At 36.2% G+C, this 72,089-nt stretch overlaps 3 protein-coding genes across 4 annotated transcripts; all 3 read left to right on the forward strand.

Moving 5' to 3' along the window:
- The first annotated feature begins 8,370 nt into the window (after positions 1 to 8,370).
- On the forward strand, positions 8,371 to 14,643 carry LOC110929731 (probable WRKY transcription factor 20). The gene is made up of 6 exons (XM_022172919.2): positions 8,371 to 8,721; positions 9,606 to 9,800; positions 10,336 to 10,837; positions 11,749 to 11,878; positions 11,976 to 12,134; positions 13,895 to 14,643. The coding sequence occupies exons 1-6, from the start codon at positions 8,488 to 8,490 to the stop codon at positions 14,292 to 14,294; spliced, it is 1,620 nt and encodes a 539-aa protein (XP_022028611.1). The 5' UTR covers positions 8,371 to 8,487; the 3' UTR covers positions 14,295 to 14,643.
- A 1,686-nt stretch (positions 14,644 to 16,329) lies between these two features.
- LOC110929732 lies at positions 16,330 to 18,066 on the forward strand. The gene is made up of 2 exons (XM_022172920.2): positions 16,330 to 16,689; positions 17,412 to 18,066. The coding sequence occupies exons 1-2, from the start codon at positions 16,461 to 16,463 to the stop codon at positions 17,996 to 17,998; spliced, it is 816 nt and encodes a 271-aa protein (XP_022028612.1). The 5' UTR covers positions 16,330 to 16,460; the 3' UTR covers positions 17,999 to 18,066.
- Positions 18,067 to 24,349: 6,283 nt separating this feature from the next.
- LOC110929730 (TMV resistance protein N) lies at positions 24,350 to 46,356 on the forward strand. 2 transcript variants are annotated; one of them, XM_022172916.2, is made up of 9 exons: positions 24,350 to 25,000; positions 25,186 to 26,311; positions 26,402 to 26,698; positions 26,805 to 29,027; positions 29,274 to 29,380; positions 31,424 to 31,532; positions 31,640 to 31,761; positions 45,821 to 45,839; positions 45,951 to 46,356. In XM_022172916.2, the coding sequence occupies exons 1-4, from the start codon at positions 24,522 to 24,524 to the stop codon at positions 28,449 to 28,451; spliced, it is 3,549 nt and encodes a 1,182-aa protein (XP_022028608.2). In that variant the 5' UTR covers positions 24,350 to 24,521; the 3' UTR covers positions 28,452 to 29,027; positions 29,274 to 29,380; positions 31,424 to 31,532; positions 31,640 to 31,761; positions 45,821 to 45,839; positions 45,951 to 46,356. The 2 variants fall into 2 exon arrangements, with proteins under 2 accessions (XP_022028608.2, XP_022028609.2); XM_022172917.2 differs by lacking the exons at positions 31,424 to 31,532; positions 31,640 to 31,761; positions 45,821 to 45,839; positions 45,951 to 46,356 and adding an exon at positions 29,483 to 29,675.
- The last annotated feature ends 25,733 nt before the right edge of the window (positions 46,357 to 72,089 follow it).

The raw sequence follows: 72,089 nt of genomic DNA on the forward strand, positions 1-72,089 counted from the left end.
ACAGTCCGTTCGGACAACCTGTTCGATCGGCCGGTAGGCTCGATCGGTTAGACTGTTTGAGTGGATTGTTTCTTCCTCTGAGTCGGATGTGTTTGTGTATGATGGCTTGTCCTTTCGAAGTTTTCGTTGTAGTATTTGAGAACATGGAAGTGTTCTTACCTTTCAGGTCGATCGATCGAACGGGCCGTTCGATCGGTCGGCTTAACCGATCGGTTAGACACTTCAGTAGTCAGTCCTCAGCAGGATGTCACCTGATCGGACAGCATGTTCGATCGGGTGGCACTCCAATACGTCGAACGAGTTGAAAATCGATTAAGTGTTGAAGCATAGTATCTCATGATCCGAAGAGTAATTCAACCCAAACCGGAGTTCGATCGGACATTACTTCGTTCAATACTATACTTCATGAAATTGTCAAAGTGTGGGGCCATATGCTAGCCGATCGGCTGGCCTGGTCGATCGGCTGACATGTCCGATCGGTTGGGCTGTTCGTTCGAACAGCCTGCCCGATCGGTCAGCATCCTGACCTGGTCGGCCTGTTCGTCTAACACTTGGCTGTTCTGATTACTTGACGTTATATTGAGGTATTTTGACAACGAGCTGAACCATGGAACCTTCGTTCTTACTTGTTTCCCCGGCTCGGACAGGAATCACCCAAGTCCGGCTGGTGAACTGTTCGGAACGGTAGTTCAACGTTTAACCCGAAATCGGTGAACCTCGTAGATAGAATCTGAATCTTGAACCACCCAACTATTAGAATGATTAGTGAGTTGGCTCAAGCTCCGTTTCTACCGGTCTGAAGGCATTGAGTGTAAAAGAGTTGAAAGAAAGTTGGAAATCCTTCTTTCAATCCTTCACACCATGTAAATGTTCAGATCTATGATAGATCTTAGTTTGTTTATGTGGAAATCGGCTAGATCCAAGTGATTCTTGGTGGAATGAGGCCAAAACATGATGTTCTTGAAGAACACCATGATGACATCATCCTAGAATGCTTAGATCTTGATGATTTCACGGTTAGAAATCAAGATTTGAAAGATAGAAAGGTGTAGGAGTGTGTATTGATCAAGAAAGTACAAGAGTTAGGATGAAAACTTACCAAAATTGGAAGAAATCTGAGAAAAGAAGAGGAGCACGAGCTGGTCGGTTAGAGGGTTTCCAAAAGTGGAAAGAATGATAATGACAGGCCTATTTATAGGCTTCCCAAATAGGAAAGGGCTGGCCGATCGGCCAGGCACCCCGATCGGACAGCCTGCTCGATCGGACAGTCCGTCCGATCGGCTGGGCTGTTCGATCGGCTAGGAGCCTGATCGATCTACAGCCTGCTTTGAGTGTTCGGTGCGACGATTTTTGACGTTTCGATTTCGATTGAAGATGGTACGAATACGATAGAGGTTCTATTCAAATTACTTTTAGTCCCAATCACTATATCTAACATACAATCATCCATATCTCGCGTAATCCCTTCTCTACCAATTATCACGACTTGATTTCGATCGAGTTCGATTGAGTTTCGAGTTTCGATTCGATTGATCACCACACAATACATAAAGTAAACATGCACAAGTAACACATAAGGCACACACACACGTATAATAACAATCAAAATTCGCGTAATTCGAGCTTCGAGTTCGATGTTGATTTGATTAGCTTGATTATTGATTAGTTAACTTTATCGCATTGTTACTTCCTACTATTCAATGTCGTAAATCGGTTCGCGTCGATTAAACATTCGATTACTTCGATTTCTCTGATTAACAACATTTACTCCACATAATACAAATAAAACATAGAATGGGCTAATTATAGTCAAAGAAGTCAAAGTTGACTTGGACTTTGACATTCGAAAACACGGGGTGTTACATAACTAGTCTAAGTACCCATGTGTTACACGAGTGGCTAATAAGAAAAATAACTACTTTAACATTGTTGACGTAAATATTTTAATTATATATACGTTGAAATATTAACAGAGATGATAGAGAGTACAAACACAACAAAAAATCAAAACTCATTGAATATCTCTTTATAAACAACATTTGTTGTTTTATTCGTAGGTTTGCCGTCGTTGTCAAATATTAATAGCTTGATTTCATCTCGTGTTTTCACCCTTGATGGATTACCTGGTGCAACTGGCCATTGTTCTATGCATAACTCCTCTGAAAGCTGAACTTCAACACTTCAATGAATAACTTATAGTAACATAATCATTCAACTTCAAACAAAAATCATGATATAACATTACAACTCAACAAATGATATCTGAACCTTCCGAAGACGACAAAAAAACTAGAAAGAGAAATGGCACTCCAACTAAAATAGCAGCACCATACGCCACTTCAAGTAATGAAATGCAAATCCAGAACACATGTAAAAGGGTCAAGATAACACTTTCACAATACTTTTAAAACTTTTCATAAGACGTCAAAAGTAAAAGATTTTCAAATTTTGATAAGAGATAAAACATTATGTGTGATCTTACCCATAAGTCACGTACACTTCAACCTTTGGTAAGATATCCAATACTATGTCATCTACCTTAACAAAAACACCGATGTATATTAGTCTTAAAAAGTATAAAAGTTTAACAATCAACGAACTAATACAATGCAATATAGCACAAAATTATATAAATAAACGCAAGTTAAAAAAAATTAGATACAAAAGAGTCTCGAAATTGAAGTAACTATAAAAACAATTCCTGATTAGGCTTTAATGACAACCAATTGTTTAGAAGCTTTTTTTTTTTTTTTTAAACAGCGAAATGGGATTTTATTCAATGATCAAAAAACACACAGCAAGGGCATAACAAGAGACAACATCCTAAACCAACTTATATGTGGTGGGAAAACAGTCCTTTAATACACCCCTCCCCCCCCCCCCCCCCAATGTCTACTTCTCGTGCCAAAAACTAACTGAGTAGACTCTACAAATATCACACACAAACTTATCTTATAGATCCACATTCCGCTTCATTACTTTGTATTCATTGTTGAGGACATGATGAATTTATTTTTGAAACTATTAGGCATAAACTTTCCTGAGTGTAGAGTGGGTACAGTGAAATTGAGTCTGATTAGTGGCGTACATGACTCGACTCTTTTTTAAACTTTATTTAAGTGAACTCAAACTCAAAATCTTGACACTTTTTATTAACCAAAATTTACACACCTAATAAAAAACATGCACCCTCTAAAGAATGTAGACCTAACAAATTGATAACCTTGACCCGTAATAACCTGTTTGAATTAAACCCAATTCTACTTTATGCAACTTAAACAAAACCAAAACGAATTATAAAACTTGGGCTCGTTTAATTTTATGAAATAAACTCTAATTAAAACTCAAGCTAGGGCTCATGATTGTTTTTTAAATGATCTCCAACCTAGGCTCGAGCTTGATTCAAAGAGAGGAGAAGGGTAGCTTAAACTTGACAGAGGATAAATCCATAACAATTCGAGTATGTTGCATAGCTTCCTCAATTTTATAAGATTTATATAAAAATAACATAATATAATATTACACTAAACTTCTACAAAAATGGGACGCAATGAGCAAAAATTTTGGATCAAAAACACTGGTTCATCGCTTTTAAACAGGCCGCTTATCACCGGCTCATTGGTGGTGGCTACAAAATTCAGTTAGACATTTCATCAAACACCTAGCGGGTAAAACCCATATGGCCATATTCAAATTCAGGTTCGGTACCGGGTACCCGGTACCAAATGCTCACCCCTAACCACTACTAGGCAATAATGCCTATACACCAATTCTGGGGGAAACCCAATAAATATGAGAAATCCCCCCCCCCCCTGGAAATCGAACCCAGAATTTAATGGTTCCTAAGCTTTATCCCACCTTTTTTTTAACAGCATCTCGATCAGGGCTATACATGACCAAAGCTCGGTTGAAGTGGGATTCGAACCTGAGCACTCCCGGGCAGGAACCCACAAGGTGGTAAACCTTCCCACCTCCATTGCAACCACTAAGCTTTATCCCACCCTAAGATGCGACTAGGCTAACTAATTTTATTATTGATTACTGTGATTATGTGTTGCACACTTGCACCTTGCAGATTCACAATGATGAATTAGATTCTAACCTAATAAAGTAATAAAAGCAACACTTGATGTGGTTTCTTTTAATGATATAATTTTAGACAAATAGATACTAAACAAGTCAGCTTAACATATCTTGTGTACTTTCTGCATCTTAATTCTACTCTCCTATACATACAAAAACAGTTATGTTTAATTATTTAAAAAAACATGTTTTTACAGTGTTATTTTTAAGTTTTTCTTCTTCTATTTTTGTTTTTCTTTTGTGATGTCATATCGCTATTTTTAGTTTTCTTTTTTACAAATTATATTTTCTAGTTTTAGTTTTTAATGGTTTTTTTTCCTAATTACACATTATTTTTTTTTTTATCTTGGTATCAATTCTTATGTAAAAAAGGGTGAAAAGGCAAAAAAGAAGTAGCCACTAAGTGTAATTTTTTTAGGTTAATCTAGTGTCACCATTTTATATAAACCTAATAACCTTTTTAATGATTTTATATTTTTTTGGGAAAAAAAATATACCATAAAATATGGAATTTTATTTTTAACTCGAGTATTGTAATGTTGTAGTATTCCTCTTAATTTTTTATTATTTTTTTTTTTGTATATATGTTACATGATTATATACCCTACTACGTGATTATGTAAGATATTAGTGCATTACATGATTATATGATTAGTTACTTGATTATATAACATGTTATATGCTTATATAATATAGTACTGCACGATTATACGTGATTCTACTTGATTACATAACCTTATTATTTGACTTGGCACGTGACACATAATTACAAAGCATATGTATCATGATTACATAAATTGGAATGTGATTACGTATCAACTTAAGTAAAATATATAAAAAAATACATATATAACAATATAAATTCAAATTAAAGACAATATTACAAAAAAGTAATATAACATTTAAAAGTTATTTGATTTAAAAAACGGTGGACTGGATTTAACTCACTAGTAGTTATCTATGTCTCTTATTTGTCCTTCCTCTAACATAACATGTCAGTTGTCACATTGTGGTGATTTTGGTATACTTCCAATGGAAATAAGCCTTTGTACAGAAATCCCTTATATATGCGCTTGTGTGAAGTAAACGAGTTTTGTCGGTTTCAAGTGAGAGGGGACGGTGTTCCCACACGACCCCGAGCTCCCGATCACCTTCCTGAATCGACTTCATCCTTCCTTGTGATTATAGTGGCACACCCATAAATTATTTCCATGGGGGTCAGAATTTTTCTGGTCAGTTGTGTATTGTTACATATCAAATTTTTTAATCCAGTTTGATTCAGACTGTATCGCATTTTACAAAGATAAAACCACATAAAATTTAAAGTACATGATAAAAATTACGTCAATTGTCATTGGAATTATATAACACAAATACAATATCTCTACGGTATATTTTGCAACTTAACCATTACGTCATTTACAGAAACATCAACAAATACATCTTCTTAATATGACAAATACATTTTTTCACTCAAACTACAAAACACGATTTCACTAGGTACTCTCGTTAATAAACAATTTGGTTGGGTCCGTGTGAAAATTCATTGGTGGTCGTTCTATAAATCTCATATGTACCAAACAAAAAAATAAAAATCTATAGGGTGCGGCCGACTCCCGCCACACCTAGGTTCGTCATCCTTGTGACTAGGGGTGTGTAGAAAATTGAATTAACCGACTCATAACCGAATTGACCTATAGAACCAAACCATACCAAAAACTGGTGGTTTGGTTTAATGATTTTCTAACAACTGACAATAGTGTGGCAGTTATGGTTAACAAGATTTAGATACCTACCAGAATCGAATCGAACCGAACCGATTATATATTTTTTAATATTTCAGATTATATGTGTTTTTTGTTTGCTATGTAATATATTAATATTACAACTATGCAATAAAATTTAGGTCAAAAAATTTAAATTAATTGTTATGTAATATATTAATATATACAAATATGCAATAGAATTTAGGTCAAATAGTTTAAAGCAAAAACTTTTAGGCACAAATAATGTCATTTATATTGTTTTGAGCTATTTTTAGCTATGTCTACATTTACGTTTAACTGACCCATAACAACTTCCTATAAGGCCATATGGTGTACTCTAACATTTGGGTGCTGTTTGTTTTTTAGAGGTAAAACGTCTGCAGTCTGCGGATCACATCTGCAGACATCTGTAGCAGAAGAGGCGGACCAAACCTCTGCAGCCTACAAGAAAAAGACTGTTTGTTTTTTTTAAACTTCTGCGATCAAAGAATGGTCTAAAATCAACAAAACACACACACACACACACACACACACAAAAATCCCATAAACAACACCAAAAATTCACATCTTTATCATTCAAGATTTTGATTATTATCTCAAATTTAAGGCACAACAATTTTATCATCCTCAAATAATAAACATTATGTAAAAAAAGATACGAAGGAGAATTAGGGCTAGCAGCACAGCGATTGTTCATCTTCACCCCAGATCGTTTCTTCTCTCTCAAAAATGGCATTCTCTGTTCATCTTCATCATCAATCAATCTCTGTGATTGTTCATTAGGGCTAGCAGCACAGCGATTGTTCATTTTCATCATCAATCTCTGCATTAATCTCTGTTCATCTTCACCCCAGAACCTTCTGCAACAAACCCACCGAAACCCCAGATGAATTCAACCCCCAAATCATCAAAGAAGTAAACAAACTCTGGAAAACAATCTCCAACACTCTCGATCGTTCAAAACTCGAATCTTTATTAAACAACGTGGATAAGGTTGACGGCAGCAGTGGGTGAACGATTGGAGATGGTGAACGACCGTGGAGATGGTGAACGATTGGATATGGTGAACGATTGGAGACGGTGAACGACGGTGGAGGGGCGGCGGAAGTGGAGGGGGTGGCGGAGGAGGTGAGGTGTCGGCTGGAAGTGGAGATGGGTGCTAGGGTTTTGAGGTTTGAAGATGTGGAGGTGTTTTGAAAGAGAGAGGTGTTTTGAAGAGGTTGGTCCAGATATGCGCGAGGAAGAGCTCTAGAAGAGCTTTTTTAGTGAAATCTCTTCCAAAAAACCAAACACGCTGCAGACCCAAAGGTCTGCGCGTGGTCTACGCGACGTAGACATAAGAGGTCAAGAAGTACATCTTGCAAAAAACAAACACCCCCTTAGAGTGTTAACAATGACATGACATGTTAACTAACATTGCAAACACTACCTCCTTGTGTTAAAGGGCATTAAATGGGTTATGTGTTAACATGTTAACCCAATATCAGGATATTGAATTAATTATTCTTTTCTTTTTTAGACAAAAAACCACTAAAAAATAGGGTTAGATGAAGTTAATAGGATTAAACCATTTCCTTGGAGTGATGCAAAGTGAAATGAGGAAAAAAGGTTGATGTGACACTTAGGTGGAGTTAAGATATGTTAAAGTATACCCAAAGGCCTAACCTTCAAAACTGATTAATCAAAATTGATATAATCATTGGGTTATGCTTATGGTTATCCATTAACCAACATCTCGGTTATGATTATGCTTTTTGCACACCCTTCTTTTTTTTATAACCAAATCAAAGTCCTAAAAATAATAAAAAAAGTAAAATGCAAGTTGTGCCCCTTTACTTCTTGGGTGGAGTGAACCAGAGTCCCCAATTTCAAATGTACGAATCCACATTCAACATTGAAACCTAATCATTGAAATGTGCATATGTTGAATTTGGATATGCACATATGCAAGTTGCGTCCATTTGCTTCTTGGAGGTGCAATCGCTGACCGGAGGTGCAAACGTTAAAACGTGAAATGAGAGGGACTCGTCGGTGATCAGAGGTGTAATCGTAAGTGAATTCACTTCACTGCAGGTCTGTAGCTGCACTCGCCGGGGGTTTTAAGAAAAAGACGCAAGTGGAGGTGCAATCACAAAATGAAGGACAACATAGCATTTAGGGCTTCATTTGAATGGGGAAAGATCAATATGCCCCTAAGCCATTAGCCATTTAATGAAAACTATTAAACGATGTTAGACGAAGGGGTACATTGTGTAACAAAACTTGAAGCAGAAGGATTCATGTAGCAAAACTTCAAATTGGAGAGTTAAGTTGACTCCTCCCAAATAACAGATGGACGCAAGTTGCATTTTACTCACTAAAAAATGATGCTTTGTTTAAAAAATACTCATCAACATTTATTCCATTTTGTTTCAAAGTCCGAGGGTGCAAACAAATTTATTTACAAAGTTGAGGGACCATTTTGTCAACTCTTTTTTCTAAATGCATTATAATCATGTCTATTTGCCTGAACAAATGAGACAAACAAGTTACCGTAAGTCAACACTCTATCCCGTAATTGACGAAACTACCCCTGTTACTTTCTACCCCTTTTTCTCTCTCTCTTCCGTAACCTGAAACTGGATCACAATTTTCCGCCATGGATGACCTTCATTCTCCTCACTCTCACTCCACCACCGCCTCAAATGCCGACACTTCAGGCGACCAGAGCCACGGCGGAGATTCCTCTGGCGTCAGATCCACAGGCGGCGCTAAATACAAGCTCATGTCACCGGCGAAACTCCCTATCTCACGCTCCGCTTACGTCACCGTGCCTCCCGGTCTCAGCCCTACCTCTTTCCTCGAATCGCCGGTCCTCTTGACGAACATCAAAGTAAGATTTGTTAATTTCACCGATTGATTTAACATTTTATGTTTATAAGTTATAACCCTAGGTACTTGGATTTCGCTTAATTGTTTGAGTATTTGTTGAATCTGTTTATCGTTATAGTGTTCTGTTGATGAGTAGATTTGTAATTTGTAAAAGGAATATAGTTGTTGGTGTATTGTTATGATAGCCACATCAGCAAGCAAACAGAAGGTAATTGGTTACGTCAGAGTAGCTTTAGTGGAGAATTTTGGTTGATTTTATTGATGTGATATGATGTTGTTGAAATCAACTTCACAATATATGAAATGAGCTTTTTGTAAAGTGTGTTTTGTTTGATATTCTTATTTGGATGCGAAAGTTGTTTCAGGAACGGTGTGTTTTCTTTATTGATTAAATGAATCATTTGTAAGTGCTCACTTGAAGAATATATTACAGTTTATACGGCTTATGCGCATTGTGCGCATTTGGGACCGTTGTATTCTGATGCTTGTAATGATGTTGTTTCCCATCAGTTTTTTCTTTATGCAACTGTGGTTTTTTTAATATGGATTAGCTGTGGTTTTAGATACTTTTCAGACTGAGTAGTTGTGTTTATTAAGCTTTCAGTTTTCTTTCTTTACAAAGCTGAATATTCCTTTTTCTGTGGTGCGGGTTGACATACTCTCTTCCCTCATTGAGACTTTTCTGTTTAAGGTAAATTCTAGTGTCAAGGAATCAAGGCTATTAGGAGTCATGTGTGTGTTTTTTATTTGAAAGATTGCGACTACACGAATCTGTTGTCAGTTTGTGTGAATAGATTGCAACCGAATAAGGGGTAAATGCATTTAATAAACAAGTATGAGGCGTATTGATGACGAGTCTATAAAGTTTCCTTTTTTAATTTATAGGCTGAGCCTTCTCCAACCACTGGTTCTTTCTTTAAGTCTCCGATGATGCAAAGGTCAATTGCCACTTCTGCATTCTCTTTAGAGGGAAATTCTTCTACTAGAAAGACCTTGGATGATAGTAACTCTGGATTCTTTGAGTTTCGACCACATACCCATACTACACCAGTTCAACAATTTTCTTCTGCAGGATTTCAGGTATGGCTCTGATCAGTTATCGGCAATTAAACAAGCTTTTCATTTTCTTGTTAGGGTCAAGGAAACTTGAGATGACATGTTTTCATGCTGTTTTTGAAGTTGATCTTTGTTTATGATTTATGAATCTAGGGTATTATTTGGTCTGATTGAGTAATTTCTGCTAAATCATCCAAGTATAAGTTTTTGTGTTCGTGTTTTATTATGCTATATCTCTCTCTTCATTTATACAGGTGAATTCTTTGTTTATTTTTCTGTCCATCTATCTCTAATGGATTTCATAAACAACATGCCACCATTTCATAATCAAGTTGACTGATAAAGTGTTATTTTTCTTTTCTAAAATGAGTGTATGAATTAATAAATGCCATAAAATGTAGTACATCAAAAATAGAATGAGTGTACAACACTACAACCTGTAAATACCGTTATCCTTCTTTCTTGTGCGTTTCTTTTTACTATATTATGTAAAACTTTATCCCTTGTGTGTAAAAACTTGACTGTACGAAATGGATTTAGAATTCTGGCTGTATGAAAGGTTTCTGCAGGTTCCAACTTTCAACGAGGTGAACCAAGCGGGCAATATCATAATCAGAACCAAAATCATAATCAAAATCAAAGCGAGCCCCGATCATATGCGTCTCCATCTACGACCAATTGGGAAATGGCATCACCAAAAGAACAAAATCATACTTACATGCCTCACGAGGAAGCAAACGGACCGGGGAAGCCTAAAGAACACGGGCCCACTATCCAAGTCGACAGGTCATCAGATGACGGATATAATTGGCGAAAATATGGACAGAAAGTTGTGAAAGGAAGTGAACATCCAAGAAGCTATTACAAGTGTACGCATCCTAATTGTGATGTGAAAAAGATTTTTGAACGGTCTTATACTACGGGCCAAATAACGGAAATTGTCTATAAAGGCACTCATGATCATCCCAAACCTCAACCTAGCCGTCGATTTAGTGCTGGTGCTCTTATGTCTATACAGGATGAAAATCCCGACAAACTTCAATATCAAACTTATCAAGCAGGTAATTCGGAGCAATTTTGACCCATTTACTTATGGAAAGGATCGATTTGAGTTGTTTCTTTAATCTGAAATAGGGTCAAGTGGGTCAAATAAAAATTAGCTAAAAGGGGATGGGTCAAACGGGCTGTACGGGTTGAAAGTCACCCAAAGTCCCCTTTTCTATTGCATACAACTTCCTAAGCTGGTTTATTCTAAGTTTAGATTATTATTGTATAATACTATAATATTGTTTTGAGTAAAATGCCATTTTCGTCCCCGAGGTTTGGCCAGTTTTGTGACTTTCATCCAAAGGTTTGTTTTTCCGCATCTTATCCAAAAGGTTTGAAATCTTGCTATTTTCATCCGGCTCGTTAACTGCATCCGTTATTCTCCGTTAAGTCAGCGGTATTCCGTCTTTTTTGCCAACTTAAAGGGCAATTCGGTCTTTTCACCTCATGTTAAAAGACCGAATACCTCTGAAAAAGACCGAATTGCCCTTTAAGTTAGCAAAAAGACGAAAATACCCCTAACTTAACGGAGAAAAATGGATGGAGTTAACGAGCCAGATGAAAATGGCAAGATCTCAAACCTTTTGGATCCAAGTGCGGAAAAACAAACCTCTGGATGAAAGTTGCAAAACTGGCCAAACCCCAGGGACGAAAATGGCATTTTACACCATTGTTTTTGTAATCCTAATATATGCATCAACTATGTATATATTTTTTTTCCAAATACAGACAAAAAGTGTTTTTGGGTCAACTCAACCGGCCTGGCCCTTTCAAATGGTACTAGAATGACCCGTTGAATATCTTTGACACAACCCGTAATTACCCGCTTTTAACTTCCCATTATTGTAAACCTGTATTGTTCTGGAAATAATTACATGTTTGATGTTTCTAGTTCTATTTGGTTCATTAACTATTATTATTGAAGGTTCCGCAAATAATGGCCAGAATCCTAACTTGGAGGCTAGTGGAACCCCTCTGCAATCTCCTAGACAAGCAAATCAAGACGGTATGGATGAGGTTGACGAAGATGATGATGACCCGTATTCAAAAAAGAGGTGATAATGTTGGATGAAAATCTGTATTTATTAATATTTTTGGTTGTATTAATTACTAATTGGTGCTAATATTTAGTAACTTTTTAATTGTGATCAGGCGAACAGATTTTGGTACCCTTGATATAACTCCAGTGGTTAAGCCTATCCGTGAGCCACGTGTTGTTGTCCAAACTACTAGTGAGGTTGATATCTTGGATGATGGATACCGTTGGCGTAAATATGGCCAGAAAGTTGTGCGGGGTAATCCTAATCCTAGGTATGTATTCATTTCACCATCAAATAAAAAATGTTAAAAGCTTTTCATTCATGTCATTTAGTGGGTGTTTAGACCTATAATTTTACAAGCATTTGTTTAAAGATCTAAAATTTAGAATCTCATAAGAACATGACAATACAACATTATACACGAACCTAACATAGTACCATGAGACTATTTCATCTTTGATTCTAAAATTTCTCTTTTACCTTTTCATATACAACGATTTCCATTGTTTTCCTAAAATGTAACTTCATTTATATTACTAAACATAGAACAAAAATATTAGTAGTGTTGTACATTCCTGTTGAACATGTTTATAATATTTCTCAACGGAAAAAAAGTCCTTGATCAAATCAAAAGAGTAAAGTACACGGATGGTCCCTGTGGGTTACCATGTGGGTTACCAAACTTTTGGATTTGGTCCCTGGCTTTCCAAAAGTACACGGATGGTCCTTGTGGTTTGCATTCTGTAACACATTTAGTCCCCAAACAACAAATCTAAAGGTTTCAGCAGGTCCAACTGTCCAAGTTAAAAGATTAAATGCGTTACAAAGTGAAAACCATAGGGACCATCCATGTACTTTTGGCAAAAAGTTGGGGACTAAATGAGTTACAAAGTGCAAACCACCAGGAAAATTGGTGTACTTTTGGAAAGATAGGGACCAAATCCAAAGTTTTGGTTAGGCCTGTAAATGAACCGAACGTTCGAACTGTTCGTGAACTTGTTCGGCGGGAAGTTCATGTTCGTTTATTTAATAAACGAACGAACACGAACAAAATTTTGTTCGTTTAATTAAATGAACGAACATGAACACACCTTGTGTTCATTCATTTATGTTCATGAACACTCGTTTATGTTCGTTCATTTATGTTCGTGAACATTCATTTATGTTCGTTTAAATTTTAGTGAATATATAAATAATTATATTTATATAAATATTAGGTTTTCTAACTACTTATATAAATATAATTAATTAGTAATTGAGTTTTCTAGTAATAAAAAAATGAAATTTTAGAATTTTTCTTAGATCGTAACTGATCACTTATTTAATATTTATATAAAAAAACTACTTAATTTTAGTATATATGAACCCTAATTTAAATGTGTTTTCGGATGAATTGTAATATATTAGACTTGTTTGTTTGTGTTCACTAATGTTAAATTATGTTTGTCTATATTTGTTCAATTACGTTCATTGTGTTCGTTTTTGTTTGTTCAATCATGTTAATTTATGTTTAAACATATATGTTCAGTTAAATTTTCTTTTTGTTTATGTTCGTTTGTGTTCGTTTATGTTTGTGAACTGTTCGTTTGTGTTCATCTATGTTCGTGAATTGTTCGTTTAGGCTTTAAATGAACGAACATAAACGAACACGAACATGCCCGATTTCTTAATGAACGAACATGAACAAAAAAATATGTTTGATTCTATGTTCGTGTTCATGTTCGGTTAAAGTTAAATGAACGAACACGAACATGCATATGTTCATGTTCGTTCGGTTCGTTTACAGGCCTAGTTTTGGTAAACCACAGGGACCATGTGTGTACTTTTACTCAAATCAAAATTATTAATTTTGAGTAATGATAAATACTAGATAAAAGAATAATTTATGATTAAAACACTACTAGATGTTTTTTCTATTATTATTTTGAACAACCAAAAATATTGAAAGGGTAAAAAGGTAATTTAGGCTCATTAGAAGCTCCAACTTGTTTGAAGCTACTCTCAAGTAACTTATCTTGACATATCATGCAGGAGTTATTACAAGTGCACAAGTGTTGGATGCACAGTAAGAAAACATGTAGAGCGAGCATCACACGATCCTAAAGCTGTCATAACCGCATACGAAGGAAAACACAATCACGATGTACCAGTTGCGAAAAATAATAACCATGATCTTACAGGGTCTGGAAATCAACGGACCAGATTAGAGGAAAACGATGCTCTCTGCCTCGATCTTGTAGTTGGTAGCAGACTCCCTGAACAACCACAAGTACATGTTTCAAATTCAAATTTCAGAAAAGTTGTTCACTGGAATGATGTATACGGGTCCAGAGAGAATGAAGTTGAAGGCTGCAACAATGACCATACTACCCTTACCCATTCTTCTAACCCGTACCCGCAAAATATCGGAAGAATAGTTATGGGACCGTAGAATTAGAAGAAACGGAATAAAACATGGCTGCTGCTTTTGCCATGTGGCAATGGGTCAAAAGGGTGTATAAATTACAAATTTGCCACAAGTTGGTCAAAGAGGTCAACGGTTGTGACACTAGTTCGTATTTCTTTTGTACTTTTGCCTTAATGTTAGCTGCAAATTAGTTGTAACGTATCAATTGGAGAAAAAAAAATTGAGATGTAATTTAGATCTGAATGTAATAGCGTATAGTTGGTTGAATGGTTGTGTTTTAAAGGTTTTGTTAGTCTTTGTATTGGGAAGTGAATATTTGTATTGAATAATGTATGCATGTATATGGTGTTGTATTGTAGGGAGTCTTGTTCTTGTTTTGCAGTTGCAACTAAACTTGTTTTGTCTTTCTCAAAAAAAGGGATACATATATATGTTTAATAATACAAACTAACAAGAATAATCATTTTATTTCTAGTGTATATATCCTGCCACACAAGATTTTAATTTTATAATCACCATAAATACACAAGATTTTAGTTTTATAATAACCATATAGATGTATTAAAAAGTGAATTTTGACTAGCACCAAGTAGAAATCAATGCTCATATCCAAACCGGCAAGGGACCCATATCAACATATTTTAGATTACGGTGGCTGCAGATGGTTTGTTAAATTATGCCATAAAGAGGATGACTTGCGTGAATCACGGTATATCCAAGTTTGTAAGGTAAACAAGAGCATATGTAAATATTTCAAGCGACTATCAAACAAATTTAATATTATGTTTGTCGGACTATTTGGTTCTTTCGATACTTTCGAAGCAAAAAGACAGGGACCACTCGGAAATATAATTTCACCCCCTTTTATATAAAGAAAAATAGGATAACAAATATCGCCTTTGTTTGGGTTTGTCATCTCGAATTAGAGCACCTACAGTGCATCTGAGACCCATGATGTTTCTGACAAAAAAATTCACGGGCCCAACTCAACTCACGGATTGATCCTCTTTCTCTCTTATTTCCCTATCATATAAATCGTCAGTGAAGACCCTTGCACGCCTTGGAACCCAACGCCCTCCCTCCTTCATGTTCGTGTATGTGGGGTTGACAAACCCATTACAAATACTCTTAATAAATAAGAAAATATGTTGGATATTTTATGCTGTGTTTCAGAGATCCATTTAACAGGGGGAGGGGAGGGGAGGGGAGGGGAGGGAAAATGGGGTTTTTTTTTGCCTTGATAATAGTCTTTCCAATTTGGAAAGACATTGAGGGGAGGGGAGGGATTTTTAACTCGGGAGTAATTTGAGATTGCGTGTGACATACAAATAAGAGTGCACGCTTATTTGAATGTCATCGGGACTAACGGGGGATCCAAGGGGGCAGCGCCCTCGAGAGAAGCGGGGTCCAAGGGGCGGCAGCCCCTAAGCGGGGTCCAAGGGGCAGAGCCCCTGGCTGGGGTCGAAATTAAATTAAATTTCGGACTAAATATGCACTTTTGAAACATGAAGGACTAAAGGTGTTTTTGTTCAAAACAAAAACTGCAAGCAGTTATGGAAAACTGCAAATACGCTCTCTCAACCAATTTTCAAAACCCTAGACGAATTTGCAGTTCCTAAGAATCCCTCAAAATTCTCTCAACCAAATTTTCATACAGAAATCTAGAATCAATTCTGATTTTATCCGATCAAATATTGGTATCCACTCCAATTGTTTGATCTGAAAGTGATTACACGTCTTCAGATTTATCCAAGCAATTTTCGAATTTCCCCAACAAAATATAAACTTACATTGTCCAAAATAAGCATTCCATGGCACGTTACTATGTTTCTTTGTGAAGAAATAGTTCCAAGAAAAAACAATCTAAATAGGCTAAGCTCTAAATTAAAACCCTTTGAATAAAAAAATTGAATTTAGAGTCTTCTATTGGACAATTCGGTACTTCCAAAGGAATAACCAGTGGCATTATGTATGAGCTCACAAACACCTTAAATACCATTTAATGTCTCCAAATACATACAAAACCTTTGCAATCATATTTCCTTTTGGTATCTTTTCAAGCAATGCGCCACGTTAATTCATGGACCGCCACCCAAACCCAACTCGATCAAAATCCTATCGAGCATTCGCCATCACCCTCCATTTTTAAGACACGCTTTTTTGGCTAACTTGTCCGGTTGTCATGCTAAAATGCCACTCAATTCGACTACTTGTGCACTAAATGCAGTCGAATCACAGGCAACTAGAGTAAGACATGCATTTTGTGCATTTTTTAGAGGAGATGTGAATTGTCAAGGCAAGCGGACGGATGTGACTCGAGGAAATGAAAGACACGTCACGCATGGAACACGCACTCAAAGAAGAAAGTCGGAAGATAACGAAGAACTCCCTCACCACCACACAAGAAACTGCTTTCCTGGTAAGTTTTCTTTTAATAGTGGATTGGTTTCTAACACATTTGCACTTATAGTTTCCTTAGATACTCATAATGTTCATTTTGTTTTGTAAAAAAAAAAGAGTTAATTGCTCGGATGGTCCCTGTGGTTTCATGTTTTTTCACGTTTAGTCCCCACCTTTTGAAAATAGCATGTATGCTCCCTATGGTTTGTCATTTTGTTACTCGGATAGTCCCCCAACATTTACTCTGGGGACTATCCGAGTAACAAAATGACAAACCATAGGGAGCATACATGCTATTTCCAAACTAACTGACATTTACTCAGGGACTATCCGAGTAACAAAATGATAAACCACAGGGAGCATACCTGCTATTTTCAAAACGTGGGGACTAAACATGAAAAAACTTGAAACCACAGGGACCATCCGAGCAATTAACTCAAAAAAAAATATTCATCTAGATTTTTAATATCCATCTAGATTTTTAAACAACCCATTCATTCAAAAATCTCAATTTTGATAACTTAATAATCAATAATATTTTAATGAAATGGGCGTAGGAGGTTGTATGCATTAAAATACTATTAACCAGTTAACCCAATTAACGCGACACGCCAATATCCACCCTTGTGGGCATCCGCACTTTAAACCATTTTGACCAGTCTAACATGTTTTTACTTTAATTTTAACTTGAAGTTTTTAAGTTTACCTATTAAGTTATAACCCAAACCGACCCATTTATAGGCAAAACAGTACTAGCGATTGGGGACCCGTCAAGAAATGTGATCGAGATGATCTTCAGATCAGCAACAACCGATACCACAAAGTATTCGATAACCATAAAACAAGTTATTAAGCTAATTAATTCAAACGAGACACTAGAAAGATTCGAAAAGTTCAGAGAGGACGTCAAGAACAGAGCTTATGATCATCATAACAAGCATCCAAGAAACATTGTGGATGGTAACGAGAAGTTAATGTTTTACGGCACGAAACTCACACATTCCAAGAAATTTGGGACATCAAAGCTTTTTAAAGACAGCATTTGCAGCATAATAAAGCCAGGTTTTTATGATCCAAAGAAGAATGCAGGAATATGGTTGACTACAAATAGTCAAGATGTTATAATTGCTAATGCAAATGCAGAGATGATGAAAGGGGAGATGGCTATCGTGGTTTGTCGAGTAATTTCAGGAAGAATTATGAATGATAGTGATGAAGAGGACTATGATTCTATTGAAGGAGTAAAGCCAAACTACTTGTTTGTAAAAGACACAAGTGCTGTATTGCCTTGCTTTGTTATAATTTTGAAATGCAGATACTTCCGCTAATATTTTGTATAGTGTGGACTGTTTTTATATATGAGATTATAATGAATAATTTATGACTTACTTTCTCATTGAGGAAACTTTCAAAATGGCATCCAAATTGGATTAATGACTGAAATGGCGTTCAAACCAGTGTTAATGAATGAGATATTGATGTTCAAAACTAGCTGCTTGAAACACAACATGAAAAATAAATTAGGGAATTTGTTCCTATGTAGGTTTACTGAAGGCAGGGTCAGCCCATGGGCTGGCAAATTAGACAACCGTCCAACAGGGGCGAAGTATAGAAGGGGGGAGGGGGCAAACTTTTCGCTCAGTAGTGTTATATATATGTGGTTTTCGTATAGAAATTTTTGGGTATATACGTTTTCGACCCCCGGTTCTATAGAAACTTTTGGGTATATACGTTTTCGCCCCCCCCCCCCCCCCCATTCGGGTCAAGCTTCGCCACTGGCGTCCAGGGCCTAACATTTTAATTATACATATACATATACATATACATATACATATATATTTTGTATTAAACTAGTATGAGACCCCACACACGCTAAACCATTGAAAGTTGATAAAATATTCGATCCGAACTCTAAATAGATGGCAAGAGAATCAAGCTCAAACGAAGAGAAAATCACATATATATTCTTGATTGAATAAAATGCTCTGTAAGGATTCAGGATTCTTGTTAGGTGTCTGTTGCTATTTGAATATGCAATTGCTTCAATTGCATTCACATGTGAAGAAAGTAAAAATTATTATCGCATATGGTACATAGTAATATCCTTTAATAATTCAATAACAATTTTGAATTTTCTTTTTTTGTTGTTGTTGAATGTGTTTAAATTCGTAAATTTACAGTAAAGAAAAGGCACATACGCATTCCCACATTTATAAATGTTGGTATTATATAGTTTAGTGCTTCATTTGGTTAGGGTATACGGGGTGTAAGCGGGGAATGCAATCGGTGACCCCATTCACCTAAAGGGAACACCGCCGCCATCCCTTAGGTGAGTGGGTGAGAGGAGTGAAATGGGTGGGGGTTCACCGAAGAGAGGGGGAAGAGAGAGAGAGGAGAGAGGGAGCTGCCATCCAATCAATGATTTTCTTTCTTTTTTTTAAAAAAAAAAAAAAAACCAATTCACCTAAGAGGGGAGTGGCGCCATCAAATTGGGGTGTTAGGGGAGTTTAAGAGGGGAGTTGACGTGGCACACGGGGATTGGTTTGGCGTAAGAGAGGGGACTCACCTATTAGGTGAGCACCCCCTTCACCCTTATAAATGTTGGTAATTTCGATTGAAACTTTATCATTTTTTGCAAAATCTTCTCTGTTATATATATTTAATGCTTCACTCGGTTAGTCGGTTATAAATAATGTAGGCTGATTTCTATTGAAACCTTATCATCTTTGCAAAATCTTTTCTGTTATTTATATAGTTTAGTGCTTCACTCGGTTATACATGTTATTTGTACATACAGATATTGGAATATATAGCATAGGGCTACGGAAAAGGATCGGTCCAAGCTTCAGAGTGTGGAGTGGGAGCAGTGGCGAAGTTTGAAATCTCATATCTATAAACACTCTGACGTGTAAATGGGACAGGGAAGTGTAACAATGGGGCTGCTACGGTATGTCATCGAACCGCTGGCTAGATTATCATGGTACGTATTGGGTGTGTTCAATATTATTTGACATTAAAAAAATATAGCACAGGAGTTAGTGATTGCACCCTTACTTTTTTTTTAATTTGTTATATCTTTGATCTAATAACTAGTTGATTTTCCGTCCGCGCGTTGCGGTGGGGACCCAATGTCTGCAAAACGTGTGTCAGCAGCAGATACCAAATATCAAAACATAAATAAAAATGACGTGGTAAGGATGGTCACTCCGTCCTAAAAAAACGATTTTAAATAACCTAATATATAATAATAGGACCCACACGTCCTACACGTTGAAAATTCGGTTGTTTTCAATTTAGTTATTACGGTGCTAACACGTTAAAATATGGATGAGCTTGGTACCGGTAACTGCACTGAAAGTACCGATTCGGAAAATCATCAAAATTAGGTACAGGCACCCTCGGTACAATACGGTATGGTATTTGAAGGTAAAAATCAATAAATACAGGTATGGTGCTAGACTGGTGTCGAACCGAAAGTAACTATTCTGAAAACGCCAAAAGGTGGGTACCAAATTGGTAACGAAAATGATTTGGTAATAGTAAATTTGGCACTGATACGATAACTGTTTGATTACAGGATTTGATACGATTTGCTCATCAATAATCTAAATATCCAAGTTAATTTTACATGCTACAATTCATTCATTACAGAAAAAAGACAAAAAAAGAAAGCAAAATAAGTTGTTGTGTATATAAAATCTCATTCAAACGAAATACAGTGTACTTACTGTGTGTATGAAAAGTAATCTAAACGGTCAATTACTTGCATTGCTACGTTGCTACAGGATTTGATGAGCTCGGTACCAACCGGTACCGAAAATACCGTTGCCGAAAAGTGTGTACCAGTACCGAATATACCTGAAACGGTACGGTACGGGTCGGTACTGGTACGACACCGGTATTTGAGGGTAAAAATCGGTGAATACCGGTGCTGAACCGGTACCGAAAATACACCCGATTTGGTAAAAGCGGGTACCGATACCGGTACCCAATACTATTTCTTAATGCTGAAAAGTGTGTACCGGTACCGAATATACCTGGAACGGTACGGTACGGGTCGGTACTGGTACGACACCGGTATTTGAGGGTAAAAATCGGTGAATACCAGTGCTGAACCGGTACCGAAAATACACCCGATTTGATAAAAACGGATACCGATACCGGTACCCAATACTATTTCTTAATCCCTTAATAAAATTACTGTTCATTCACTTCTAGGTAATGCCAGTGTTTTTTTTTAATTATTTTAAAACACCTTTCCTTTTTGTAATTACTCATTTTTTAAATCATTCAAAAACATGTTCTGTCAACTTTCCGTTTTTAATTATTCAGTAGCAGATAGCAAGGGCTCGGATGTGAGTGGGTATATGCGGGTCGTATAGCCTTATACGCATCGTATAGGGCTTACGTCAATCACTTTACGTCATTTAACAGTGACAGAAAGCTGCTCGTACTTCTTTAAAAAAGTAATACGTATAGTTAGTCCTATACGATGCGTATTAAGGCTGCCCGTGGAGACATTGTTAGCATTTGACTGACAAAAAAGTTTGAACCAACTTAATACACATCGTATAGGCCTATACAATGCGTATTGAGGGTGTAGATTTAATAAGCCAGTGTGTGCCACTAATACGACCCTAAAATTATTCGAGTTTTTTTTCCCAAACTAATATTGGTAAGAAAACTATTTACTAAAATGGAGTTCTTTTAAAACTATTTACCAAAATGGTGGTTTTCATTCATTTTGCATATATATTTTTTTAACCAACATATTATACTTTGTTTTAATTTTTTATTGAATCAATACATTAATAATTTTTTTATTTTATATTATACTTTTGTTTTTACGTTTTTATTCGATCAATCAATATTGGTTACTTTATTTTGATTAAAGAAAAATAAAGTCACTCTAGCTTTTTTTTCACACACTCATTATTTTACTTTTCTTATTGTTTTTTTAATCAAACCATGTATCATCCCAGGTAAACTTGAACATCAAAATAAGAAATATGTAAACATGTTCCATTACTAACTTTGTTGAGCGATAACTCTCTTTCTCTCTCATTTTAGATTGAATTAAAAGAAATATTTACAAAGAAAACTTATTTAAAACAAATCATAAAAATATCTCTTGTCAAAGTGCTTAATGAACTCTTTGAACTTTTTTATGAAATTTTCTTTATAGTTTTTTTTTCCATACTGAAGCTCTTTGAAAAGATTTTTTTATGATTTTTTTTCTTTATAGTTTTTTTCCATAAAGGTCTTTGAAAAGATTTTTTTTTTTTTTTATAATTTTTTAAGTAAGTTCTTTTTAAATATTTTTCCAAGTCAATCTAAAATGAGATAAAAAGGTTGTTTTCGCTCAACAAAGCTACGTAATGGAATATATTAACGTTTTTTTATTGTTATTGTTCAAGTTTATCCATGATGATCGTTATAGATCGTATTTGACATGGTATGATTAAAAAAATAACAATAATAAGTTTGTAAAGAAAGCTACAATGAGTTAATTGAAGAAACAAATAGTGGATTAATTGAATGAAAACGTAAAAAACAAAAGTATACTAAACAATAAGAAAATTAACAATGTATTGATTCAATAATAAAAATAAAAGAGATGTAAATATGTTGGTTAAAAAATGTATATACGAAATGAATGGAAAACACCATTTTGGTAAATAATTTTAAAGGAACACTATTTTGATAAATAGTTTTTCCACTAACACTAATTTAAGAAAAAACTTAAAATTATTCTTACGAAAAAGTGATTTTTTTTATATATTTTATGAAGATATAAATGCGTAAATAGTAAATATCTTTACTTATTCAAATTTAAATGAGTAAAATGCACGGATAGTCTCTGTGGTTTTGCAAAATAACACCTATAGTCCCTAACTTTTGGAAATTACACCGGTGCTCCCTGTGGTTTGACAGGTTGTTACTCGGATAGTTCCTGGAGTGAATGACGGTTAGTTTTTTCTATTAAGTGGCTGTGAAATGATAAATTTACCCTTCATGTTCTCCACTCTACAAAAACAAAAGAACCCCACCCTAACCCCAACCCCACCCACCCCCACCCCCACCTTTATCTCTGTTTCCCACACCATTAAGGTTAAACGTAATGGGGCGCGAGAAAGGGCCATAGCGCCGCTATGGCGCCAAGAACACCGCCCCCCGGGGCGCCATGACCAAAAAAAACCAAATGGCGTTAAAAATTTCGCGGCGCGAGAAAGGGTTTAAATGTTCTGCATTTTCCACTTTGGTCCCTGCATTTTACACTTTGGTCCCTGTATTAAAACACTTTGGTCCCTGCATTTTACACTTTGGTCCCTGCATTTTACACTTTGGTTATGATGGGTAGGGGCTTTATGACTACGGACTCTAGTGATATAACGCCCCCGTGTGACGTGGCACGACACGTGTCGCATAACGCCACACAAGGGGTTTTATGACTACACATGGCCTAACTACAAATGAAATTAAATCAACTAATACACTAACCTCTCATGCAACCATCACAATGAACAAATCCATCTCCATCATATCCATCAAAACAATGGCATCGATACCCAACCCTTTCATTATCAATCGTTCAAATTGTTTCAAAGCTCCGAACTGCTGGTCAATAAAGCATTCCCTGATTATATTTTTTTCCAAGAGTCCTACAACTGTGAAACCATTATGTTTGGTTGATAACGATAACAGCCATGAAAAAGATGAAAGTGGAAGAAACAGTTTGCAGCCGGTGGTGTTGGCATTACATGGTGGCCATAAAAACAATCTGGCGGCTAGTGATGGTGGTTCAGATGAAACTGAAATAAACAGAATTCAGAAGTCGGTGGAAACAGACGGTGGCCAAAAAACAATGTGGCGACCAATAGTGGCGGTCCAGATGAAACTGAAGTCAAGAGAAATCAGAAGTCGGTGGAACCAGACGGTGGCCAGATGAAACTGAAGTTAACAGAACTCGAAAGTCGGTGGAATTAGGCAGTGGCCAGAAAAACAATGTGGATGCCAGTGGTGGTGGTTCAGATGAAACTGAAAGAAAAAGATTATTATGAAAGTCACTAGATGCAAAATAGCGATTTCGACTGCGAAGCTAAGGGAAGCGCCATGATTCAAAATGAAATTGCACACACCAATTCTACGCATAAGAGGTTGAGCCTGCTGATGTTCCAAGTAGGTTACTTGTTTCAAAATGACTGTTTATTTTTCTAGGGTGGAGAAGATGAAGGGTAAATTTGTCATTTCACATCTATTTAACGGAGAAAACTAACTGTCATCCACTCCAGGGACTATTTAAGTAACAAACTGTCAAACCACATGGAGCACCGGTGTAATTTTCAAAAATTGGGGACTATAGATGTTATTTTGCAAAACCACAAGGACTATTCGTGCATTTTACTCAATTTAAGACTATGAGGTATGGGGCTTGGGTTGGCTGAAAACGCCCAAGCCACCACCCCGGGGGCTTGGGTTGGGGCGTGGCCCTTGGGGCTTGGGTTTGAAGCCGGGCGTGGGGCGGGCTAGCAAGGTGACATGGCGGCTCTCAATGGCCAAACCAAACTCATGCCCCCAACCCAAGCCCTACCATACCCCATTGGCGTGGGTTTGGGTTTGTTTTCCACGTGTTAACTCATGCCCCAAAACCCACGCCCACCATACCCGATGGTTTAAATTCTAAATCTTATCTTCTCTTCGACCAAATGAGTGGCCTCCAATTATTCGTACGTTTTTTACCGTACAGATGCATCACGTGCCAAAAGTGCTGAGACACAGAGACAGTTAATATCAATGGCATTCAACAAGTTTCCCCATCAAAGATTTCATTTTGTTTGATTTCTTCAAGCAATGGCATCTCCTTCAGTTGCATCCATTCAAAAGAGCTTCAAGTATGATGTCTTCTTGAGTTTCAGGGGTGAAGACACCCGCAAGAACTTTGTTGATCATCTCCATCAAGCTCTCAAGCAGAAAAGCATTAACGCTTACAAAGATGACGAAAACATCAAGAAAGGGGAAAGGATAACTGATGAGCTCATCAGATCTATTGAGGACTCCAAGTTTTACATTATTGTTTTTTCCAAGAACTATGCTTCTTCCTCGTGGTGCTTAGACGAGCTTGTCAAGATTATGGACTGCCAGAAGACGAACGAGCACACTGCTTACCCGGTCTTCTATGATGTGGAACCTACCGAAGTCAGGAAACAAAGTGGGGCCGTTGAAAAAGCATTTGAGAAACATAAAGAGGACGAATCTGCTGAGAAATGGAAAAAGGCTCTTAGGGAAGCTGCAGATCTGGCTGGGTGGGAGTTAAAGAACACGTTTGATGGGTATGTAACTCTGTCTATAGATCTCTGTTACATTCTTCATTAACTTTATTTGTTTTTAATATATGAAACATGAGTACTATGTCATTACGTTATGAGATCATACTACATGATTATATGCTATAGATTTGAGATTAATCGTTCATGTGGGTTTTGAGTTGTCTAATTGAATCTTCTTTGGCAAACAGACATGAAGCTAAACTGATCCAAAAAATTGTTGAAGAGATCTCACTGGAGCGACGTTCCATTAACCCAAGCGTTGATGAAAAATTAGTAGGCATGGAGACACGTGTAGAAGATGTAGTTTCATCTTTAGAAATTGATATTGAAGATGTTCGCATGATAGGGATATGGGGGATGGGAGGGGCTGGGAAGACGACTTTGGCGGGAGCTGTTTTTGATCAAATATCCTTTCGGTTTGATGGTCTAAGCTTTGTTGAAAATGTCAGGGAATTTTCAAAAGGCTCGTTGTGCGGTTTGAGGTCATTGCAGAAACAAGTACTTTCAGACGTGACGAAGGATACAAAGATCACCGTAAATAGTGTTCATGAAGGGAAAAATATGATGAAACAAAGGATGTGTGATAAAAAGGTTCTTCTTGTTCTAGATGATGTGGATCATGTATACCAACTTCAGGCATTAGCTGGTGAGCTTGATTGGTTTAAGCCGGGAAGTAGAGTTATCATCACAACAAGAGATAAGCAAGTGTTAAAAGCACACCGTGTGAACTTGATTCTTGGTGTCAATTTGTTATTACATAATGAAGCGATTCGTCTCTTCAGTAGGTATGCATTTGGGACAGAGATTCCAATTCAAGGGTACGAAGAGCTGTCCGAACGAGTTGTATGTTATGCTAATGGTCTTCCCTTATCGATCAAAGTTTTGGGCTCATTTCTATGCGGTAAAGCTGAACTTGAATGGGCAGATGCATTAGAGAGACTAAAAACAATTCCTATGAAGGAAACTCAGGATATATTGGAATTAAGCTATCAATCTCTAGATCATGATTACAAGGAAATATTCCTAGATGTTGCATGCATACTAAAAGGCCGGGAGAAAGAAGAAGCAATCAGAGCGCTTGAAAGCTGCGGATTCCATGCCAGAATTGGTTTAAGAGTTCTTGAGCAAAAATCTCTTATAACTTTTAAATCTAAACCTTTGGGCTTGGATATGTATGGTGAGTTCTTGAGTATGCATGACCATATAGAAGAAATGGGTAAGAATATTGTTCGTCGTTTGCACCCCAATGAGCCTCACAGACATAGCCGATTGTGGATTAAAGAGGAGATTGAAGATATATTGGTTAATAATAAGGTAAGTTTCACGTTTATTTGTAAGGTAAAGAAAACTAACACATACTTATTTCTTATGACACGAGCTCATGTATGTGCTTTCTTATTACAGGGTACTAAAGCAATAAAATGTATAAAACTGCTCTCGTTCAATCTATCTGGTGCCAAGAAAGGTTTTCAAAAAATGAGGGGACTCAGATTTCTTGAAATGAAGCATCAATGTGATTTTGGCTGTGACTGCAAGGATATTGGTGAAGATAGCATATGCCTCCTACCAAATGGGTTAAGATATTTATCTTTGTGCAATTGCCGTTTTAATTGTTTTCCAAAAAACTTTCAACCAAATAATCTTGTTGGCCTTAAATTAAAAAGCACCGGTTTTGGTCAACGTTGGAAAGCTGGAGAAAAGGTAGAATTATGATTAATTAGTTCTCGTTTACATCATTCTAATGCATTAATATATCTATTTTTGTTGTCATTACATAGAATTCATTCTTACGTTGTGCTCTTGATAGGTTCTAAAGAATCTCAGATTCATTGACATCCGTAATTGTCGGTTGGAATCTTTGAACGTTGGGCTAAATACGAATCTGGAGAGGTTAAATCTTAAAGGCTGTTGGAATTTGGTAGAACTTCACATGCCCGTTGAAAGTTTAAAGCTTAAAAGCCTCTACCTTAATTGTGAGAAGCTGAAAACACTTAACCTTGAGGGGGCTCAGAATCTCGAGAAGTTAGAGCTTAAATACTGTAAGGATTTGGTAGAACTTCACATGCCCACTGAATGTCTAAAGCTCAAATGCTTCTACCTCAATTGTTCTAAACTGAAAAAACTTAACCTTCCGAGAACTTTTAATCTCCAGACGTTACATCTTGACCAATGCGAGGAGTTAAGCGAACTTTATGTACCCGTTGAATTTATGCTTGAATCCCTTCACCTTGAGGATCATAATATGAGGACCTTATATCTTAAGCGGGCTCAGAATCTCGACAAACTGAAGGTTGATGTATGTGAAGATTTGGTAGACCTTCAATTGCCCTTTGAAGGTCTAAAGTTCAAAAGCCTCCACCTCTTTTATGTTGAGTTGGAAACCCTTGACCTTACCCAAGCTTTGAATCTCGAGAAGTTAGTTATTAAAGGTTGTAATAATTTGGTAGAACTTCACATGCCCAATGAAAAGTTTAAGCTCAAATCTCTTTCCGTTGATAAATCTACGTTGCAGACCTTGGATATTTCCTGGGCTCAGAATCTCGACACATTAAGTGTGAACCTATGTAAGGATTTGGTAGAACTTAACATGCCTGTTGAAAGCCTAGAGCTCAATGACATTTCCCTTAGATATACTAAGTTGAAAAAACTTAACCTTAAGGGGTGTCGGAATCTCGAGAGGTTAGATCTTGAAAACTGTGAGGATTTGGTAGAACTTAACGTGCCCGTTGAAAGCCTAGAGCTCAATGACATTTCCCTTAGATATACTAAGTTGAAAAAACTTAACCTTAAGGGGTGTCGGAATCTCGAGAGGTTAGATCTTGAAAACTGTGAGGATTTGGTAGAACTTAACGTGCCCGTTGAAAGCCTAGAGCTCAATGACATTTCCCTTAGATATACTAAGTTGAAAAAACTTAACCTTAAGGGGTGTCGGAATCTCGAGAGGTTAGATCTTGAAAAATGTGAGGATTTGGTAGAACTTCACTTGCCCCTTGAAGGTCTAAAGCTCAGAAGCCTCTACCTCAATAGTGTTAAGTTGAAAACCCTTGACCTTACCCAAAATTTGAATCTTGAGAAGTTAGATCTTCTTTGTTGTGAGGATTTGGTAGAACTTCAATTGCCCCTTAAAGGTCTGAAGTTCAAAAGCCTCCTCATCTTTTGGTCTAAGATGAAAACCCTTGACCTTACCCAAACTTTGAATCTCGAGACGTTATGTCTTGAAAAATGTGAGGATTTGGTAGAACTTCACATGCCGGTTGAAAGTCTGATGCTCAAAAACCTCCGCCTCGATACTACTAAGTTGAAAACACTTAACCTTAAGGGAGCTCGGAATCTCGAGAAGTTATTTGTTCAACGATGTGAGGAATTGGTAGAACTTCACATGCCAGTTGAAAGTCTGATGCTCAAAAGCGTCCACGTCAGTACTCCTAATTTGAACCGGCATGTGGGGACTTAGTAGAACTTCACATGCTCGTTGAAAGTGTAAATTTCAATCCGCTTGTGTATGATGTCAGGACCTGTTTGACCCCATGACCAGAACTGTTGGAGCGACCTCGATAACCAGCAGAAAACATGGTTTGTTTTGAGGAGTCGATGAGCCATGCAAAGAGCGCATAAACTACTAATTCCTCACGGCCAGAGAAAGCAGATCACGAAAACCAGGAGCGGGTTTAGATCACGAAAACCAAGACTGCAAAGAAACCAGTCTAATCACTTAATATCGGCAACCGGTTGGCCGATTGCATCCAACTGATCACAGATGTTTGTATATAGACGGCCTGCGGAAATTGCCCCTGAGCGTTTTTGTGTTTTAGTTGAGAAATTGCCTGAGGAATGAGACGTCTAAAATGTTTAGAAGAGTTAAATATAGAAGGCGCAGGCATAATTCATCTTCCCCAGAGCATATTACAATTGAAAGGTCTGCTTGTTGATGGGTCTAGGTGGCAGCTTGAGTTGTATGGTTTTACATCCGTATTTGAAAGATCAACATACACCTCCTACTGCTACATATAACTGTGGGATAACATCATAGGTACTTTCTTTTATAAAGCAAAATAAATAAAAACATAATTATCATTCTGTCATCTTAATTTAATTGGGGTCTGTTTTAGACCAATAAACTGTCCAATCGTGAAATGTCTTTTTTTTTTCATGTAAGAATAATAATTAAATTTTTACATAAAAGCCAGGTACTTTAAAAGGTGAAATTAGTCGATAATCAGGCTTACTTGGTTTGCTTGTTAGCTGCTTCACCTATCTTTTTTATGTATTTTGGCAGTACATTGAACCAAAGGATTACACCTACGTACCTCTATGGTTTAGCTTTGGCTTAGTCACCGAATCATGTCCAAAACTTACCTTCAAATGGTCAAAGTCGATTCAAAGGTTCATCAGTTTCTTCTTCTTCTTCTTTTTATTTGCTAAACACATCAATTTAGATTGTGAAATTTGTTGTGGAGTTGGTTATTAGGCTTGTGTTGTTTTCAGGACATAGTTATAAAAAAGAAAGATAGGGATTTTTACATATTTCCCCCTCCTAAGCCTTCTTATTACGTATTTCCTCATCCAAAAAAATCAATTACATATTTCCCCTCCCTAACTCATATATATTACATATTTCCCCTTTTCATTTAAATGACTCTTATTTATGACTATTTTACCCTTAATAAACTATTAAATGAATATTTACATATTTCCCCATTCTAATATGTAAAATCAATTACATATTTACCCATTCAAAGTAAGGATGAGCTCGGTACCGAACCGGTACCGAAAATCCTCAAAAGTGGGTACCGGTACCGAATATACCCGGTACGGTACGGTACGGTTCGGTACCGGTGCCGGTTCGGTACGGGTATTTGAGGGTAAAACCGGTAAATACCGGTACCGATAATGTCAAAAGTCGGTACCTAATCGGTACCGAAAAGGTACCCGGTTCGGTAAATTCGGTACCGGTACCGGTACCGGGTCCATTTTGCTCATCCCTAATTCAAAGAGTCACGCATCAGAAGGAATTGTGCGGCGGTTAATTTCTTACCAATTGAAACTCGTTTAATGCTAACAGACCGATGACCCTACACGTGTCAAACCTTTCGACCTGTGCTATACCTGTAACCCAGCCCACCCATATGCCACCCATGGAGAGAAACTTCCACCAAATAGCCCACTCAAATATCTCATGTAAATTCCACTAAGATTTGAAGTCAATCCTACCCATTTTTACGTGTGAAAATTTTCAATGCCACAGCTTGCTGCAAAAACCATTTCTGGGCCTCTCGATATTTATGATGTCAGCAAATGAGTGAACCAACTGTCCAGCTACGCTATAGGATCGTCAATCAGGGTCTGGATAAAAGTGTTGACCACTCTGCGTTCCTGCTCGGTTGAGCTTAAACTAAACCATTTCCTGACGCTTCACCGTTGGATCTATGGTGGGTCCAGTTTTCGGATTCACCACTGTTGGGTTATCTGGCTCACCGTCAACTTCATCCTTGTAAGAATCAGTTGGAACGACTATTTCTTCGTTTAAATCTGGTACAGTAGCAACGTTCAAGTTGAGCCCTTTTAAATCTGGGCTCGCTTCATCTGACTTTGGTGTTTCGAGCTTGATCACTTTACTAATTCCACTCAGATCTGCACCTGAAATTAGGTATACAAATGAACAAGATTCCATTTTTTGAACATACCTGATGAATGAAGAAGATGAACAAGCAGATGAGTTATATGAGGGTAATTGGGTAATTTCTCAGTAAAAAGGGGAAATATGTAATTGATTTTATGATTTGGGGAAATACGTAATAAGAAGGCTTAGGAGGGGGAAATATGTAAAAATCCCAAGTTGGGGGCTGTTTTGGAAAGAAAGCAAGGTAGGAGGGTTAGAAGTTGTAGAAGTTGAAAGCTGGAGGGTTCCTATCCTGGTATTGTGATTTCATCCTTGAAAATTTGCTAAATGCACCGTTTTGGATTTGGTCAATTACTTGGTTGTCCAAAAGCATTTGTCTTTTGACCTACACATAACATCTGACTTTAAATTTTGTTTCAAGGACTTTGAAAACTCAACCCAAAAGACTAATATGGTGGATGAGAGAGCCCATTTGGTATATAAACCCCACATTAGTTGCTCATACAATCGATGTGGGACAAGTCCCATACCTTGCAATGGTATTAGTCCATAACAAAGAAATGGATGAAAGTCCAGTTATTTAGTTAAAGTTGGATGTTTGATTGTTAATTTATATCAAATCCAGAGTAGCTAGCCTCTTGTAATTTGTCTTCAAGTTTAAATAGTTGTTTTTGTTACTTTTTTCATGGATTTGAAATTGGTAATCTTGATTCTATGGTTCTATGTAAATCAAAGACTTTAATTAGGTTGTTTTGGAGCTGGTTTGAACCGAAGGATGTTTATTTTATTTTTGGTGTGTTGTACAGATATCAGCGTTGGTGAGCATCCTGGGCGTTTCCCTTCGTTGGTGGGCTATTACTTTCAAGACAGTATTGGTGGGATTGATGATGATGATGACCAATATACAAAAAAGAGGTGTTAAAGTTGGATGAAAATCTGTATTATAATATGTTTGGTTGCACTAAATGCTTATACTCGTTGCACTAAATCCTTATACTCAGTAACTTTTTAATTGTGATCAGGTGAACAGATTTTGGTACCCTTGATATAACTCCAGTGGTCAAGCCTATCCGTGAGCCACATGTAGTCGGATTGATGGGATTTGGTTATGAAACTGTTGGGTTTGAGACTGTGTCGGTGAAATGTAAGAATAAATAAATAATATATTTATTTATATATAGCCATTATAATCATTTACATTATATGGATCAAAATATATAACAATCTATTAAATAATTAGTTGGTAATTGTTGATGGGCCTTATTACCATTATTAACTAATTAGGGTTTCCTCCTGGGTGCCTATATAAGGAGACTTATGTTGAGGTTCTAGGGTTAGACACATAACCAAGCTAATTCACATAACATCAATCGACCTCCTCTCTACAGCCGATTACCCTTTATCGGTTTCTCTTACCACCATCATTAGATTGCACTCTAAGGAGGAACCAGACCAAGCTGACAATCATGTCAAACCTTATTGTTGCGTCTCCATCTGGATTCTCTGCTGGCCTATGCTGATGCAATCAGGTATGTTTTCATGTTTTTCATTATGTCTAAACAGAACTGATCCAACATGTGGTATCAGAGCATATGTTGATTAGTCAGTTCTGTTTTCGTATCCATTAATTCTGGGATTGAAATCTGGAAAACGGAATTTTGAAAGCCTAATTAAATTCATAGCCGGTTTCGAGTCACATAACCCGAGTCCACTGTTTCGCGGAAAAAGAATGTTTTAATGACTCGGAATCATAATCGTAAACCTTAACTGTCCGAAATCTGTATAAAACTCTTAAAAATTCAGGTTTCGGGTTCCAGAATTATTATTTTATTTATTAGGGTTCTTCATGTTCTTAGTGAAATTCGAATAAATTCCCTTATTTGGAATGAATTAAGGATTAGAAGGTGTTTTTCATGTATTTGATTAATTTTTATCCCTTAAGATTTCGAAAAATCTGTTAATGTTATTAGATATAATTTTCGAAATTATTGGATAAATATAAAATATCTTTTTAAAATAGGAAATAAAATATACCAAATCCCTTAAAATTCGAATTTCAAACTTATCACACAATCAGCTGATTAACAGGAAGTTTCGAGATCCCTTTAACGAGCCGAGACCAAGATCTCGACTCGAGACCATAAGGTCTCTACTCGAAATCATAAGTGTTCTCAAATCTTCATAACTCGAGACAACGATTTCGACTCGAGACCACAGGGTCTCGACTCGAGACCACCAAGGTTTCAACTAGGGGCTTAAATCTGTACAACTCGAGACAAAGGTCTCGACTCGAGACCATAAGGTCATAACTCAAGACCATAAGGTTGCGACTCGAGACCATAAAGGTCACAACTCGAGACCATGGTTGCGACTCGAGACCTCATAAGGAGTCGAGATCTCATAATTCACAGCAGTCGAGACCATGATTACGACTCGAGACACTGAGGTTGCGACTCGAGACCATTAATGAGTCGAGACCTCATAATGTTATAAGCTGAGTCGAGACTTGACTCGAGATCTCACTCGAGACCTCATAACTAAGTCGAGATCTGACTCGAAACTTCATTATTTTAGGCTGTTTAATGTGAACTAAGATTTAGCTCGGGGCTCCGCCCCGAACCCCGTGCGGGGGCACGCTGCCCCTCTGCAACCCCAGCGCTAACAGGTGGTTTGCTACTAAATAATTGGTTTTTGTAAATACTTAGTTAATTAATAAGGATCAAATAATGTTTTACAAAACCAAAATGGCTTAACTTGAATGAGCTTCTGATGTATCACTTCTGACCAAAGCTGATTTGATGCATCTATTTATTGTTCAAGTATTATAAAAGCTAGGGGTGAGCAAGAAAACCGAAATAACCGAACCATAACCGAATAACCGAAATAACCGAACCGAAAAAACCGAACCGAACCGATATTTTACAATCCATATTTCTTTATGTTTAAGTTTAAATTGTTTAAGTGTTTAACCCAATGCTAGTAGAAAATGTTAAGTCTATTCTTGAATGTTAAATGTTTATAATAAAAACATTATAACTTAAATGATTTATTATTACCTATAAGATATAACAAAATTTAATAAAAACTTTGAAAAAACATAAAAAAGATTAGAAGGTTAGGTTTATGTAAACAATATTAATTAAAGAGGTTAACTATAATAATTTAAATGTAAACATATAAAAAAATTGTTATAATATAAATTATACTTTTTATTTTTTGAATCTTACATAATTTTGTTTCAAAAACCGAAATAACCGAAAAACCGAACCGAACCGACGTAAAAACCGAAAAACCGAAACCGAAAAAAACCGAAACCGAACGGTTTTTAAAACCCGAAAACCGACATTTCGGTTTCGGTTTTGATTTTACCCAAAAACCGAACCGAACCGTGCACACCCCTAATAAAAGCTATGTTGAGTATGCATTACAAACGTGAAATGTCTTAATTCTGGCCAAAGCCGATTTAATTCATTTATGTTTAGCATGCTTGACAAGTGCATAACTAAAGTGATTGTCTCATTTCTGGCCAAAGCTGATTTGTCACGATTACTTTGCACACATGCTTAAATGATTACACTTCTGGCCAAAGCTGATTTGTCTTCGTTTAAGTAGAATTTTAAATAAGTCTATTATTTTGATGTTAGTAATAGACATATCACAACCTCTTCACACAATGATCCTCATATTAATGATCCTTAATTAATTTTTATGATCATTTCGTCTGCCTTATTCTTAGTACCCATAATTTTTTACTCACTATAATTTTCTTGAATAAATCTATATCTCATCCACTCTAATTCCTAAATCTAATATGTTTTGCTTAAAGTCTCTATAAGAATTAGCTCTTAAATTAAATCCTTGATTATCTCTTAAGACACGATAATCGTATTGCTCTCTTCTGATAAGGCACTACAGAAGAAAAGTAGAGCATGATGATTAGGATAAATCGAACATGATGTCTCTTATGATAATCAAGAACTCTCTAACATAACTGTTATCACTAAAGTTATTCCAGATTAAGTCTTTTCTAAGACTAATCTATAATTGTGGAATAATCACAAGAGCTCCTAAGATGCATGCCTTCATTTAAAATTATAAATTATAAAGCTAAGTGGTATATGTGAATACATAACAATGTACAATACCATGACCCATAAAATTAAGGGCTTACGCATGGAAATGAGTACATTTTCCAGTACATTACATACTAAGATTTTCATTTGTACAATTTGATGCCTTATAAATCAACTATAACACTCAAAAATACCAAAGTATAACGAGTGTGTTGATAAGCAACATATGTACAAAGAAATAAATGTTTGAAACTGGAAAATAAGATGTTATTCACCTTACAACCACTAAAACCTTAAGAGAGGATTGTTCTAAGGTACATAGACAAATTACAAGTGTTAATTCCAACTTTAAGGTTCTTCAAGGGAAAATCTCACTGCATAATTATGCCATTAGACTAGACATAAGCAACAAGACTATCCATTATTCTAAAGAACAGTTGGATAAATTAATTAGATAGTCACTTAATAATGATATTTAAGTCTGATAATTTTAATATTCCAATTAACACATGATTAGTTGACTCTAGTTTTAAGCGTTTCCTTACCATAAGTCAACAAATAACTAACGTGAGAGTTAGTGACAAAATTAAATGTTAAGACTATAAGAGCCATAATAAGCAGTCTTCTAACAACGCTATTCGATACCTTACATATTCTGAAGATTAATCAGAATACAGTATCATTACTTAGGCTATGTTATGAGGATTGTGAGGTTTACATAGTCAACATAAAGTCACACTTATCTTAAACTCTCCTCTTATTTGTTCTAAATATCTGGATAGAAACATTACTAAGATGAAACTAGATGATACCTTACTTTTTCACAACTTTTGTCATCATGCAAATGAGAATTTGACAAAAGGAAAATGAGACTTATAAATTTAATCAATTATAACCAAAATTCATGAGAAATCATAACATGGTTATTAAGGATGATTTTTTCATCTAATCTCATTTTAAGTGATTTTAAATCATGACGTTAAAGCCCTAAAATATGACTTGGCTTAAGGAATAAGTATGGGTCCATCATAAGTCATTCATTGACATTCGTGGAACTTATTCCAAACGGAATATTCAGACATAACTCATTTATCATTTAAAAGACTATCAACTTGTATCTAAATTTTGTCACATATGACCCACTGTCTTAGAAGAACTCTATTCATATATGTACTTAATAAGATTTCTATTAAATATGTCCCTAAAGTTTCTTATGATATCTGGACATTAAAGAAATCAAATAAAGTCTAACGTATATGTGATAGGTTCCCAAGTCACGTAGCTCATTGAAACTTCTCTTGTAGCATTCTAGAGATATTAAAGATTAGTGGGAGCATTAAGTGTCTTAATAATAACTTGAAATAGTTGCAAGAGGTGGGGGAGTGAAAATTTTACATTACCTAAATTTGCACCTCTTGTACAAGACACCGCTCCATCATGACACTGTTCCATCAATACTTGTCTCCTTAAAATCTAATGCTACTCTTACAAAAGGTTCATTGTTGCTTAATTGTGGGCACACTTAGATTTCTTACCTAAACTAACATAATCCTCAACAAGAGAAATCACAATGACTAACGTCATTAATTTGTTTTCTCTATTAGAATTTGTTGGTCGTTAAATATTGACCCTAAGCATGCTGAGTTCCTAAAGTTTTCTAAGGTTAGTGGGAGCAGTCAAAGTCCTTATCATGATTTGTAAGGAATACAAGAGGCGGGGGGAAGAGTGTCATTAAATTTCACTCCGAATTTAACTCCGATTACACCTCTTGTACACCATACTGCACCAACTCTTACAAATCTTAGAATGAAAATGATAGCAACCTAACCAAGAGCTAATCCATAAAGCTGAAACTTTTAAAACCCAATAATCAACTCAGGAGGTCATCTAGATTTAAAAACCTACTAACTTTGATGATTACGTAACCTCCCTAACTGAAGTTGAAATGGATTTTGGAAATGTTTACTGATCCTATCTCTTAATATCAAGCCATTAGCGTAAATTAATCATCTGAATGGAATAAAACAGTTTTCTAGTAAAACTGAATTTATGTGTTCATGTAACGTTTGGGATTTGATTGAATTACCTAAGAGTGTTCATAACTAAACCAAATCCTGATATATAAGCGTTAAGACACTAAGAAGCATGATTGATTGTCAAAGGTTATACTTAGGAAGAGATAAATTATCAAAGATTTCTTTGAGGATCATCACTGTTCTAGTAGCTTATAATGGTTTAAAGCTACATTAGATGAACATTAAAAACAATTTTCCCTAATAAATGGCTGACACATTTACATGTTCATTAGATAACAACCTAAAGTTTCAAACTGAAGGTTAAAGAACACTTTATTTGTAAGCCAATAATATCCATGTATGGGTTAATGCAAACATCATAATGTGATGAAAAGCTAACATAATTATTTTCATCAAGAATCAAGTGGATTAATGAACCTACCTCAAAATGAGTGGGAGCAACTAAGATAAACTTGTCTATATAGATGATATTCTTTTGACAAGTATATGTTACATAAGTCAAAGCATTGTTAACACAAACTTTGATATAATAGATCTCAGAGATGTCTCTTATGTAATAGATATCATAACGTACCGAGATAGACCCAATGGGACATTAGTTTCGTTCCATAAATTTAACATTAAATGGGTCCTTACATATGTAACAAAATACTGCTCTCCTTTAGAGGATAATAGGACAAATGAAATTATTTCCTTATGCTTCATTAATTGGAAGCCTTATGTAAGTTTAAGTCTATACTCGTTTAGATATTACTCACATTGCAACACACTAGATATGTCTAGATTAATGTGAAGCATCTAATGGAGTATTACAATATCTTTAAAAGAAACGAGAGACTATACTTTAAAAAAGAAGTGAGAATTAAAACCGGTTTATTACTCTAACTTTGTGATGTGGGGTAAAATACACATATTTGTCCCGTGTAAAATGTAAATTTATTGTATAGTTATTATTTGTTTTTTATTTAGTTTTAGTGTTATATTACACTATTTTGTGTTTTGGCAGGTCCTGGTGCAAATGGAGCGGAAACGAGTAATAAAAAAATAACCTGCCAGTTGAGTAGAGTAGGGCGCTAGTGACCGAAGGAAATTAGCCGCCATTTTCTGTGAGTGGGTCGGGAACACGATCTCTATTTTATATATTAGAAGGCAGCCCCACTACTAGACATGAAAGGGCTTTATGTTAGTATGTCTACGTAAAAAGGAAGTGTTGGGCCTGATGTACAGTGGGTCGTGAAAGGCCATATGCCCAGCGAATTTTGATCAAAGTGTGGGGATTTGAAAGAAATAGAAAAAAAAAAACAATGTTATGACTATACTTTGAACTAAAAATCAGCCATACACACACGTGCAACTCTCTTAGAGGAAAATAATTGGCTGGTATATTTTTGGATAAAGTTTGGTGGGCCTTTCGAACAGTTCTAAATTTCATATTATTTGATCAACTAATAAACCCTACATGAATGATATTGGACCTTACATATATACATCATTAATTGGAGGGCCGCACAAAGGAAGAGACGGCAATCTTGGGGGACGAACATCACATCAGGCGATCATCAGTGGAGTCGCACGAATCAGAACCATCAGTGACGAATTTTTAAATACTTTTTGGGCAAGGTTTTGAGCCACGGAATCATTAGGTTGAAGCAAGAAGTTTGGAGAGCAAAAGATTAACGGGTTTTTCTACTCACTTTCTTTAGTTTTCTACTTTTCTTGTTTGATATCAATGAATTCTTGTTCTAGACTTTGTTTAATTATTTTATTCGTTACGGTTCTTGGCTAAACTTTTTATACTACCTAGGCTTACGACAACAGTTAAATAAAGTTTATTTCTTTATTCGATTTTTGGCGTGGTTGTGGATTTTTCTTGTACTGTAAAAGCTTTGGGAATTTAACTTGGTGCATATGCGTGCTTGTGATTGTTTGATTATTGTTTATTGCTTCGTTCGATTCTTGGTGACGGTCTTTATCACGGAATAGAGTCGGGCTAGGGTTTTAGGTTTTGGTGAGTGTCTATATCACATAATAAATCTCTAATCCTTTAGGGTGAAAATCACGTGAAGTAACCTTAGAAACAATATTCGGTAACCTAATAAAATCAAGTGTGCTGCTAGACTCGTCGCGGAAAGGCTCGAGGATGTTAATAGGTCTCGGTTTAGTTATAAGGACTTAACATTCCATTGTCTATTAAGCCAAGATTAAAACCCGTAGTTGCTTTAGACGTTCGCGCGGCAAGGTAGAGCGTCTTACATAGGCACTTTCAAGAAATTAGAGGACGGAAAAGAAATCTAGAAAGCCGGTGAGCGTAACATCCTAGGTAGTGCCACAAGAATCGTCTTGAGAGTGTTTGAGGGGCTTAGTGGTGTCTTAATAGGTTTAGCATTTAAAGATCCCGGTTCCACACCACAAAATCATCGAATAGAAACCCATTCTGAGTTTAGCTTGCGTCTAACCTAGGTAGTTCCTTCATCATCTTTGAGTTCAACCTTCGTGTGAGTTCGTGTCTAGTTCGTTTAGTTAACTTAGTTAATTTTTAATTATAATTTTAGGATATTTAGAAAACCCCCCAATCAATAAACAATTAGTTGAGTCGTGTCAGTCTAAGTCTAGATAGAGTCGTTAGCGTAATCAGTAGAGTCTCTTGGGTTCGATACTCGGACTTCCTTAGGCTATACTGCATCGATCGGTACACTTGCCGGTCGTGTGGTTTAGGTTTTAGAGAGTCTTTGTTTTATAAATTTAAAACTTAGAGAGTCTAGAATTAGGGTAATTTTAGTTGTTTTTAATTAACCCATTTTCAACACATCAAGTTTTTGGCGCCGTTGCCGGGGACTCTTGGCGATTGCGTTTATTAGCTTTGATTAGACCTAACTGACAAATCTGTGCTAGTTGTATAGTTGTGTAATTTTTTTTAGTTAGTTTTCTTTTTTTTCTCTCTACCTTGTTCTGCTCTTTCTACTCTCTTAATGGCAGGTAATCCTATTGACCTGGATGTCTCTGATGATGAGTATTATCCCACCGAACTAATATGGGATTTGTCAGATGAAGTGGACGAGGAAAGTGAGGATGAGCTGTTTTGGGAGAGAGAATTTGCGGATGAGTTAGAGGGTTTGCCTGTAGATAAAGAAGTGGGTACGTTTGATCCGGAGGGTGACCTTGCATACTTAGAAGCTTTACTTGCCGGAAACCCAATGACGGACATCAAACAAGAAGAAGTGGTGGTGGAAGAGGAAGAACACCACAGCTGGCCCGTGGTACTGATAGCGAATGCAAGAAAAAGTTACAAACCACGGGAGAAGGCTATGAGAAGAACACCTGGGATCGTGATTCAGCGGCTCCTACCAGGTAAGTTCAAATTTTTGTGTTCTAACCCGGTTAAATATTTAAAAATCTTTTATAATTCCACTACAAAAATTTTAAATGTTTATGAGGACCGGGTGGAATTAAATGGGTTAGACCGGGTTCAGATAAAAGAGAAACCTCCTGATTAAGTTCAAGTGTGGGGAGGTTTTGTAGAGTTTGTATTTTGAGTCGTAGTTTTTGTATATTGAGTCTTAGTAGTTTTTGAGTCGTTTTTTTTAGAGTCAGTATTGCTTTGGTATTTTGCTTGTTTTTGTTGATGCAGGTTCGAATATGTACCACCCGTACTCAATCTCCATTCGGGTGATTTTGGAGCTGTTTATTCAAATTTCAGGCATTTATCAAGTATACCAGTTAGAGTCAAGCCGATCGCGAATGAAATGCTATACGATCGAGCTGGATTGGACGAGACCGTGGAAGCATACGCGTTATTAACCAGCTTAGTCCTTTAAATCTTTGCCCTTTGTTTTTTTTTATTTCTTATTTATTTTTAGTTTTTTTGAGTCGGTTTCCATCCTACATTGAGGGCAATGTAGAGCTTAAGTGTGGGGATGGGAAACTGTCGTTTAGTGTCTAGTTAGTAGTGTCTTGAGTCATAAAAAAATTGAAAAAATACAAAAAAATTAAAAAATTTGAAAAATCCAAAAAAAAAAATTGAAAAAAAATAGAAAATGTCTTTTGAAATAAGAAGTTTGCAAAATAAAAACGGAAAATGATAGAAATGTCGAGTTTTTGTTCGGGTTCAAATAATGATAATATGAGAATAATATAATTGAGCTTGTGTCTAGTTTGGGATATGCGGGTAGGCTCGATTCGGTTTCGGGTTCCTTTGATCTTAATATACCTAAATGTCGGTCTACTAGTGGGTTCTCATCTAGGAAAGTGGGGAAATTGAAACCGCCAAAAATAACATAAGGGGCACCGTTATAAGTTAAAACCGTTAGAGTTTGTGATCATGCGAAAAAAAAAATATATATAGAATAAAAGTGAGCTAGAAACTAAATGAAAGTAGCCATTCCTATGTAATATGGGTTGGGGATAGTGACTCTACAGCCGGATTACCGCTAGGGTGTGTGAAATCGACCGTGCAAAGCAAAGAAAAAAAACAATAAAAAGTACTGAAGCTAAGTAGTCTGTGGTTGGGGATAGCGACTCTACAGCCGGATTGCCTCTTGGTTTGGGAAAGCACCGTCTAGACTCACAAGAAAAAAAAGAGAAAAAAATTGAAAAAAAAAAGAAAAAAATTTTGATTGTAAACTCTCTTGGTTTTGATATAAAACGGTTGGGAATTGGTCCAGTGATCGTTCTCTTTGTCCTATAAGTTTGAGGTGGGATTAGATGGGCCTGCGATTTCTAGTGTGAGACCCTAGGTAGATTGACCATATTTGAAGCTAAATTGCATGATAAGGGCTTGGAATCGGGTTGGGTTTAAAAGGATCATTATACTTGCAATCGCAGCTAACACATGTCTCGGTTTTAAATAAATTAACATAAGCTTTTGGCCCGAACGATTATCTTGACTATGATTCCGTTTGCATAATTCTTTTTCGGGGACGAAAAAAAGGTTAAGTGTGGGGATATTTGATGTGGGGTAAAATACACATATTTGTCCCGTGTAAAATGTAAATTTATTGTATAGTTATTATTTGTTTTTTATTTAGTTTTAGTGTTATATTACACTATTTTGTGTTTTGGCAGGTCCTGGTGCAAATGGAGCGGAAACGAGTAATAAAAAAATAACCTGCCAGTTGAGTAGAGTAGGGCGCTAGTGACCGAAGGAAATTAGCCGCCATTTTCTGTGAGTGGGTCGGGAACTAGGGGTGCTTAACAGGTCGGGTTCGCGGGTTAGTAGGTTCAACCCGACCTGAACCCGAAAAAAATACACGAACCCGAACACGACCCAAACCTGAAAAATCTGCTAGACATGTGAACCCGAACACGACTCGATTTTTCACGGGTTAACCCGAACACGACCCACTTGACCCGAAAAATTAACTTTTTGCTCTAAAATTTGAAAACCATCGTTAAAATGGAATCTAACATCATAAATTAGAAGATTAGAACCTGCAGCAAAAAATAAGCATATATCAGACCTTACAGCTAAGATATGAATATTGTAAAATCAAGATTTTGATTATCCATTAACTAACTACCACATGATAGGATGATTATCGTAGACATATAAATATCATTTAACCAATTTGAATACTATATTTAGTATCATAATTCATATGTTGTTAAATAACAACAGTAAACAAAACAAATAATTTAGGACGACATCTGAGAAAAAATCGAGATAGTACCTGGATAGAGACAACGCTGATCATCTATTGGAATAGTTAGAGGTCGAATGGTTGTTTCTGTTAAACCCTAAATGAATATAGAATCTATCATTAAACAACGATTGTGCTCTGTATTCTCGAAGTACCAGACTTTAACATTATATATTGGACTATTGGTAAAGGGTTTAGAAGATTTGAGAATTGAAATTGGCGCCTGAATCACAAATCGTTTCATCTTCTATCTTGGAATGAAGCAAATCTGAAATATGCCGCCCTAAAGGCCCAATCAAATATACGATCATCTATTTACAATAAAGTTTTAATTAAAAACAAATCCTCAACTCTTTGTATTGGCAGAATCTACCCTAAACTTTATATATATAAAATAAACGGGTCAACCTGCGAACCCGACGTGTTTGACCCGAACCTGACCTGTTTAGCTAAACGGGTTCGCGGGTTTAACCTGAAACTGACCCGAACCCGTTTAGGGTAAACCCAAACCCAAAAAAGTCGTGTTAGGTTCGTGTCGGGTTTTCGTGTCGTGTCGAAAATTCACGCCCCTATCGGGAACACGATCTCTATTTTATATATTAGAAGGCAGCCCCACTACTAGACATGAAAGGGCTTTATGTTAGTATGTCTACGTAAAAAGGAAGTGTTGGGCCTGATGTACAGTGGGTCGTGAAAGGCCATATGCCCAGCGAATTTTGATCAAAGTGTGGGGATTTGAAAGAAATAGAAAAAAAAAAAAAAACAATGTTATGACTATACTTTGAACTAAAAATCAGCCATACACACACGTGCAACTCTCTTAGAGGAAAATAATTGGCTGGTATATTTTTGGATAAAGTTTGGTGGGCCTTTCGAACAGTTCTAAATTTCATATTATTTGATCAACAAATAAACCCTACATGAATGCTATTGGACCTTACATATATACATCATTAATTGGAGGGCCGCACAAAGGAAGAGACGGCAATCTTGGGGGACGAACATCACATCAGGCGATCATCAGTGGAGTCGCACGAATCAGAACCATCAGTGACGAATTTTTAAATACTTTTTGGGCAAGGTTTTGAGCCACGGAATCATTAGGTTGAAGCAAGAAGTTTGGAGAGTAAGAGATTAACGGGTTTTTCTACTCACTTTCTTTAGTTTTCTACTTTTCTTGTTTGATATCAATGAATTCTTGTTCTAGACTTTGTTTAATTATTTTATTCGTTATGGTTCTTGGCTAAACTTTTTATACTACCTAGGCTTATGACAATAGTTAAATAAAGTTTATTTCTTTATTCGATTTTTGGCGTGGTTGTGGATTTTTCTTGTACTGTAAAAGCTTTGGGAATTTAACTTGGTGCATATGCGTGCTTGTGATTGTTTGATTATTGTTTATTGCTTCGTTCGATTCTTGGTGACGGTCTTTATCACGGAATAGAGTCGGGCTAGGGTTTTAGGTTTTGGTGAGTGTCTATATCACATAATAAATTTCTAATCCTTTAGGGTGAAAATCACGTGAAGTAACCTTAGAAACAATATTCGGTAACCTAATAAAATCAAGTGTGCTGCTAGACTCGTCGCGGAAAGGCTCGAGGATGTTAATAGGTCTCGGTTTAGTTATAAGGACTTAACATTCCATTGTCTATTAAGCCAAGATTAAAACCCGTAGTTGCTTTAGACGTTCGCGCGGCAAGGTAGAGCGTCTTACATAGGCACTTTCAAGAAATTAGAGGACGGAAAAGAAATCTAGAAAGCCGGTGAGCGTAACATCCTAGGTAGTGCCACAAGAATCGCCTTGAGAGTGTTTGAGGGGCTTAGTGGTGTCTTAATAGGTTTAGCATTTAAAGATCCCGGTTCCACACCACAAAATCATCGAATAGAAACCCATTCTGAGTTTAGCTTGCGTCTAGCCTAGGTAGTTCCTTCATCATCTTTGAGTTCAACCTTCGTGTGAGTTCGTGTCTAGTTCGTTTAGTTAACTTAGTTAATTTTTAATTATAATTTTAGGATATTTAGAAAACCCCCCAATCAATAAACAATTAGTTGAGTCGTGTCAGTCTAAGTCTAGATAGAGTCGTTAGCGTAATCAGTAGAGTCTCTTGGGTTCGATACTCGGACTTCCTTAGGTTATACTGCATCGATCGGTACACTTGCCGGTCGTGTGGTTTAGGTTTTAGAGAGTCTTTGTTTTATAAATTTAAAACTTAGAGAGTCTAGAATTAGGGTAATTTTAGTTGTTTTTAATTAACCCATTTTCAACACATCACTTTGTGATATTCAAAGATTACAAAATGTAATTTTGGGTATATCTTTATGTCAGCAGACAAAATCTATCTCATGGAGGAGTCATAATACACTGATATCAACAACCTAAGTTATAACGACATAATATAGTCACTAAATGTTGTTAGAAATTTATCAGTGGACTCATAAGTTTATTAACTCCATATAATGTTTTGAAGACTTAGTGTGATAAAGTTAGCTACCATAACTCCTTGAACAGTAACAGTTCAAGAGGTGTTGCATTAAATTTCGATACGCAATTAATTATTCGTTTATGAACGAATTGAGGAAACTAAGTTTTGTATCGAATACATTCATGATATGCTTAAGGATCCTATAACTGAAGGGCTGTTACCCATAAGTCTTATTAAGAGAGCTCATAGACGGGTATTAATTAATGGTCGTGCGCAATTGCATATGAATGACTAAGTATTAGTTAATTTTCCTCACCAGTTTGATTTTGTATGTCTCTAAGAATATGTCAAGTCGACATAATGGCATATAGACAAATAAAGTTACAAATCAAACAAAGGGCTTATGCGTATTTTGATCATAACGATTAGGTTTTAAATTAAGGCTATAGTATGATTAATGGGGGTCCTGAGTCGCATAATGATTCAACGGCTGTATTTCTCTGCTATAGTACTTGTTTAAGGCTAAAATGAGTGTTAACTCCTGATCAGGCTTATCTAACACTCATAGTAAATGATTACTCGGCCAAGTGGGAGAATGTAAGAATAAATAAATAATATATTTATTTATATATAGCCATTATAATCATTTACATTATATGGATCAAAATATATAATAATCCATTAAATAATTAGTTGGTAATTGTTGATGGGCCTTATTACCATTATTAACTAATTAGGGTTTCCTCCTGGGTGCATATATAAGGAGACTTATGTTGAGGTTCTAGGGTTAGACACATAACCAAGCTAATTCACATAACATCAATCGACCTCCTCTCTACAGCCGATTACCCTTTATCGGTTTCTCTTACCACCATCATTAGATTGCACCCTAAGGAGGAACCAGACCAAGCTGACAATCATGTCAAACCTTATTGTTGCGTCTCCATCTGGATTCTCTGCTGGCCTGTGCTGATGCAATCAGGTATGTTTTCATGTTTTTCATTATGTCTAAACAGAACTGATCCAACATGAAAGTGTTTCCGACTGGTGGCTGGTGAGATCATAAACACATTTTGATTTACATAAATGTGCTTCAAAATTCACTTCAAATTTATAGAGATGGATGCAGGTGATCATACTACATAAATTTGTTTGTTTGTCACAGTTGGGCTACAAAGTGAAGAATTTGCAGAGTTTCAAAAGAATTTGTCATGGTTTAAGTGTAACAATTGTTATCACCAACACGATGTTACCCAAATGGCTCTGTATAACAGCTTCAGAGACTGAATTTCACAATTATAGAATAGGACAGCATACCGAACATTGCACCAGCAGCAACTGCTAATCTCCAATCTGCAGCAGGCTTGAAGTAAACAAAGCTTGTGTCGGCAAACGAAAGAATTATAGTCTTTGTGGCATTTCATCGAACACATGGAGTGATAAACCATGTAAACCGTAGGTTTCACTATTTTTTACAGAGATAACTACTTATGGTAATTTTTACAGGTTTTTGTAGTAACAGTCTATTCATTTTTTATGATTATGTTTGTGGATATTAATAGATTTGGACCATTGAACAAGTCAAACCTGCTAGAAAGGTCCAACTTAAAACAAGTATAACTTTCGATCGATGGGTATGGGGTTACTCGGCCAATAAAATAACGAACAAAACTAAGAAATTTAAGATCATAAACAAGTTTGGTTTACACACATATTTACCAAGTAGAGATACCAACTATAAATACAAAGGTGTTTGACTTTTGTATCATATTATTGACTTTAATAAAATTTACTCAGCTTTTCACAGAATTGTAGTAAACAACATATGTGATTGTTAACTCGTGTTGATGGAAGCTACTGAACATGTTACAATGATATAAAAAAACAAAGAATGGATAGAAAGGTTTACTTACAGCTTGGAACAGGGGATGAAATTGGCAAATTAAAAGACTTTGCTGATTTAATCCTTCTTTGGTTGTTAAGTTTGTTATTAGAGTTGGTTATTAAGTTTGTGTTGTTTGCATGACATAATAGTAAGAAAGTTAGGTTGGAGGACTGTTTGGAAAAAAAGAAGCAAGATATGAGGATTAGCACTGATAAAGAGTCAAAGCTCGAGGGTTCTTTTTCAATAGTAATTTGTTTATGATGTCGCTATGGCTCTAATTTTGTGAAACTATAAATATAAATATAAAGTTGTTTGACTTTTGTATCATATAACTGACTTGCGGTAAATTTACTCAGTTTTTTCATGAAATTGTATTAAATAAGATATGTGATTGTTAATTTTGATTTTTTTTTTAGAAAACTCTTTTTTTTTATTATTGTTGTGACATTTCATTTTGCTAAGACTTGAGAATTGTGGTGTGTACATGAGCTGGTTTTTTTATTAACAAAATCTTATATGTGGTGTGTACATGAGCTGGTTTTTTTATTAACAAAATCTTATATGGTTTATAACTACATGGTTGAATGATGATAAAATTGATTACACTACTACAACAGGTGGTATGACGCATAGATAATGTAACGCCCCAAAACTTGAATGTTTGCATTCGCTATATGTTTCTTTATGATATATCATGAACTAAATAAACTAGGTTAATTAACCTAGTTAAAATACTTAGTCAAAACAAGTAAAGAATGAATTTGGTGACAATTGTGATGGTGTGACAAACTAGAGGGACTAAACTTGGAAAGATTGAGTCAAGTTTAGTTAAATTAGAAAGTTCAGTATCATGTTGGTGTGTTGGTGGTGTGTGTCGACACCCACAGGAGAGAAGGAAGGAAGAATGCTCAAGTTGATGCAATTTGACCAAATCAAAAGGGAAATTCAACTCAAATCTAATGCATGAACTCAAATCCATGATCACCTAGACTTGCTATATATGAGGTAAGTTGTAGAATCCAATTTGGTGAAGTTGTATGAAATGGGTTGTGTTCAATCCGTGAATTTATGTGAAATTAGAATGATAATGAAATAGAATCATCTCATGAAACATGAATCATGCTCGAATTCCTGATTATTTTGATGTTTTAATAAAAACCCACTTATGGAAGTAATGTCATGAAGATGATGATGTTGCATGTGCTAGATAGAGTATAGTTTCGATATGTATGAAGTTTGTTGTTGTAGATTATTGTTAAATGAATATGTTTTAGAAGGAAAGTTATGAGAAATTAGTTGAAATTGATGAATGAAAGCAAGAATTGGGCAACAAAGCATGAATGGGTTGTACATTATACTTAGAAAGTTGTATGCATACCAAGTGTTTGATGAAATGCTCAAGTGACAATTATATGTGGAATTATATGCAAGTTGTGGGTAAATATGTTTAGAAAGTGATAATGATGTAATTGTTAGCTAACTAATATGTGAAGTGTGTTTTAGATGGAGTTCATGTGGAAATTTGAATGGTTAGTATGATATGGTAGAAGCGTGCATTAGGAGTTTGTACTCTATGCTTGAAGATACGGTACACCTTATGCGTTTAGTTGATTTTGTGGTAGGGATCAAGGGGTGAAAGTGGTGTCCTTGTGTGGTATGTGGATTTCTAGTAAGGATAATGTCGGGTTCAAGGATAGTGTTAAATTAATTAACCTTGAATGATGTTTTTAGTTGTGGAATTATGAGATGACTAGTATGGAAGGAATTGTTTTTGCTGTGTGCATATATGATCTTGTGGTTGTATGGGTGTTTTACTATGTGAGTAGGGAATGTATATGATGTCCGTAGTATAATCGACTATAATGATGTGAATGTATGGGATTAGATTGATAATTCATAAGATAGACAGTTGACTTTCTGAAAGTCAACTGTGCATAAATAGTATAATAAGGCTTTTGTCACAAGTGTCATGTTAGAGAAATCATTAAGTACATGCTATATCAATATGTGCTATATATAACGACATGAAGAATTACGTGGAATGAAAAGATGCGACTTCTAGCTTATACTTTGTGTTGTTGAATTTGACGAGAAAAGTTTAATGTAGGATATGAATGTGAAATGAATGCATTATCAGAATGTGCATTTATACTAATAATGTGGTAACCATGATGACATGAAAGTATAGGATCATGTCAAGGTGGGGGAAAGCATGGAAGGCTAACAGAAAGGATACGAGGAAGCCTGTACGAGATGGGGACTCGAGGTAAGTGACTTCCGACTCACTTCTTAGTATACATATAGAATTTTCTTGTTTATGAATGAGGGGAAATCATATATGGGTATGTAATGAGTGAAGATATTAAGATAAGTATTGATCTAGTTAGACAAAGGTAATTTGGTGGGATTAAACGGGTCGAATAAATAAGAATAAGTGAGGTAACGGTAATGAAATTTGTAATGATTAAGGACCCGGGGTAAGGATTCTTAGTCTAATATGTAAGGAATTGTTTTATGGATATTTAGGGACAAGTTTCAAGTGAAACGGATGCAAAACGAGCAAGTTATGCGAATTTTAGTATTGAAGTGGGGAGCTGATCTGGGCATCACCGTAGCTTACGGTGCCCACCGTAAGCTACGGTGGGTGCTGGGCCTTTCTTTCTGCCGTAAGGCAGTTTATTGTCACCGTAAGGTTTTTTTTTTGGCCACCGTAAGCTACGGTAGCCACCGTAGCTTACGGTGGAGGTCAGGTGCAAAATGTAAAGTTATGCATTTCCTTGTTTTCTTTGATTTCGGACCTCGTGAACCCATCCCAAGCCCCGATAAGCTTCTATAAATGCACCTCAGCCCTACCAAATGGCTTGATAAGTTACAGGTGAGTATGGAACTCATCTTAAGATCTGAAATGTACCCAAAAGTCACTTAAAAGGGCGTTTAGGAAGCGTGAGTAAGATTGGGGTGTGTAAGCGAGTGAGCGGGGAAATGAATTAAGTTTGTGGGCCAGTATGTATAGGTTCAATTTCATTTCAATATGTGAGACTTTTAAGTAATTATAAATAGGAGTAAGTATGTATGTAAGTTGTTCACTCATGTTTTATTACTCAGAGGTTGTAATTAGGACACATCAGTAAAGCATATTGAATTGTGTAAGTGCTACGAATGAGCTTGTATATTTGTACGTATGTAAGGGTGTATGTATTAGATGACTATGAGTATACATACGGATGTACGTAGGCTCGATGTAGTATTTATGGTACACGAAGAAATGGGGCTTGAAGAGATGTATACATAGCTTCAAAACGTTTGAGTATTAAGTTGCTAATCATATGCCTTGAGAATGAAATGAGATTTGCAGGTATGCTAACGAAATCCGTTGTGCAGTTTTGAGGAATTAGAATGCTAGATTGTACGTGGAAGAATAATCGAAAGGACTTGCAATAATAGAAAGAATGCGGCGTCGTCATTTAATTATGTATGATAGATTATGAATTGTAGTTATCATATTCTGATGATGTGCATGTTTGTGGTGAATGTAGGTTATGCAGATTAACATCGACATAAAGAATTGGAGGATTGAAGGTTGAGTCAAGAGCAAGGATTGTACGGAAGATCGGTCACATAGTTAAATTATGTAATGCTTTGAAGTCTTAATTTAAGTACTAGTGTTGTGAATTCTTTTTACAAGACGTTTGACATTTTGTAAATTGAACCTTCATGTAAGTAATGTCGTTACTAAAGAAAGAGATTTTAAAGCTCGTATTTCTGCTGCGTCGCTTTTAAGGTAGTACGTGTTTAGGGTGTTACAAGTTGGTATCAGAGCCCTGGTTTGAGGGAAATCAAGTATGAGGAGGCAAATACTTGAACTCAAACCTGTGTGCTCTCGTGACAAGGAACCCGTACAATCCAAGACTCGATAAAGATCTAAAGGTAGAAGCGAATGTAAGTATGTATTTAAGTATGTATATGAAGAAACTAACATTATGTCATGTGTAAAGTAAGCATAGTTGTTTGGACAGGATGATCCGTGAGAGCGGTCAAGGACCGACACCAAGACACATAGTAAGATAAATTGGTTCCAGGTATGTAGATTCAATATATGTAAGTACATGTAATGGTAAAACCTATCAACAGAAGAAGAATTTTAAATGAAAGATAATAATGGAAAAGTAATGAAGTTTTGAAAAGGTTACACGTACTGAAAACTAATCCTTCGGAAATAAGGTGGCGATTACACGAAGACACAAAACTAGTATATCGATTGTGTACCTGGCCAGTACACAGGAAACATACGACGTTCGTGAGACCGTGATAATTGTTGCAGGTATGTCCGTTAGAATTAGGGAGTAGGTGGACGTGAGGGTGAATGGAAAATGTAAGACTCTCAAGAAATTGAAAGTACCAAACACGAAAGAGAAAGCGTGACTGATATGTTAGAATCCGCGAGACGAATTCGAAACATGGAAAGAATGAGAAAGTATGAATGATATGTTAGAATCCGCGAGACGGATTCAAAACATAGAAATGAATGGAAAGTGGAATGAAAGGTCCGAATTCGTAAGTAAATACGGACCAAACAAGTAAATATTCTTTAAGAGATACGATCCAAGTTATGTTTTAAACTTATATATATATATATATATATAGGGGCTGGTTAACGTACAAATGCGCTTATCGTACATTACGTACGCTACAATCTCAGCCGTCAGATCATCTTCCCGCATTGAAAATCGCATGTTGTTTTTTTGTAACAATTTCGCATGTTGGTTTTTTAACATGCGATTTCTTCAAAATTACCACATGCGAAATTGTTACAAAACCAACATGCTATTTCATCAAAATTATCACATGCGAAATTGAATTACCACATGCGAAATTGTTACAAAAAAAACAACCTGCTATTTCATCAAAATTATCACATGCGAAATTGTTACAAAAAATGTCACGGCCCCCGACCCGGTTTTACCCGCTTCAGGAGCCGCTAGACAGAAATCCTGCGGTACTTTATTTATTGTGAGTTCAGCAGCACAAAATTTATTCACAGGATCGGCTAAGTTAAAACTTTTCCCGATTTATTTTTATTTCACAATTCGGGATAAAACCCCGAAAATTTACAATAACAAGATTTTATTAATAAAACATAATTCTTTATTTTATATTGAGCCACTATCTTAAGCTTGAAATGCTTCCCCTGCATTTTTCCTGAATTACAGCAGATCACCTGAAACATGTTTGAAAAAGATTTTGTCAGCGGGGAAATACTGAGTGAATTATTCTAATTACGGAAAATGACACATTTATTATAATTTACAGTGGTAAGATCTTTTACAATGTTTCTGATATCAACCAATCTACCCACAGTACTTTACCACTCGACCCATTGGCCCATACGTCCAATGGTGTCTGTGATTATGGTCATATCACCCAATGGCTGCCCCAATGGTGACGATTATCAAGTAATGTGCACAATACCCCACATACCGGCTGTAACTTGGTGATTACATAAACTTAATCACTGTAAGTTATAATTCTGAAAATAATTTGGAGTATTGTAAAACAGTTAACACCTCACAAACGGTGAGAAAAGAGTTTATAAAAGAAGAATAACTCACATTGCAGATTTATTACGGATAGAATAGGATTTTAGCCCTGTTAACCTAATTTTAACAATAATGCACACAAAACAGGGTTAGTGATCAATACAGCAGTTACGATAACTTACGAGATCAAATTCTCACAACAAATGACAAAGTGCAATACTTCAACTCGTTTATCAAAATGACAAACGACAAAGTATAATACTTCAACTCATTTATCGAATTATCGACAAACGACAAAGTATAATGCTTCAACTCATTTATCGAATTATCGACAAACGACAAAGCATAACCCAAAGTGGGCGGCACTTAGACATTCTTTGGATATATTGATCTCGGAGAATGAATCGTAATAGCAATTGAGTTATTACCCTGATTGCGGCAGCGATTCGAGATCTGTGTGTGTTTGTGTAGTATATAGCTGATAACTCAGCGTGTATTTTGACGTTTTACGTCGTTTCAACTTTCAAATTCAAGTCCCAGACACCCCTATTTATATACTAAATTTGACCCCCGTCGCGTAGCGCGAGGGGTACCCCCATGGGCGTCGCGCTACGCGAGGGGTCACCCTACTTCATAGGGTAGCCCTTCGTGCATGTAGGCTGGATGAGTCCACAGTTTCTTAAAATTCGATTTTGACAGATAGTTATTAAGATAATCGTTGGCTAGGGTTTATCCCCCCCTGAGTTTTAGGGGCCCTGATCCTGATTCTGATTGTTCTGGAAATTTTAGGGTTAGTGCAGAATTACTTGGGTTTCTTATTTAGGGTTTCCTTAATAGCTAATTACCATCCTAATTATGGATTTTAGTGACAGTTGTTACATTCTCCCCACCTTAAGAAAAATCTCGTCCTCGAGATTTATTGGAATAAATGAGGATATTTGCGCTTCATTTCTGATTCCAGCTCCCAAGTGTATTCTGGTCCTCTTTTTGAATTCCATTTGACTTTGACCAACACCAGTCGTTTGTTTTTGAGAAACTTGACTTTTCTATCTTCGATCTGTAGTGGTTTCTCTATAAACTTTAATTTTTCGTTCACCTCTACATCTTGAAGAGGTACTACCAGGGATTCGTCTGATAAACATTTCTTGAGATTGGATACATGAAATACATCATGTACTCCAGCTAGTTCTTCTGGTAGTTGTAAGCGATAAGCAACTGGTCCGATTCGTTGAATCACTGGAAATGGTCCAACATATCGGGGACTCAGTTTCCCTTTCTTACCGAATCTTACAACACCTTTCCAAGGAGATACTTTTAGTAGTACTTTGTCTCCTATTTGGAATTCAAGTGGTTTGCGACGATTGTCGGCATAGCTCTTCTGGCGATCTCTGGCTGTTTTCAATCTTTCCTTGATTCGGGTTATCTTGTCTGTGGTTTCTTGCACGATTTCTGGACCTGATAATTGACTTTCTCCTATTTCTGCCCAACATACGGGTGTTCTGCACTTGCGTCCATATAGTGCCTCGAATGGAGCGGCTTTTATACTTGAATGATAACTATTATTATAGGAGAATTCAATTAATGGTAAATGGTTATCCCAATTACCTCCAAAGTCAGTTACACATGCTCGGAGCATGTCTTCCAGAGTTTGGATTGTCCTTTCACTTTGTCCGTCAGTCTGTGGATGATATGCAGTACTCAGGTTGAGTCGGGTTCCCATTGATTCTTGGAAACTTGTCCAAAATCGGGAAGTGAAACGACTATCTCTATCCGATACAATGGAGAGCGGGACTCCATGTAAGGATACTATTTTATCCACATACAGCTTGGCTAATCTTTCCATGCTAAAGGTTTCTTTTATTGGTAGAAAATGAGCTGATTTGGTTAATCGATCCACGATTACCCAAATCGCATCATTACCTTTTCTGGTTCTGGGTAACATAGTAACAAAGTCCATTGTTATAAGTTCCCATTTCCATACAGGCATTTCTAACTGTTGTAGTAAACCTGAGGGTTTCTGGTGTTCGGCTTTAACTTGTGAACAGGTTAAACACTTAGATACGTATTCAGCTATATCCTTTTTCATTCCTATCCACCAGAAATTCTTTCTTAAATCTTGGTACATTTTGTTGTTTCCTGGGTGTACAGTATACCTAGATTTATGAGCTTCTTCTAAAATTTTCGATCTTAAATTTCCTTGTTTAGGTACCCAAATTCTGCTTTTGTGAAATTTCCAAATTCCATCATTTCCTTGTTCCAATTCTTTTAGGTAACCTTTCATTCCTTCGGCCTCGTCCTTGATTGCCGTTTTCTGAATTTCCTTCACTTGTTCCCTTAAATCTACTTGTAGATTTATTCTAAGAGCACGGACTCGCTTTTGCTTTTCATGGAACTTACGACTTAAGGCATCTGCTACTACGTTGGCCTTTCCTTCGTGATATTGAATATCACAGTCGTAATCACTCAGGACTTCCATCCATCTTCTTTGTCTCATGTTTAACTCTTTTTGCCTGAATATATACCTTAAACTCTTATGATCCGTATAAACAGTAAACTTACTTCCATACAGATAATGTCTCCAAATCTTAAGGGCAAAAACTATGGCTCCTAGTTCTAAATCATGAGTCGTATAGTTTTCTTCGTGCTTTTTCAATTGTCTGGAGGCATACGCAATTACCTTCTTGCGTTGCATCAACACGCATCCATATCCTAATTTTGAAGCATCACAATATATTTCAAAATCTTCTGTTCCTTCTGGTAAGGCTAAGATTGGCGCATTGGTTAATTTATGCTTTAAGATTCTAAAAGCTTCTTCTTGTTTTGGTCCCCATTCAAACTTAGTGGCTTTACAGGTCAGCTTAGTTAATGGTACGGCTATCTTGGAAAAATCCTTAATAAATCGTCTATAATAACCGGCTAAACCTATAAAACTTCTAATTTCCATTGCAGTTTGTGGAACCTTCCAGTTGGTAATTGCTTCGATCTTAGCAGGATCTACGTGAATACCTTCATGATTCACCATATGGCCTAAGAATTGCACTTCTTGTAACCAAAATTCACACTTTGAGAATTTAGCGTACATTTTTTCTTTTCTTAACAAAGTTAAGAGTGCATGCAAGTGCTGACAATGCTCGACTTGACTTTTGGAATAAATGAGTATATCGTCAATAAATACGATCACAAATTTATCCAAATATGGTTTACAGATTCGGTTCATCATGTCCATGAATGCAGCTGGGGCATTGGTTAATCCGAATTGCATGACTGTAAACTCATAATGACCATACCTAGTTCTGAAAGCAGTTTTAGGTATGTCTTCCTCTTGTACCTTCAATTGATGATATCCGGATCTTAAGTCTATCTTAGAGAAATACCTAGCTTCTTGTAATTGATCGAAAAGATCGTCAATCCTAGGTAATGGGTACCGATTCTTAATTGTGACCTTATTCAACTCTCTATAATCAATACACATTCTCATTGATCCATCTTTCTTTTTCACAAACAACACTGGTGCACCCCAAGGGGATGAACTAGGTTGTATAAATCCTTTGCTTAGTAATTCATCTAATTGCTTCTTTAATTCTAGCATTTCGGTAGGAGCTAATCGATAAGGTGCCTTGGCTATCGGTGTAGTTCCTGGAATTAGATGAATCCTAAATTCTACCTCTCTATCTGGTGGCAATCCAGGTAAATCTTCTGGAAATACATCTGGGTATTCTGAGACTACAGGAATTTCCTTGAGTTCTTTGCCTTTAGTACAAATGATTACGGAAATCATATATACTATTCCTTGGTTCCGTTCATAATTAGCAACTTTCATTACTGATATGAACTTTAATGGCTTCCTAGGTTTATCTCCTGAAATCTTAATTACCTCTCCAGTAGGTGCTTGAATTTCTATAGAATTTCTATCACATATGATTTGAGCATGGTTGGCTATTAACCAATCCATTCCTAACACAACATCAAACTCAGCTAATTTCATAGGTAATAGGTTTGCAACAAACTTATGACCTGAAAGTTCTATTTCTACTTTTTGCAAAACCTGATTGATTTTAACTGAATTCCCATCTGCAGTTTCGACTGTAAAAATCTGCCTAACGGTAGTTAATAGTAACTTAAGAGCTTGACAGGATGAAGTATTTATAAAACTTTGGTTTGCACCAGAGTCAAATAATACTTTTGCATAGACGTTGTGAACTAAAAACGTACCGGCTATTACATCCGGAATGAGCTCGGCTTCTTGAGTAGTTAGCTGGAAAGCTCTGGCATTCTTCTTAACAGTTCCTTCAACGGGTTTGCCTTTGTTATCCGTGATTTTGTTCAGTTTAGGACATTCAGTTTTGTAATGTCCTATTTCCCCACAGTGAAAACAGGTTACAGTTTTCTTCTTACAGTTTTCTTCACTATGGCCCACATATTTGCAGAAGTTACAAATTGCATTGCATTTTCCAAAATGCTTCCTTCTGCAATTTCTGCAAAATGGCGGGATTGAAGATTGTCTCGCTCCTTTCTTCTTGAAATTACTACTATTACCCACTCTAAATCCTTGGGTAATCTTCTGAGCCAATTCTTTCTTCCTATCTTCATCTCTTGTGCGTATCAGTTCGTCGGTTAGGGTATTAGCTAATTCTACTGCATCGTCAATAGTGCGAGGTCTCGCAGCTTTAACGATATTGCGAATTTCGCTAATTAATCCCCAAATATATCAAGAAATGAGTACCGGTTCTGGCGAAGCCAAGTTAGGTACCACTCTCGCATATTCGAAGAATGTTGAAGTATAACCACGACAATCTACCCCGGTCATTCGATGATTTAGGAACTTATTTGCCATTTGTTCCTTCTCATACTCAGGACAGAATTTTCTTTCAACAAGATTCTTAAATTCTTCCCAAGTCATAGCATAAGCCACTCGTCTTCCTTTTGCCTGCAGCACTGTGTTCCACCATTCTAGTGCTCCTTCCTTAAACAGATTTGAGGCATACATGACTTGATCTTCTTCAGCACATTTACTTATTGCAATTACTGCTTCGGTTTTCTCTAACCATCGCAGTGTTGCAGTTGCTCCTTCGTTGCCTGCAAATTCAGCGGGTTTACAAGCAAGAAATTCTTTGAAAGTGCAACCAGGCGTTGCAGCTTTTCGCTTCTTAGGGCGCGACGTGTGCTGAGATTCATTGTCATGATTTATATGATCATTGCCCCCGTTTATACTGTTACTAAAATTATCTTCGATGGTATGTTTACTAGGAACAATATGTTGTGGATCGTTTGGATTTTTCATAGCAGCAATGAACATTGGAATTGCATTGGCTATTCCTTGGGCAACCATATTTTCAATATCTTGTTTGGTCATATATTGATCTTCTGGGTGTTGCTCTGATTGATTAACTTCATTTACTGGTTCGTTATTATTATTTGCCATCTGATGAAAATTTATTATAAGTAATTAGCAATTGGCAATTTATATCAATAATTCAAACAATTAAAGCACATAAAGCCAAAATTATCGATTTCTCGATTCTATTTCATATCAGTATAGTATGCATCAATACACACCGATATTTTACAAGGTTTTATTTGTTATGTTACAACTGGTTTCGCTATTTACTTTTACTATTATACAAAGATAGTTTCACCATCCTCCTACTTATCATCCTAAAAACGAAGTTCCCTCTCGTCATACTTCCAGGCAATCTGTCCCCCTATCTCCCTAATTCTATTCCCTGCATCCATCAACTCTTCACCGAAATGGCGAAGTTCAGCCAGGTTTTCATTGCTCATTGGTGGATTAGGTAGGGGTTCTGGGTCGAACTGTGGAAGAAATGAGTAAGCGTTATTGACAATATTTTGAAATTGCCAATCGTTGGTCCACCATTCTTCCATTTCTACAGGTTGGTTATGGATTATTGGTGATGGTTGGTGCAAAATTCATAGGAATTGGGTTTTCGATAGGATAGGTAAAAATACCCGGACTAGCAGGTTGCATAGTCTCACATTTTTCCAGTAAAATATCTATCTGATCCTAAAAGGTAATTTTCTTATTTTGATTAGAGCTCTCTCCGAATTCTACCTGAGTTGGTCTAGAACCTTGCCCTATTTCTATTTCTATTTCTTGAGAATACTGATCAAACTGTTCCTCCATTTGCCTAGATTCGTCATTGGCTTCAGTTTCCTGTTCTTGCGGATTAGGGTTTTCCTGGATTATAATCGCCTTTCCTTTTTCTAGAGGTTTACTAGCTCTAGGAGGTTTTGTAACTGACTTTTTCTTACGTATACGGCTTCCCCACACATAATTTTTCTTTGGTCTTCTTTTTGGTTTGGTTACTGGTGGAGTAGGAGATTTTATAGGTTGGTCCACATCAGCAATATATCCCGTAAATTCATGAGAAACTTCTATATTCACTGGGTACAGATTGAGGTTCTGAAAAGCTTCAGATATCTCGTTCATGCTGTGTAGCATATATGCAAAATGCACAAAATATCAAGTTAAAACTTTGGAACAAAGTTTAACAAATAAACATGGAAGTTTTATTGCACACTATTTGTACAAAATACAGGGGAATATACTCAGATTTATTTTACTAAATTTTATTTATTTACTTATTGGGAAGTGCTGCTTGCTAAATTTAGGGCATCTAGAGATTTGCATGTTCTGCCACAGTGGCTAGCATATACAAATTTGCCCATTTTTCATCGAGTTTATCTTCCCAAGGTGATTTCTTAAGTAACTCCCGGGTTTCCTTTTTAATTTTGTTTTCTCTGATTTGCTCCCTACTTTTCTTAATAATCATATTCCTTTTTCTAGGAGAAAGCGGATTTTCATAATTCGCTTTTTGCACAAATATTCCTTCTTCAGGAATTGTAGGGAGCTTTGAAAATTTAGTTTTGGACGAACTTCCTTCTTCATAAATTGATCTATCTAATTTAAGATAGATATCTTGCAACTTTTGTTTACCCATACTGTAACTAACAAATAATCAGTTAAAAGCACATAAACACGTAATCATAATAATAGTAATCAGGAAAAATTAAGTATCGTTTAAATACTTAATTAGCTTAACTTAGTGGCTCTGATACCACCTTATTTCTGTCACGGCCCCCGACCCGGTTTTACCGCTTCAGGAGCCGCTAGACAGAAATCCTGCGGTACTTTATTTATTGTGAGTTCAGCAGCGGAAAATTTATTCATAGGATTGGCTAAGTTAAAACTTTTCCCGATTTATTTTTATTTCACAATTCGGGATAAAACCCCGATAATTTACAATAACAAGATTTTATTAATAAAACATAATTCTTTATTTTATATCGAGTCACTATCTTAAGCTTGAAATGCTTCCCCTGCATTTTTCCTGAATTACAGCAGATCACCTGAAACATGTTTGAAAAAGATTTTGTCAGCGGGGAAATACTGAGTGAATTATTCTAATTACGGAAAATGACACATTTATTATAATTTACAGTGGTAAGATCTTTTACAATGTTTCTGATATCAACCAATCTACCCACAGTACTTTACCACTCGACCCATTGGCCCATACGTCCAATGGTGTCTGTGATTATGGTCATATCACCCAATGGCTGCCCCAATGGTGACGATTATCAAGTAATGTGCACAATACCCCACATACCGGCTGTAACTTGGTGATTACATAAACTTAATCACTGTAAGTTATAATTCTGAAAATAATTTGGAGTATTGTAAAACAGTTAACACCTCACAAACGGTGAGAAAAGAGTTTATAAAAGAAGAATAACTCACATTGCAGATTTATTACGGATAGAATAGGATTTTAGCCCTGTTAACCTAATTTTAACAATAATGCACACAAAACAGGGTTAGTGATCAATACAACAGTTACGATAACTTACGAGATCAAATTCTCACAATAAATGACAAAGTGCAATACTTCAACTCGTTTATCAAAATGACAAACGACAAAGTATAATACTTCAACTCATTTATCGAATTATCGACAAACGACAAAGTATAATGCTTCAACTCATTTATCGAATTATCGACAAACGACAAAGCATAACCCAAAGTGGGCGGCACTTAGACATTCTTTGGATATATTGATCTCGGAGAATGAATCGTAATAGCAATTGAGTTATTACCCTGATTGCGGCAGCGATTCGAGATCTGTGTGTGTTTGTGTAGTATATAGCTGATAACTCAGCGTGTATTTTGACGTTTTACGTCGTTTCAACTTTCAAATTCAAGTCCCAGACACCCCTATTTATATACGAAATTTGACCCCCGTCGCGTAGCGCGAGGGGTACCCCCATGGGCGTCGCGCTACGCGAGGGGTCACCCTACTTCATAGGGTAGCCCTTCGTGCATGTAGGCTGGATGAGTCCACAGTTTCTTAAAATTCGATTTTGACAGATAGTTATTAAGATAATCGTTGGCTAGGGTTTATCCCCCCCTGAGTTTTAGGGGCCCTGATCCTGATTCTGATTGTTCTGGAAATTTTAGGGTTAGTGCAGAATTACTTGGGTTTCTTATTTAGGGTTTCCTTAATAGCTAATTACCATCCTAATTATGGATTTTAGTGACAGTTGTTACAAAAAACAACCTTCTATTTCATCAAAATTATCACATGCGAAATTGAATTAACACATGCGAAATTGTTACAAAAAACACCTGCTATTTCATCAAATTTATCACATGCGAAATTATTACAAAAAAAAAAAAAACAACATGCGATTTTCATTGCAGGAAGATGATCTGACGGCTGAGATTGTAGCGTACTTAATGTACGATAAGGGAATTTGTACAGTACCCTTTACCTATATATATATATATATATATATATGAATATATTTATGCAAATGTGTCGTACGCAAGAATGGTCGAAAGGATAAATGGGTCATACGGGTCAGATGGCGATCGCCATTTGAACTCGGTAGTTAATGTTTTGATTTGTTAAGTTTTATACTCATAGGTGAGCTTGATGAATGGGCACGTAATGTCACTAATTGGAAAGGAATGACCATCGTAAGGAGCTTATGACTCGACTAGAGATGGATGTGTCAGAATAGAATGTATATATACAAAACCGTAATGCAAAAGTGGAGTGAATTTTCAAGAATGTTCACAAGGATCGTCGGGTGGTATTGTACCTGAATGCTCGTAACTGCGGAAATTCTGATAGAATATACGAGATGGCAAGTATCGTTAAGAAATGCTAACTTTGATGCTGGGCTTGTTGGCCATGTTCATCTGAACAAGACATTGTTAAAAAGATGCGCATAGGCGGGAATTCAACAAGTGAATGGATGCGACCAATCCGGATATTGTATGAACTCATGAGGAATCGGGCTGATTCAGGTCACAAAGCCTCGATTATGCAATGAAATCAAGGATAGCAAAATGATTAGCTCACAATTATGAGTAAGAATTGGTACATTGAATGTTTAGCTTTGATGGCTTCATAAGAAGGGAATTGTAGGATCGTTTTCGGACCCGGACGAGTTGATCAGAGGCGTTCTACTCAGAATGAAAGGCGGAAACAGACATAATGAGTTGAATTCAGCTAGATTTTCACTAATAACTGTCTTTGTATTGATTCTGATGCAATTACAGATCTGTTGACACTTCGATAGAGCTTCGCCGTCGGAAACCAACCTCCTAATTCCGTTTTGAAATAACACTGAAATAACCCTGTATATAGACATGCTAATTTCGTTTGAAACACACTTCAAACGGAAATACATTCATGCGAAATTAGACTTCATACGATATTACTAACTAATTTCGTACGGAATTATCAAAGACCTCTTCATGCGGAATTAAGCAGTTCATGCGGAATTAGCTTTATGTCAAATATCTCGAACTTCGTGCCATGAGCAACGCAAGACTCGATACAAGACGAAGTCGACAGATGTATGCACCAACAGACTCCCCCTCAGATGTTGACGAGTCTTCAGTGTCGAGTCTTCGCATCTTCAGTCTTTATCAGTCTATCTGCTTCTCTCTTTCCATCAGCACCAACGTACTTCTCTCGAACAAATCATCTCTTTTTGGATGTCATCAGACTCCCCCTTTCAATATGCTGGGATCGCAGTCTGGCTTTCACAGGATCAGAATCATGATCTGGCTCTCAAGCTTTCTAAATCTCTTGATCAGATCTCTTGATTCCTTAAGTTCATCAGCATTATCAGTTCCAGAACCGTAACCTGGCTCACATTTTCCTCAGATATCGGAACCTGGCAAACCTGCACATCCTCTTCCACACAATAAATTTCACAAATTTAACATTTGACAAATTTACTACCAACATTCTCCCTTAAATTCAATCAGGATGAAAAAATATTATCATTTAAGAACACAGACTCCCCCTTACAAAAATGATCATCATGTTTAGCACTAGGAATTTAGAAAATCAGCTATTCAACATCAGTCGTCAAAAATCTTTTTGGATTTTTCAAAAGTTTATGCTAAAACACACTGAAAATCTTTTTGAATTTTTGAGTATAAGAAAGAAATAAAACGCAGTAAAGAAAAATTTACAGACACTATTATTATTTTTTTGTGAGTTTGTGTAAAGGATCATATCAGTTTTTGAGACACATCACTAACATCGTTAAGCTTTATACATTTTAAGTTCTAAACAATTCACCTAGATTGTCAGTATCCTGGTCCACTTAAATTTTCACACAAAGTTCAACTGTTTCGAGATACGAGATTAGTATTTTAAGCACTTAAACTTATTTGCGTGTCCCACCACTTGAATATACTCCCGTATCCAGATCCCAATATTCAGTCTTACAGGAGAATGTACACTAGTGATATCTGTAAACGGGTAAATGCGAAACCGTGAGAGCTCAGGTCAGAACTTCCGTTCAACAGAGAGATGACGGTTCGACTTTCGGTGTGTCCCGTTTGGGGATTTTTTCTTTAACTGCCATTGATACATATCTTTCAATATTTCTCAATTTTTTAGCAGAGGGCTAGCTTTAAGATTAAAGCTTTTGCAAAGTATTATATGAGGACCAGGCTAGTGCTTCCGCAAAATCAGAAGTCCTGGTATAATACCCCAGATATCACCACGCACAAAGACCTAGTATGTCAGAAAAAGGGACCTTTCAAACAAGATTTCGGGGGTTACCCATATATCCAAGAAATGTTCCCCACGAGATAAGCAAGTTTGAATTTTAGGTTTGTATCTCGTCACAATTTACTAAATGTGCAAAAACCTACTAGCACATCCACAATGAGATTGTCTATTACATTTTTTACTTCTCATTTCTTTAGCATGTTGTGATAGTCCACTGATGTACTATCATTTCCTCTTTTCACAACCAAACTCATTTTTAAATTTTATCATATTTTTGTCTTTTTCAAATTTTCTAATGTTTTTGGATTTTCTGAAATTTTTACTTCCCCTAAAATGCAAACACATTTAAAAAAAATTTGAAAACAAACTATACACGTAAATTGACAACTATTGTGAATCGCTTCATTTCGCCATCCACTTGGCATAAACAATCAGAACTCCCCCTTACAACAAACGTTTTCCCATTTAGATTTCAAAACACTTAAGTTTATTTTAATCAAAATGGTTTTTCCGGAAAATAAGTTTTGTTGATTTTACCACTTGAAGATTCGGGGACAATCATCACCTTGTTTATCAACCAATTCATATGCAGGATTACATCAAGTTCAACTTAATGACCTTGATTAACCTCGGTACCACTTGTAAGATGAAATCAATTTCTCAAAGAAGATGCCGATATCTACTCCTCACTTACCAATCTGGGAGTTCCGGCAAGTCACAACCTGTAAAAAAATTTAACCATTTTAAGATTCATTCACAAAATCAATTTTTTAGAAAGATGCCGATTCCTGCTCCACGATTACAAACTTGGGAGCTCCGGCAAGTCAGGTTTTTCAATGAAAGAAAATATCCATCCAAGCCTGACCAGCCTTGGGTGATACCAACTCATCTGCAGTTGGGGTGTAAGTTGCTTTCTTTGTAGCATAAAAGTCTTTAACCCCTTTAACCTTCCTATCTATCATTTTTCGAAAATTTTTTTCACATTCCCATTAAAAGTTTTCTCAACATCAAATTCATTCTTCTCAGAATAAAATTGATTCGAGATCTCCACTTTACCAATCTTTTGTTTAAAATTTTCAGTCCTCAAAGGTGGAAAGTTCTCATCATCCATTGGAGGAACTGAGTTTTCACTCTTTTTAACAACATGTGGCTCCTCTGATTTTGTGGAATCAGATTCATTGCCAGATTTTACATCTGATTTCTTAACAACCCAAGCTTGAGTGTCAAGATTTCCTCTTTGTTTGTAAAACCTTTTCGAACATTCACCTACTTCATATGTTGAATTTTTAAACACTTTAAATTTCTCAGATGGTGGTTCGGTTTTATCAACAACTACTTCTTTGAGTTTTTCTGAGACTTCCTGTTTTCAAAGGCTTCAAAACCTGCAATAGTTGGATAAATTTTGTCAATTAAATAATCAGAACTTGTATAACTTCTTAACAATCGTCTGATTCTTTCATTTTCAGCTTTCTCAGTTTCCAACTCTTGCTTCCATTTCACACATTCTTCGATGTAAAAATTTATCTCTTTCTGCTTCGACATCATTGTTGCATTCATCATTTTCAAAGCATCTTCTCTTTTAGAGTTTGTCTTCTGCAAACCATTCATAGTTCTGTTCAATACATCGTACGACTCTTTCACATTCTTCACATCAAACATCAACTTTTCTTTCAACTTTTCTGATTCACTAAACCTCTCGTCTTTTTCTTCACATTGTTTGCAGAATTCCAAACAAGTAAGACTCGGTTTTGTGACCTCAACAATCTTTTCGATTTCAACTACCTTCTCTACTTCAACTATCTTTTCCACTTCAACTATCTTCTCAACAATCTTGATTTCTTTCATTTCTTTTGCAGCTTTTCTCTCTTTAAGTTTCTTCAATTTATCTGCAAAATAAAATTCAAAACTGTCAGAAGATAAAAGAGTTTTTGCAATGTTTATCTGTTCAGTTTCTTCCTCATCATCACTGCTTTCTGTTGAACTGTTTTATGAAGAAACAGATTCTTCATCTTGACTCTTCTCTTCATCAGACAATACTGCTATCCATCCCTTCATCAATTCTGTCTTTTGAACAATTTGAGCAATGAAAGTTTTAAACTCCCTATTCTCATCCATATAGTTATCCCAGCTAAAACCTGGAGCCAATTTCTCATCATCTTGATCAACAATACCAAAATAAGCTTTCTTATTTGCATCTTCGATCATTTTCCCATGTGCAGTTTGTGATTCCTTTTGTTGATGCGGTTGATGAGCAATCTGCTGATATATGGCTTTTCGATAGTAATCATCTTTTCCAAAAGGATTCTCTGCTCCACTACCTTTCTGATTTTTGCACTCTCTCTTGAAATGACCTTTCTCTCTGCATTTAAAACAAGTAACTTTAGATTTATCAAAACCTAAATTAGAGAGATTTGCATCTGAGAAATCATTTCTTCCTGTAATCATTTTAAACTTTTCTTCTCTCCTCAAGACACTAGCTAGACACCATTTTATATCCATGAGTTCCAATTCTTCTGCATCGATCCGATCGTAATCTTCCTTGGTTAGCATGGGATTACCAATTTTTCCAGTAATCAATCCTTCATAAGATTCCAAAGCAGTAACCAGTAATGCCATATGACTTTTAACCACTTCTTCAGAAAAATTCTGACCATTTTGAAGATGCAATGCAACATTGCACTGAATCATATGTCCATTACCAACATTTGAACTTTGAACACTTGGAGGATTAACATCAGAAAATCCACTAGTGTTAATTGAACTTTGACTGACTGATCCAGATGAATTTCCTGCACTAAAAGCGGTTTGAATCTTTGGACTTGCTTCAACAGTTTGAACATTTCCTTTGTAGTACAATTTGATATCTTGTTGATTGCTTGAGCTATTCATTCTGGCAATCTTTTGCTGTTCAAGATCCTGTGCCTCCAGCTTTTCAATAAATTGTCCAATTGACAATCTGCTAAACTCTCCAGAATTCTTTAAGATCATGAGATAAGTACCCCATTCTTTCTGAGGTAAAGCGTCAGCTAACTTCTCAACCCATTCTGCCGGAGTTTTAGTAATTTTCAACTGAGACATGGTACGCACAAGATGACAATATCTCTCAATAAGAGTCTTTGTAGTCTCTCCTGGCATACTGGTAAACAACTCAAACTCTATTTTCATTAAAGATGCTTTACTCTTGAGCATTTCTGTACTTCCTTCAAATTTTTTGTCAAGTGCTTCCCAAATTGAATACGCACTTCCATCATGCTGAAGCAAAATAAAGATGTCTTCTTTTACAGCTTGTTGTAAAAGACTAATCATCATTTTCTCTCCTTTATAACTATATCTCTCTTGGTCTGTAAATTCTGAGATAATTTTATCAACTCTCAAAGCAGTCTGAGGTCTAACATACTTTGTTTCAATGCTTTCCCAAGCTCTCAGATGGTTTGCCTGAACCTAATTCTCAAAACGATTTTTCCAGCCATGGTACTCCTCAATTCCCATAAGCTTCGGGGGGTTTTTTTGCAAAGTTCTGGTTTCGTTTTCCAAGTTCATGTTTTGAGCAATGGCAGCCGGAGTAGTTGAAGATGTAGCAAACGCGTTATAAAATTCTTCGTCAGACATTTACAAACGAAATTAGACTTCAAACAAGATTAACTCCAAGCGAAATTAGCCTGCACAAACTTTCAAACGAGATTAAGATTTTCAAACGGAATCAGGTAATTCCGTGCGGAATTACTCAGATTTCAAACGAAATTAAGAGCTTGAAACGAAATTATAATTTCGTTTGAATGATTCAAACTGAAATATTAATTCTGTGCGGAATTAGTTGTTTTTTCAAACGAGATTACTCAAATGCAACAATTTCATGCGGAATTAAAGAACACTTTCAAACGAAATCATGCTGATGTCATATTGTTCGAACAGATTTTCATGCGGAATTATCAATATTTCCAGTTTTAGATTTTCATGCTCTGATACCACTTATAGGATCGTTTTCGGACCCGAACTGGTCGATCAGAGGCGTTCTACTCAGAATGAAAGGCGGAAACAAACATAATGAGTTGAATTCAGCTAGATTTTCACTAATAACTGTCTTTGTATTGATTCTGATGCAATTACAGATCTGTTGACACTTCAACAGAGCTTCGCCGTCGGAAACCAACCTCCTAATTCCGTTTTGAAATAACACTGAAATAACCCTATATATAGACATGCTAATTTCGTTTGAAACACACTTCAAACGGAAATACATTCATGCAAAATTAGACTTCATACGATATTACTAACTAATTTCGTACAGAATTATCAAAGACCTCTTCATGCGGAATTAAGCAGTTCATGCGGAATTAGCTTTATGTCAAATATCTCGAACTTCGTGCCATGAGCAACGCAAGACTCGATACAAGACGAAGTCAACAGATGTATGCACCAACAGGAATTATGTTATTAGTAAGAGAGTTTCAAAACCTTTGAGTAAAAGTTTAGGGTATTGGTTAAGCACCCACACATCATGCTTGCTTAGTAAGGAAATGTAGTGCGTGAAGGGAGCTAGTAGTAAAGTGATATGAATGAGATGATTTGAGGTCAACTGAAAGATACGCATGGTATAAATAACAATAGTAACTGTGGAATGATGCTTAATCTTCGTGTCAAGTACGGATAAGTATGTTTAAGAAGGGTGGGTTTGGTTGTAATAATAAGTCTTTGAATGTTTATAGTATACGCATGATAATATATTGACCCCTCGTAAGAGCTCAAAGGTAATCAGAAGTAATGTAGGTAATGGAATGTTTAGGATGGCTCATAGTGAACAAAATGAAAGATCGTATATGATGTATGAGTAGAATGAAAAATTTATTTCGATTAGTAAAATATGATTGTAATATGCTTAAATAGGAAGTTAGAAACAAGTCGTAGACTTAGGTCTGTACGAGTAATAATTGTATACATTTGGAATAAATTCAATGAATGATACGCTAGTGATGATATGTGCTAGGAGCTAGCATTATAAAGTAAAAGACACTAATAAGAGCTCTGGATCGGACCCTGACCCTTGTGTGATTATGAAAGTAAATTACTAATTTAAGAAGACAGGGACAATGCGTACGATTATAGTTATTCATGAATAAGACTTTGCAAAGACCCCGAATGAATTATGTTGTAGTGTGCCCTTTGAATGAGTATATTAGAAAGGTAAGAGTAGGAATGAGAAAGGTTTCGGGGACGAAACCTCATTTAAGGGGGGTAGACTTGTAACGCCCCAAAACTCGAATGTTTGCATTCGCTATATGTTTCCATATGATATATCATGAACTAAATAAACTAGGTTAATTAACCTAGTTAAAATACTTAGTCAAAACAAGTAAAGAATGAATTTGGTGACAATTGTGATGGTGTGACAAACTAGAGGGACTAAACTTGGAAAAATTGAGTCAAGTTTAGTTAAATTAGAAAGTTCAGTATCATGTTGGTGTGTTGGTGGTGTGTGTCGACACCCACAGGAGAGAAGGAAGGAAGAATGCTCAAGTTGATGCAATTTGACCAAATCAAAAGGGAAATTCAACTCAAATCTAATGCATGAACTCAAATCCATGATCACCTAGACTTGCTATATATGAGGTAAGTTGTAGAATCCAATTTGGTAAAGTTGTATGAAATGGGTTGTGTTCAATCCGTGAATTTATGTGAAATTAGAATGATAATGAAGTAGAATCATCTCATGAAACATGAATCATGCTCGAATTCCTGATTATTTTGATGTTTTAATAAAAACCCACTTATGGAAGTAATGTCATGAAGATGATGATGTTGCATGTGCTAGATAGAGTATAGTTTCGATATGTATGAAGTTTGTTGTTGTAGATTCTTGTTAAATGAATCTGATTTAGAAGGAAAGTTATGAGAAATTAGTTGAAATTGATGAATGAAAGCAAGAATTGGGCAACAAAGCATGAATGGGTTTTACATTATGCTTAGAAAGTTGTATGCACACCAAGTGTTTGATGAAATGCTCAAGTGACAATTATATGTGGAATTATATGCAAGTTGTGGGTAAATATGTTTAGAAAGTGATAATGATGTAATTATTAGCTAACTAATATGTGAAGTGTGTTTTAGATGGAGTTCATGTGGAAATTTGAATGGCTAGTATGATATGGTAGAAGCGTGCATTAGGAGTTTGTACTCTATGCTTGAAGATACGGTACACCTTATGCGTTTAGTTGATTTTGTGGTAGGGATCAAGGGGTGAAAGTGGTGTCCTTGTGTGCTATGTGGATTTCTTGTAAGGATAGTGTCGGGTTCAAGGATAGTGTTAAATTAATTAATCTTGAATGATGTTTTTAGTTGTGGAATTATGAGATGACTAGTATGGAAGGAATTGTTTTTGTTGTGTACATATATGATCTTGTGGTTGTATAGGTGTTTTACTATGTGAGTAGGGAATGTATATGATGTCCGTAGTATAATCGACTATAATGATGTGAATGTATGGGATTAGATTGATAATTCATAAGATAGACAGTTGACTTTCTGAAAGTCAACTGTGCATAAATAGTATAATAAGGCTTTTGTCACAAGTGTCATGTTAGAGAAATCATTAAGTACATGCTACATCGATATATGCTATATATGACGACATGAAGAATTATGTGGAATGAAAAGATGCGACTTCTAGCTTATACTTTGTGTTGTTGAATTTGACGAGAAAAGTTTAATGTAGGATATGAATGTGAAATGAATGCATTATCAGAATGTGCATTTATACTAATAATGTGGTAACCATGATGACATGAAAGTATAGGATCATGTCAAGGTGGGGGAAAGCATGAAAGGCTAACAGAAAGGATACGAGGAAGCCTGTACGAGATGGGGACTTGAGGTAAGTGACTTCCGACTCACTTCTTAGTATACATATAGAATTTTCTTGTTTATGAATGAGGGGAAATCACATATGGGTATGTAATGAGTGAAGATATTAAGATAAGTATTGATCTAGTTAGACAAAGGTAATTTGGTGGGATTAAACGGGTCGAATAAATAAGAATAAGTGAGGTAACGGTAATGAAATTTGTAATGATTAAGGACCCGGTGGGTAAGGATTCTTAGTCTAATATGTAAGGAATTGTTTTACGGATATTTAGGGACAAGTTTCAAGTGAAACGGATGCAAAACGAGCAAGTTATGCGAATTTTAGTATTGAAGTGGGGAGCTGATTTGGGCATCACCATAGCTTACGGTGCCCACCGTAAGCTACGGTGGGTGCTGGGCCTTTCTTTCTGCCGTAAGGCAGTTTATTGTCACCGTAAGTTTTTTTTTGGGCCACCGTAAGCTACGGTAGCCACTGCAGCTTACGGTGGAGGTCAGGTGCAAAATGTAAAGTTATGCATTTCCTTGTTTTCTTTGATTTCGGACCTCGTAAACCCATCCCAAGCCCCGATAAGCTTCTATAAATGCACCTCAGCCCTACCAAAAGGCTTGATAAGTTACAGGTGAGTATGGAACTTATCTTAAGATCTGAAATGTACCCGAATGTCACTTAAAAGGGCGTTTAGGAAGCGTGAGTAAGATTGGGGTGTGTAAGCGAGTGAGCGGGGAAATGAATTAAGTTTGTGGGCCAGTATGTATAGGTTCAATTTCATTTCAATATGTGAGACTTTTAAGTAATTATAAATAGGAGTAAGTATGTATGTAAGTTGTTCACTCATGTTTTATTACTCGGAGGTTGTAATTAGGACACATCAGTAAACCATATTGAATTGTGTAAGTGCTACGAATGAGCTTGTATATTTGTACGTATGTAAGGGTGTATGTATTAGATGACTATGAGTATACATACAGATGTATGTAGGCACGATGTAGTATTTATGGTACACGAAGAAATGGGGCTTGAAGAGATGTATACATAGCTTCAAAACGTTTGAGTATTAAGTTGCTAATCATATGCCTTGAGAATGAAATGAGATTTGCAGGTATGCCAACGAAATCCATTGTGCAGCTTTGAGGAATTGGAATGCTAGATTGTACGTGGAAGAATAATCGAAAGGACTTGCAAGAATAGAAAGAATGCGGCGTCATCATTTAATTATGTATGATAGATTATGAATTGTAGTGATCATATTCTGATGATGTGCATGTTTGTGGTGAATGTAGGTTACGCAGATTAACATCGACATAAAGAATTGGAGGATTGAAGGTTGAGTCAAGAGCAAGGATTGTACGGAAGATCAGTCACATAGTTAAATTATGTAATGCTTTGAAGTCTTAATTTAAGTACTAGTGTTGTGAATTCTTTTGACAAGACGTTTGACATTTTGTAAATTGAACCTTCATGTAAGTAATGTCGTTACTAAAGAAAGAGATTTAAAGCTCGTATTTCCGCTGTGTCGCTTTTAACGTAGTACGTGTTTAGGGTGTTACAGATAATCAGAGGTTTATATTCCTTTACATAGTTTTGATTGAAGTTTTGTTAGCTCTAAATTTTATTCTCATACAAGCCATAGGAAATTGACTTGTTAAATCATATTAAATTCCGAGTAGCGAGCCTATTGTATTTTGTCTTGTGGTGCGTATCAACCTGTATCAACCTAAAGATATTTATTTTATTTATGGTTTGTGAGAAAACTTCGGAGGTGTCCACGGCGATCTAGGTTTTCTAGCAACAATGGTGGGCAGGGATAGGTACAAAGTTAATCAGTGGTACGATGTTCTAGAGAAGAATCGCAGGGGAAACAATAGCGGACAACAGAAGGTTAGGACGAGGGGTGCAATCACGAAGGTTTTCGTTTCGAATATCCCAGAGCGTTGTTCTTCGGCTGATCTGGTGGGGGTTTTAA

The sequence above is a fragment of the Helianthus annuus genome, chromosome 3 (genome assembly GCF_002127325.2).
Source record: "Helianthus annuus cultivar XRQ/B chromosome 3, HanXRQr2.0-SUNRISE, whole genome shotgun sequence".
Classification (NCBI taxonomy): domain Eukaryota; kingdom Viridiplantae; phylum Streptophyta; class Magnoliopsida; order Asterales; family Asteraceae; genus Helianthus; species Helianthus annuus.

What these genes read in the sequence shown, in the direction of transcription:
- LOC110929730 (XM_022172916.2), top strand. Translation starts at nt 24,522, where the DNA reads ATGGCATCTCCTTCAGTTGCATCCATTCAAAAGAGCTTCAAGTATGAT. An exon ending in TTAAAGAACACGTTTGATGG is followed by an intron (nt 25,001 to 25,185) that starts GTATGTAACTCT and finishes TTTGGCAAACAG; the next exon opens with ACATGAAGCTAAACTGATCC. An exon ending in ATATATTGGTTAATAATAAG is followed by an intron (nt 26,312 to 26,401) that starts GTAAGTTTCACG and finishes TTCTTATTACAG; the next exon opens with GGTACTAAAGCAATAAAATG.
- LOC110929732 (XM_022172920.2), top strand. Translation starts at nt 16,461, where the DNA reads ATGCCACTCAATTCGACTACTTGTGCACTAAATGCAGTCGAATCACAG. An exon ending in CACAAGAAACTGCTTTCCTG is followed by an intron (nt 16,690 to 17,411) that starts GTAAGTTTTCTT and finishes ACCCATTTATAG; the next exon opens with GCAAAACAGTACTAGCGATT.
- LOC110929731 (XM_022172919.2), top strand. Translation starts at nt 8,488, where the DNA reads ATGGATGACCTTCATTCTCCTCACTCTCACTCCACCACCGCCTCAAAT. An exon ending in TTTCTTCTGCAGGATTTCAG is followed by an intron (nt 9,801 to 10,335) that starts GTATGGCTCTGA and finishes GCTGTATGAAAG; the next exon opens with GTTTCTGCAGGTTCCAACTT. An exon ending in CGGGGTAATCCTAATCCTAG is followed by an intron (nt 12,135 to 13,894) that starts GTATGTATTCAT and finishes CATATCATGCAG; the next exon opens with GAGTTATTACAAGTGCACAA.